This window comes from Eumetopias jubatus, unplaced genomic scaffold, assembly GCF_037043125.1.
Source record: "Eumetopias jubatus isolate StellerSeaLion01/CBP00866 unplaced genomic scaffold, mEumJub1_p1.0 scaffold_15, whole genome shotgun sequence".
NCBI lineage: Eukaryota > Metazoa > Chordata > Mammalia > Carnivora > Otariidae > Eumetopias > Eumetopias jubatus.
The window spans coordinates 49,789,365-49,861,453 of record NW_028274821.1 but is presented as its reverse complement, the minus strand read 5'-3'; the positions used below and the strand labels follow the sequence as shown (position 1 = coordinate 49,861,453).

The 72,089-nt window shown below is 36.3% G+C and overlaps 1 pseudogene; it reads right to left on the bottom strand.

Moving 5' to 3' along the window:
- Positions 1-18,092: 18,092 nt before the first annotated feature.
- Positions 18,093-39,014, bottom strand: LOC114218196 (heterogeneous nuclear ribonucleoprotein A3 pseudogene; annotated as a pseudogene).
- Positions 39,015-72,089: the final 33,075 nt, after the last annotated feature.

Here is a 72,089-nt window from a genome sequence, read left to right as displayed (position 1 = left end):
TGACTAAAGTTCTACCTTTTACTTAATTTCTGATAACTGGATTTCTACTTTGTTCCCTTATGTGTGAGCCCAGTGTTAATAACCTGTTTGCTAGGTTCTGCTTTCTATTTCTGAAGTTTCTCAATGCCCTTCCCAACCCCTCTCTTTTCACCAAGGTATTGAGCTCTAAGCCCCAATTCAGGCAAAAACTTATTGTATGTAGTATATTTTCCAGACCCTAACTGCCTTTTTACCTACCTAACTTGGTCATAATCAATTTATCTGTTTAAAAATTGTGACTATTTTTGCAATGACTATGCCAGGGTTTTGTGTCATTGAGTCAGCCTGATCCTGTGCTCCAGGAATCTTCATGAAACTAATTCAATATTGGATCAGAGTTCTTTAAAGAGGTTAACTGTGCTCACCTTGCACCATAATAAGTGATTAGCAGAAAGTGCCATAGAATAATGAGTAGACCGTGAACATAGCATAAGAATCCAAACCTAGTTGTCAGGTCAAGTATTTCACAGCCCTTGTAAGAGATGATTTTGGAAGAGTTTTTTTTTTTCTCATACTTGTTTACTGAAGAGTGCCAGGCCATGATACAGCTGAATATTTTAAAATACCTTCAGAGAAAGTATTTAATTAATAATTAATTTAATTAATTAATACCTTCACAGAGACTCCCAACTTCAGTTTTCAGGTAACAATGCTCCTAGAATCTATGACATTTTTGAACACACACACACACACACACACACACACACACACACACACACAGAGCAATTTAAATTTAAAAGCATTTACATTACATCCACAGTAGAAACAGTTAATTGAATTTCTGTGGAGGCTATTTATCTCAATATTCTGTCTTAAAAAACCATTCACTGTAAAGGCCAAACTTTAAGAGGACCCAATGAGAAAGGACTCAATTAAGCAAAATCACAAATCAAAGAGGAGAGATAACCAATACCACAGAAATACAAATAATTGTGAGAATATTAGGAAAATTTATATGTTAACAATATGGACAACCTAGAAGAAATGGATAAATTCCAGAAACATATAACCTACCAAAACTGAAGCAGGAAAAAATAGAAAATTTGACAAAATTACCAGCGATGAAATTGAATCAGTAATAAAACAAAAATCAAAAAAAGAAAAAAAAACACAGCTAATTGAACATAATAAAAAATACATATAAAAGGGAAAAAAAAAAAAACCTCCACCAGACAGCTTCACAGGTGAATTCTACCAAACATTTAAAGAAGCGTCAATACCTATTCTTCTCAAACTATTCCATAAAATAGAAGAGGAAGGAAAACTTCCAAATTCATTCTATGAGACCAGTAGTACCCTGACAACAAAACCAGATAAAGACTTCACACACACACACACACACACGCACACGCACAGAAAGAGAGAGAGAACTACAAGCCAATATCTCGGGTGAACACGGATTCAAATATCCTCAACAAAATACTAGCAAACTGAATCCAACAATACACTAAAAAAATCATGCACCACTATCAAGTGGTATCTATTCCCAGGATGCAAGGGTGATTCATTATTTCCAAATCAATCAGTGTGATACATCACATCAATAAGAGAAAGGATAAAAACCATATAATCATTTCAATAGATGCAGAAAAAGCATTTGACAAAGTACAACATCCATTCATGATGAAAAACCTCAACCAAGTAGATCTAATACTTCAACACAATAAAGGCCTTACATGAAAAATCCACAGCAAACATCATACACAGTAGAGAAAAACTGAGAGCTTTTCTCCTAAGATCAGGAACAAGACATGGATGTCCACTCTTACCACTTTTATTCAACATAGTACTGGAAGTCCTAGCCATAGTATTCAGACTACAAAACCAAATAAAAGGCATCCAAATTGGTAAAGAAGTAAAATTTTCACTATTTGCAGATGACAGGATACTATATGGAGAAAACCCAAAAGACTCCACCAAAACCTACTAGAACTGATAAATGGATTCAGTCAAGTTACAGGACATAAAATCAATGTACAGAAATCTGTTGCACTCCTACACACTAATAATGAAGTAGCAGAAAGAGAAACTAAGAAAAAAATCCCATTTACAATTACACCAAAAATAATAAAATATCTAGGAATAAACTTAACCAAAAAGGTGAAAGACCTGACTCTGAAAACTATACAACACTGATGAAAGAAACTGAAGACTACACAAAGAAATAGAAAGATATCCCATGCTCATGAATTGGAAGAACAAAGATTGCTAAAATGCCCATACTACCCAAAGCAGTCTACACATTTAAATGCAATCCCTATCAAAATACCAACAGCATTTTTCCGACTACAAGAAACAATCCTAAAATTTGTATGGAACCACAAAAGACCCCAAATAGCCAAAGCAATCTTGAAAAAGAAAAAGAAAACTGGAGGTATCACAATTCCAGACTTCAAGTTATATTACAAATCTGTAGTAATCAAAATAGTGTAGTACTAGCACAAAAACAGACACCGAGATCAATAGAACAGAATAGAAAACCCAGAAATAAACTCATGATTATATGATCAATTAATCTTTGACAAAGGAGGCAAGAATATACAATGGGAACAAGACAGTCTCTTTAACAAATGTTAGAAAAACTGGTCACATGCCAAAAATGAAACTGGACTGCTTTCTTACACCATAAACAAAAATAAAATCAAAATGGATTAAAGGCCTAAATATGAGACCTGAAACCATAAAAATCCTAGAAGAGAATACAGGCAGTAATTTATCTGACATTGGCTATAGCAACATTTTTCTAGATGTCTCCTGAGGCAAGGGAAATACAAGCAAAAATAAACCATTGGGACTACATCCAAATGAAAAGCTTCTGCACAGCAAAGGAAATAATCAACACAACTAAAAGGCAACCTATGGAATGGGAGAAGATATTCACAAATGACATTATCTGTTAAAGGGTTAGTATCCAAAACATAAAAAGCTTGTATGACTCAACTTCCCAAAATTAAATAATCCAATTAAAAAATGGGCAGAAGATATGAACGGACAGTTTTCCAAAGAAAACATACAGATGGCCAACAGACACATGAAAAGATGGTCAACATCACTCATCATCAGGGAATGCACATCAAAACCACAATAAGGTATCACCTCACACCTGTCAGAATGGCTAAAATAAAAAAACACAAGAAACAAGAGCTGACAAGGATGTGGAGAGAAAGGAAACTTGGTGCACTGTTGGTGGGAATGTAAACTTATGCAGCCTCTGTGGAAAACAGTATGAAGGTTCCTTAAAAAGTTAAAAATAGAACTACCCTATGATCCAGTATTACACTATGGCTATTTACCCAAAAAGTAAAAAACACTAATTTGAAGGGATACACATACCCTTATGTTTAACATAGTATTATTTACAATAACCTAATTATGGAAACAGCCCAGGTGTGCACTGATGGATGAATGGATAAAGAAAAAGTGCTTTTTATACACAGATTATTATTCAGTCATAAAAAAATAATGAAATCTTGCCATTTGCAAAAGCATGAATGGAGCTAGAGAGTATAATGCTAAGTGAAATTAAGTCAGTCAGAGAAAGACAAATACCATGTGATTTCACTCATATGTGAAATTTAAGAAACAAAACAAATGGGCAAAGGAAGTAAAAAGAGAGAAACAAACCAAGAAGCAGATTCTTAACTATAGAGAACAAACTGATGGTTATCAGAGGGGAGGCGGGTGGGAGGATGGGGGAAATAGGTGATGGGGATTCAAGAGTACACTTTTCATGTGAGTACTGGGTAATGTAAAGACTAGAAACAAATTGGATAAGGGTATGGCAATAATAGCTACACTCTTCCAAAAAAGGAATGAGAAGTATTTTATATTTTGAGCATTATCATTAAAATTTTACCTACAAATGAAAGAGATAGGACATCCTTTATAAGAGACTGCTATCAAGATTGCCTTCATAGCATGATTACAATATTCTAAAGAGCCGTAATTGGTACTCATTGACACCCACATTTTTTAACCATATGTACAAATCTAATTTCCTGTCCTCAAAAAAATCTTTCTCTTTCAGGTTTCTTTCATTTTCAAATTTCTCCATGATCACCAAGTCACCTTTTGATTCTCCCTTCCTCTCATTTTCCCACCTGTGTCAGGTTTTCTCCATCACCCTTCAACGTACTGCATAGAGAATTCGCCTCTGACACAAGAGTAAAACCCTCTCCAAATGGTTCTATAAACTTATTAACATCTGACATTCCAAGGCGCTAGAGAGACACTGGTTTCCAGAAATATCTGGCCACAGTCCATAGATATAGTTCATGAGACACAACCTGAGAGTCAAATAAGAAAATGTGAATTAATAGGTCATTGTTATGGATCTGAACACACATAAGAGTAAATCAGTAATCTGGAGATGAACAGAGTATGGAGAAACAAGCAGGTAAAGAGACTAAGGAGAAGACATATATAGGAAGCTTGTAAGATGTACTAGAGTTGAAATCAAACTCAAAGAAGAGAGAAGAGCCATAGGTGAGAAGCTAGATTCTGATCATCTCTCCTCTTTACATGCCATCTTGTAATGTTTCTATTGTGTGAGTGAAGTCAAGGGTAAAAGCTCAAAACTTAGAATTTTCTAAAACAAAAAGGTATAATTTTCCAATCATTTATTTGTTAATCCAAATGAAATACCAAGATTTCTTCCCCATCATTTTAGGGAATGTAGCCAAAGGTCCATCGTTACATATCTGCCACCTTAACCACTCCTCTAAACTCCAACAGTTCCATGTTTAAGAGGTTAAAATAGGTATGAAGAGATTAAACTATGTATTAGTTGAGCCTGTTATGTAGTAGAAGTAATAAATTTTTTTTATTAAACCTCTAAACAGAAATTCTCCTCTAAGGTAATGATTGGCTAATTCCTAATCTGTGAATTTGACCTCAGTATATCTTTCCTTTGATCACACTTATTGTTGACCTCCAATGTCAGCACAAGATTTCCTTCTTCCCGACCCAAACAAAGAGGCTTTGGTCTTCTTGACCTCCATTCATGTCTGATACTGGTCTAATAATTAGACTCAGAGTTCTTTTATTTTACATTACTAATCTTGAATTTTCCTCAAACTGTGATTAATCCTATGATAGCTCTTCAGTATAAAATTATATACATGCCCAGTCAGAACAATGAACATAAATGTTTTTAGTGATTTTAAGCCAAAGGAATAGTTGCAAATATTTTGATAGCATGAAGTATTTCATTTCTCACCAATGTGCCAGAGCTAATATAAAAAGTGTAGGACATGGGTGACACTTTAATAAATACACAGGGAGATTACATAAAACTACAAAACTTTTCTATAGTTTAATTTCTTACTAGAGCCATTACTTTACCATACATGTGGTATGAAAAAGAAAACAATGCAACCTGAGATTGCAACCCAATCTCTCTTCACATAAGAGTTTTGTTGAAGAGGACGCCTGGGTGGCTCAGTCATTACGTGTCTGCCTTCGGCTCGGGTCATGATCCCAGGGTCCTGGGATCGAGTCCCGTATCAGGCTCCCTGCTCTGCATGAAGCCTGCTTCTCCCTCTCCCACTCCCCCTGCTTGTGTTCCCTCTCTCGCTGTCTCTCTCTCTGTGTCAAATAAATAAATAAAATCTTTAAAAAAAAGAAAGAAATTCATCTAGTCATTTTAAAAAAAGAGTTTTGTTGAAGAAATATTAGAAAAGACAATTCACGATTTAGGCAAAAAGCTGCATTTTGTTCAAAAGTCTCATTCCCTCATTCAAAAAGATTTTCATGGAAAGAGCTATGATGGTGAGACTTTGCATTTTAATTATGTGTCCTTGTCACAGCGTATTTTTATCAGAAAGTGGCATTTACTGATTTTCAGATTTTTTTTTTTTTGCAATATTACCTGCACTTTTAGGAATTATGAGGGCTTCTAACTTACCTAGGATATTCTGCACGAGTAAAGGCAATGAACATGTGTTTGCTTAGGAGCCATTCCCATTATAATCTATTGCTAACTATTTCTGTACTGCTTCTTTATTTGATCGAAGTATTGAATCTTTTCCTTTTAACCATCTGGAAGAATTTCCCATTGTAAGATATTTCTCAGTGTCCATTGAAAGTGCTACACCTGCCTGGCTTTATATTTGCTATTCCACAAGAGTGTCAAAAGCAATCTGAGGGCCAGCAAATGAAGTCCACTGTGTATAGTTTTGAGTTCTTCATTTTCTATCCTGCTAAGTCTCCGCTTAGTTGTTTTGCATTCTTATTGTCCTCCTGGTATTTTCAGTTTTATTTCAGTTTATTCCTCTGTGGATCTTTTTAAAAGAGTTAGACATTAAATTAAATGTTTTATACTTTATTCCACATAGAGTTCTTCTCGTTTTTTTGGCTATCCTTTCATATTTTAATTTTTATTTGAATGGTATATATATAACCTCAGAACTAGAACTGGATCAGCAATTTGAAATGTTTTCTTTCTTAGATTTTTAAATGTTTATTATTATTGCTGATTTTTTTTACTTATTTCTAAGAATAAAGTCCTATTTTAAGTACTCTTTTTATAAAGTGTAAAGACTGAGTTGGTAGTTTATGAGTCTTTTGCATTAGGTAACCTCACCTCTATGGAGATAAAATTAAAGCCATGATAACACCTTGTTCATTTCATTCCATTTCTACCTGCTTTTAAAAGCATCAAACTCTCTAATAAATTTTCCAAAATGTTCTAGTCCTCTCAAGTGAATTACCTTAGGTTGATCTGTGAAGAGGTCCTATTGGCTATCATGTGTCATCTAACACAAATAGTGTTAGATGTTGGACCTATTGACTAATCTTCCATAAATAATCCCATACTAATTTAGATTCAGCTTACATTTTCAAGTTGAGGTCATTTGGAAATAATAAACAAATGGAATAATCTATTTTTCAAAGAGTGTGGTAATTTCACATCCATTTCCAGAATTATGTTTAACACTGCCTCTTTGAGACTGGTGGGAAAATATCTACACAAAGAGGCAATAAATTTCTTAAGTCCCTGTCTCCAACAGATAAATATTTTATAAAATCACTTCCACTGATTTGACTGGGAAGATTCCCATTCGTGCAAACATCAAGCTGTGTTGTGATAGTTTGCTCCTTCATTTAATAGAGCTAAATATACATTCTACCCCCGTTGACTACTGAGCCAAAGCACAGACCAGTCAAAATCAGCAAGCCATTCAAAATAAGATCATGCAAGCAGATTCATCCTAAATTGGGCATAAAATTATTACATTTTAGGAATATTAGATACTGTTAAAGCATCCTTTGGGAATGAGAGTGGACACCAAAGACAAAAACATATATGTTGATGGTTATTTTGTTTTTACAATCTTGATTTTCAGCTCAATTTATTTCTTCATATTATATAAGGCTTGATTTCCTAGGGGAGTTGGCAATCATTAGACTGCCAAATAATATTCCTTAATAAGACTTGGCATTTGTGTTTCCAAATATAATATGTATAAATAAATGTTCACCCTTTCAAGTAAAATCTAATATCTTTTTTAAAAGTTCAGACTCCTTATATAAACTGTCCAGAGAATGTTTGAATTTTATTATTTTTTATTTTTCTTTTTTCAAGTTTTAATTTAATTCTCATAGTTAACATACAGTTTAATATTAGTTTCAGGTGTACAGTATAGTAATTCAACACTTCCTTACAATACCTGGTGCTCATCACAAGTGCACTCCTTAATCCCTACCACCAATTTAACCCATCCACCTACCAATCTCCATTCTGGTAACCATTAGTTTGTTCTCTATAGTTAGTAAGCTAAATTTCATTGTTCTGGATGAAGGTACTCTGAAGATCTAATAAATTATACCAAACAAAAAAGTGTTCTGGCTCATTTTTTTTCAGACTCTCATTTTTAAGTACAGAATATTGTTGCCTATGAAGAGTAAAATGAGGAGCTATTATCCTAATTGTATAGTGGCATTTACTTTATTATAATAGTCTGATATTTAACTGACAATGCAGAAATACTGATCATCTCTCTTTCAAACCTCCCCCAACCAAAAAAAAAAAAAAAAGATTTCAAATTTGTTCTGTAGGCTAAGCTTATAGTTGAAGCTAAATTGGCCTATAAATATTGCTGTCTTGGTTTTATGGAAGTTTAGGCTGTACAGAAACAATGGTTTTCTAGACATCAATTTACAGGCTCTTGAATTGGAAGGGATAGCCTACATCCTTTTGATATATGATGAACCTGAGGTCCTAAAACAACAAGGTACTTCTGCTAGGACCTTGGCAGGGCAATATGGAGAAGTGAGTTTAAGTTCTGTCTCCATTAAATTCTGTTAGATTTTGGTAGGCTGTATTATATCTATTATCCTCAGTTTTCTTTCACTTATAAAATGATAAAAAAGAAAACTGAAGCTAATAAATATTAAAGTCTCCTTCTTTAGTGTTATTTTAATAAAATTTAAGTTAAAGCTTATATAAGCAACACAGTATACAATAAATTTTAACACCCTGTTACTGATTTCTGTGGTTCAAGCATGGATATTATGAAAATTTAGCGATGAATTATTTTCTCTCTAGATTCTCAAAACTAAATATCTAACACTATACTCACCATCTCCATGCAGATGCCCTGAAAGAACCTACAATATGAGCCAAAACAAAACATAGAAATTTCCTTTAGGGGTAAACACAGATCCCATCCTGCGACCCAAATTTCAATAGAAGATAATTCTAGCTCCCAATCTTAAGCCAGAAACTATAGCAAAGTGCTGTTGGATTGACCTCTTGAACATCTCTATAATTGGTACAATTTTTCTTTTTACAGCCATTATCCTATCTACATCAACTGCATTTATTACTTGAATTACTATCCCAATCACTAATAGGGATTCCTATCCCCAGTTTTGCCCACTTTAACCCATTCCATAAAATATGGCTTTTTAAAATGGCCTGCTTGAAATGGTAAAATAGGTCCCCATTTCCTTTAGATAAAATCCAATAGTTAATAGTTACATATTGTTATGGGCTTAATGTTTGTGTGCTCCCCCCTCCCAAATTCATATGTTTAAGCCCTAACCCTCAATGTGATAGTATTAGGAAGTAGGGTCTTTTGGAGGTAATTTAGGTTCAGATGAGGTCATGAAGTTAGAGCTCCCATGATAGGATTAGTGTCCTTAGAAGAAGCGTAACAACACTAGAGCTTCCTCTCTCTGCCTTGTGAGGACACAGAGAGAATGTAGTAGTCTGCAAACCAGGAAGAAGGCTCTTCACCAGGATCTAAAACTGCAAATCTTGATATTGGATCTCCTAGCCTCCAGAACTGTGAGAAATAAATGTCTATTGTTTAAGCCACATAGTGTACGGCATAATGTTAAAGCAGCCTTAGATGACTAAGACAATAAATTGCACAAAGAAGTGGACATGCCGCTGTGACAAATACCTAAAAATGTGGATGTGGCTTTGGAGCTGGGTAATGGATAGAGGCTGGAAGAGTGCTGTCTAAACATCCCCTCACTCCAAGCCATGAGTGCAAAAGGGCACTCCAACATCCAGTAAATTGGTATGAGAGATGAAATTAGCCCTGAAGGCACAAGTAAATTGCAGAAATCAGTGGATCAGATTTCATAGCACCTACCCCTGCTAAACTGCCTCTCAGATTCCATCTACGGCATCATGGGGAGTACCTTACGTCCAGGTGACTAAGAAAGAAATATTTTGGGCTCAGTTTTATGGGCGAAACTGTATGATGTGTGGGAATTCTGCCCACCTGCAGCACGATAGTCTCAGTCGTTGGTGGCCCAGGAGGACGGAGAAAGAAAATTCTCCCAAAGGGCAGAACTTTAAGCAGAGTACCTAGTTTTTCATTTTTACCTGAAAAAGAGAGGTGACCAAAGGCACAGATCTACATTGATTTACAGCTGGTGGTTCAATTTAGGCGGGATGTTCAAGAATTTGGAATGAACATGATTGGAAAATTGGTGACAAAGAGGTCTTCTATTGCCTGCACAGATTACTAACACAACCTTCTAAGCGGTCTTCCTATGTCCAGTTTCATCCTGTTCTAATCCAGTCTCTAAAAAATGCCTTAAGAAGCTTTTAAAATGTCTGATTATTTCACTGCTCTGCTTGAAATATTAAAAAGGCTTTCCATTTCTTTCTTCCTAAACTCTTTAACATAACTTACATATTGTAACTACTTATTATCTGACTCCAGTTTCTCTCTCCAGTCTTATACATTATTAAACTTTCCATGCGGGGAAAAACAAACCCAAAAAAATTATAGTCTCCATTTATTCATGATTATCCTTTCTTCCTAAAATCCCTTTTTTACATACCATCTTTAAATCATTTAAATACCAGTTTAGACATTATTTCCTCTGGGAAAATAATTTGATCCATCTTCCCATCTTCAGATAGACATTCCTTTTACATGTATTTATACTGTAGACTATATTTCTATAAAAATCTTCCAGGGGTAGGTCAACAGTGCACCCAGAACCATTCAAGTCTTATCCATACTTCAGATTCTAGACTCAATTCTCCAAGCAAAAAAAAAAAAAAAAAAGGGATGGAGATATTTGCTCCTACAGTCACTTCTCTCTGTTTCTTCTTCGTGTAATTAACTTCTTTCCAGAAAAACTCAGAATTGTAGTGACATTTTTTTCCAGTGGAGAGTAGTGCAATGTAAGCCTCATCGTTTGGTTCTAACAAGCTAAACATTAAATAGTCCAGCATGAGTAAATCACGGGTATCCATAGTCACCTCGTTGAACATACACACTCCATTTGTAAGTGCATGTGTGCATGTGAGTATATATTGTAGATACCATAAAATTTCAAAGCTGAAAGGGACCTCAAAAGACACTCAGATCTATTCTTAACTTCAACAAAATGTCTTCTAAGTGATTGTGCATTTATGTTTTAACATCTCTAATCAATGAAAGCTCAATACATCACTAAGACAATTCATTCCAATATTAATTATTTCTGACATAGAAGGATCAATTGCCTATCAAGTCAAAATTTCTCTCCTCAGAGTTTTAACTAGTTTTATTCAGTAAAGACTGTATTTCCCAAGTTTAATCCCTCTTACAATAGTCCTTTCAGTATTTAAAGGCAATGATTGAGATTTCCAGAACATCAGCCCTCTCTTTTAAATATGTGTCTTCATATTGCACACAAAAAAACAATATACAGTTTCTTTGGAGAAAGAAAGGAAGAAAGGGAGGGGGAAGGGAGAAGGAGAGGATGTGGGGTGGGAGAGAGAGACACACACACAAAACAAGAGAGTTGGCTATTTATTTGAAAGAGAGGGTTAGAATATCTATGTGTGGGAAAAAAAGGCTGGGGTATTCTTTGTTTTAATCATCCCAATTAAAAGATATTATGGCCTAAATGACTTAGGATACAGAAATTTTCCTTGAGAAAAATAGCTACATATAAACTGGGTATAAGAAATCATTTGCTTTTCTTAGGAATAAAAAAAAAAGTTATTTTCAGATGAATCTCTTGACGTAATTTTTTTTACCATTATCTTTGGTTCTCTTTTATAATTTCCCTCACAAGCAATTGTTATTAAATCTCCTTGAAATGTAACACTGGTAAATTTTAGAAAAGCAAAATCCAGCAGCTTTTGGATATTTTCACCTTTCATTTTTGGAATTTGTTTGGGTGACTAAGGCAAGCAGATGCTTCTTTATATCATGTAAAGACTGAAGCAGATTCAAAGCTCAGTGCAAATGGCCCTGCATATTCATCATACTCCCTAGTTATAAATGGCAAAGGCAACGGTGATCATGTTGATTAGCAATAGGCATCTGGTACTCAGAATCATTAAGAGGTTATGAGAATGTTCTAGGTGTCCTTGAGTCTAGCAAAATAAAAGATGGTGAAAACAGACAAACTATGAAAAAATTCAACATCCATAGTCATCTTAATCTCCTCTCATATACATTTATCAGAGGTGATATAAATTAATACACTTAAGTAACCAATGGTTGTTAATATATTTTGGCAATATTATTATGAAACAAACATTTCCCTGTTACAGGATCAGCCAATGGAAGCTTAGCATGACTCATAAGGATTGCTATGCTATTGATTGCAATGTCAAATGGCGACATCCAAAGGGCAAGTCATGGAATTAATCACTCTCAAAAGACATATTTTTGGTATCACAGACAGTGGGATAATATAGATAGCCTCTATAACTTTCATACTATAGCTGGATAAGGAAGAAAGAGTTGAAACCATTACTGCTTATTCTAGAAGTCCCGGTTTACCATCAGGAAACCTCTCCAAGATTATTTAAATGAAGGAAGATCTCAGGGAAACCTGAAGTTTTCTTTTATTTGAGAAAAACAGGAATTGTTGTATATAAAAGTGGCCAAATCCACCATGGAACACGAACATGTAAACGGGGGAGGGCTGTGATGGAAGCAAAATCTAGATACTATAATCTGGACTTTGCTCTTATTTAGCCACTTTTCAAAGTTAATGATTGGGTGAGAAAGATCTGTAGGCCAAGATCATCCCTTTTCTGAGATTCTGAGGCTAGAACATAATTTATTTCAGTTATCCTGCAGCTCTGTTTCTCTCCACCCTTACTAAATTTTGGTGACCCACCTAAACAATCACCTAATTCTGACCTTAACTCCAAGATCCATATCAGATCTCATGTACTCAATATCCTAAAGATATTCCTTTCCTTTACATTTCATAATAACATGGAGAATTATGTTACTGCATATGCCAAGCATTGTGCACACATGGTTTTATATAATACAACATCCCTGTGAGCTAGGTACCATTAGCCCATTTTCCGTAGTAAGAACAGAAACTCAGAGATGTTAAATAACTTACTATCCTACAAATCGTAAACAGTTGGGCCTGGATCCAAATATATACAGTATGACTCCACAGTACCATGCTTTATTTTTAGAGATCAAAGACAGTGATATGACTTAGTTCTTTCACTGGGCCCAAGGTATATACCTTATATCATGAGTAAGAAAAAATTTTTCTGTAAAGGGACATAGAGCAAATATTTTCAACTTTGTGGGGCAGATGATCTTTGACACAATTACTAAACTGCTGTTATAGCATAAAAGAAGCCATAAATAAATGAACATGGCTGTGTTTCCTTAAAACTTAATTTACAAAAATTATCAGTGGGCCAGATTTGGCCACAGGATGTAGTTTTATGAACCTTGCCTCATACCATTTCATAAAATGTTCAACTTGATGAGCAATCCACCAAAAATTATTTCATACAATAGAGTTTTCATCCAGAACATTACATGTGGTTTTATTCAGAACACACTATACCTAACTCACATAAGACTTTTCATTCATAATATCATATAAGCATGGTCAACATCTGGAGTCAGCATGAAGGAATCAATGCCAGTTTTAGAACCAAATCTCAAATGTAAGTCAGAAACCCACAGTCTTGACATAATAGATGGGGTCATGGGGCAGAGGCCATCCTCAGTATATTTGAGGATAGTCTGGGAATCATTATAAGGCTTTCTCTTTATTAGCATATCCATGCTTCCTTATATTTTATAGCATGATATCCTGAAATTAAACTTCCTTATATTAAAATGTCAAGATAGAATAAGTAACATGAAAGTATTTGGTCTATGCTAAGAGAGAAAGAAAAATACATGCATAATACATAAATGAATAGATATTTAGAAGACAGATTACATGTGGTTATATACTAACGATTGGGGAAAAATTCAGTTGAGACTTTTTAGTGATGTTTATTGTTGTCAAATAAGAGAGCGTCTTCACTTGAAAATGATTCAGAAGCTTTGCCTTCAGAACTGAAATACTTTGCAGAAGAATTACCAGCCAAAGCAAGTGTTCAACTCAAAGGGAACTGACCTCAAGATGGCCAGAAGGCTCCTGTTTCTGATCGACTGATTTTATGTTTACTGTTGTCCATACAGTACCTGAGTTTGATATATGCCTTCATACTTATCATACCTTCAGATCTGCAGATATCACTGTTCTGCTTAATGTTAACAAGATATAATGTAATACAGATTATTTTATTGTATTATATTGTTTTATGAATTTATTCAATATGTTTTTTATAAAATCATTAAGTTTCTGAATCGGTCATATTTTTATGCATATTTTCCTGAATTGGGGGTAAAATTACATGTGTTAAAGTTTATTTTATGGATTTATAAATTTAAGAATTCTTAGGGTACATTCCTCATGATTGTGTCAAGTCCCGTGTGTATGTGTACATGTATGTATTATGCCATCCAATAGAGAGTTTCCATTGTGTTTTTCTTTCTTTCATGTTCTTACACCATTTTGTGAAGATTCCTGACACACTGAGTTACCTAATGAAACATGACATGTTTCATTAACTGTTTAATATTATTCTTCCATGACAGATTAGAAAATCCATGAAGGTAGGAATGATATTTTTCTTATTTCTGCTGTGTTCTCAGACATAAGTATACAATGTCTGAGACATAGTAACCACTTAATAAATAATTGTTGACATAATAAATTGAAATATCTGTTTTTATTTAGATAAAAGCATAAAGAAAAAAAACTATGCCCCAAACACTCTTTACACAAATAACCTTCAGTGAGTAAAGTCTGCAACAAAGTTATTAACTCATTTCATTTTCTAGACTAATTTTTTACTTTTTTTCTGGAGGGTGCTGGTAATCCATCTTTACAGGCATGCACCAAAAAGAAAGAATGTATTCATCTGGATCCCACACTCTGTCAAATTGGAGAATCAGTCTTCAGCTGTTGTCAGCTTCAATGGTTGCAATGAAACTGCTCAATTAAGCCTCTGATAGAGTATCAAGTAGATTGCCACTTTGGGCTACTGGATCAATAATAATAATTCCTTGTATTTGTATAGCAAAAACTTACACTTGCAAAAAGTACTTGTACATTTATTGTCTAATCTTATCCTTCCAAGAACGGGGTCAAATATAAGAGACAGATCACTTTTTCCGTTTCACGAATGAGGACAGTTCAGGACCAGAAACGTTAACTGGCATTGTCAGCAGAGATAGAACAAAGTCTAAGACCCTAGGTGTCCCTGAGTTAAATGCTTTGTTTGCTGGATAACCCTGTCCCATGACATAATCATCTTTTATGATGTACACCTAGCTTTCTTTAAGTTCAGTAACAGAACCACAGTTAACCAGTTATCTACCATTTCTAAGAAGACAAAAATGATGAGGATCAAGTCCAGGAATTTAGTGATCTGCCACCAGATCAGAGACAGTATTGCAAGGGAGACAATGTAGTAGAGTGCAAAGACCACAGGCCTTGAAGGCAGACACAGGTGGATTCTATTCCCAGCATCAGCAAATACTAAATTTCATGGCCACATCTAAAAATAAGGCTTTATGTTATGGCTACTAGAAGGTTTGTTTTGTTTAGATTTGTTTTGAAGATTAAATGTGATGTGTGTGGAAGGAGGTATTTAGCAGCAAATCTATTTTTATTTACCTTGTCTAAGAATACTAGATACCTTCCCAATGTCCACTTGCCCCTTCTGTATCATCCATATCAACAGAAGAATCTAATTTGATAGTGGTGACATCATCTGTTTCCCCGACTGCAGATAAACAGGAGGTGACGGACATGGCTTTGACCAATGAGAAGTAAAAGCAAGTTGTCTTGTAGGATTTACATGGATGTGAGACACAGCATATGCCTTTTTTCCTTTGCTCTTCCCTCCTTCTTGAGTGGCATCTGAACATGAAGCTAGAGCAGCCACCTGTGACGACCAGGGGCACAACTACATGCTAAAGATGGTTGATGGGATGACAGAAGGATCCTAAGCCCTGACTGCATCATGGAGCCACTGTACTACCCCTTCACACCCTACCTTCAAATCTTCATTTTGTGACAAAAAAAGTAAAGATACTAATTGTTTAAGTCACTCTTTGGGGAATTTCTGTAACAGCCAAACAAAATTTTCATCTGATATAACTAATTTCCTTTTATTCAATTTCTTTAAAGGACTTCATAATTCATCTTGCATAGCACTAATTGGTTTAACAGTTTTTTAAATAAAAATAGATGATACGCTGATGTGCTCTGGGTCAGCTACTATGCTAAGAACATGCCTTAGTAACAAAATTACAGATGAAGCTAGAATTCAAATTTAGGTGGGTGTATCTGACCCAGAGCATGAGCTTTTCCCATGATTTAGTGTCCAGTGTTGTGTAAGTCTTGGTTTTTTCATTTGCCAGCTAGGTGACATTGCCAGACATATTTCCAAGTGCTTGATTTGACATTACCTAATTAAATCCTTACAACACCTCTATGAGGTAAGGGTGACTATTATTACATTTTTCAGATGAGGAAAGCAAAGTTTAAAGAGCTGAAGAAACTTCCCAGGAGCACACATCTAGGGAGGAGCAGAATTTTATAGACTCAGATGCAGCAGAATTTGATTCTAAATCCACATTTCTAGAGACTACACTACACCACCTTGATTCCACATATAGAATGTTAATGTCAAATTTCTGCTAAGAGAAATTTGAGTACCAAAACCAGAAAACTTCATTAAGAAAGTCTAGAAGTTTATTTCTATATACAGAGGAGCCTCTTCTGGTTGGGAATGAAGCCATACCACATCAAGTTTTTACTTGTACTCAAAGCTGTGTTTTAGGGGGTCCATGCCAACTAAATCCATAGAATATAAAACATTCTTTCATTAAGTCACTAATAATGTGACAGATTTCATACAGCTTAAAGAGCCAAATACATTCCTCAGCATTCTGAGTGGTGCTCCTGGTGGCAGGTATCTACATTTGTAGAAAAGTCCCAGTGTTAACCTTTCAGCCCCTAGGGATAGAGATAAATCCGTTTCCACTACCTAGTACAAAACTATCAGACTTCCTATTTCATTTTTAAATATTTCTCTCATATGAAGCCAGACAGCAGCATTTCTGTTTTCTTCCCCCTAGCATCTGGAATATACATGATCTAGGATATATTTCTGTGGATTTGGAGCCTAAAATGTCACCACATGCTGCTGCTAATAATAACACATAATAATAACTGCTGTGAAAGTTCTTTAGCTGTCAGCTCCATTTTCATTTCATTTAAAAAATAATTTCAATGTCCATTGCTGTGCCTCTGAGTTCATTTACAAATCAAAAACATATTTTGCATTAAAAAAAAAAAAAAAAAGAACAACAACCAGTTCATTCAGATCTTAAGCCTCAGGCAAAGGAACTGCCTAAACTGCTACCAAAGAAAGGTGATGATTTTTAAGTCGCGGTCAAGAACTGAACTAGGGCACCAAAGTAGGTTAGATTCACAGAATCAAAGAAGTGGGTAATCTTTGAGTTTATCTGGTTCAACTTTTATCTATTGTATTAATATTTCCTCCTTCAGGACCACACACAAAATGCATAAAATATACCCCATGAAATGACTGTTTACCCTGATATTTCCATTTATGGGAAATTTATTCTGAGCCAGTCAATTCCATTTTAAGAGTCAATGGTAAGGTATTCCCGTTTCTTTGTTTTGCTCCTGTTTATGCTGGGAGTAAACCAGACGAGCTTCAGTAGTTCTGTTTCTGAGCTCTATAACCAACAAACTCTTCTACATAGAATGTTTTAATTATTTAAGAAGACAAGCATTTCTTTAAGTCCAAAGACTTTTTATTATGCCAAACATCCTACCTATAAAATTTTATGTTATTTTTTTGAAAAGTTAAAAATTCCTTTTTTATTCCTGGTACCCTACCACAATTTACAGGGCAATATACCTGATGTAATGAAAAGAAAAAGGAAAAGGTACAGTAGATAAAAGACCTCAGGAATGTACATCTAAATGATGCTACATTGCTTTAATCAATAGCTACACATTTTGCAAACTGTGGCTGTGACAGTCCTGACCAGAAAGGGGTTCCTATTTAAGCTGCAGTAACTTTTCTTACTATGGATCATCGTTTCTTCTGTGGCAGATTTCTACAATTCCTCTAATGCATTTGGGATCACTGTCTCAAAGTAACCTGCAGCTTTCTGCAGAAGGACTGTAACCCTTTTCTTCTGAGGTTTTTTTTTTTTTTTTTAGAAATTTCTGCTACCATATCCACCACTTCTACCACCAGATCCATAACTACCAATACAGGGACTGTCGGAGCCTCTTCTACCCAAACTGCCCCCTTCATGGGTCCATAATTTGATTACTGTTGTCCACTATAATTCCCCAAATCATTATAGTTCCCACCACCACTATTGTTACCTCCTAAATTTCCTCTTTCATTGTAACCATCATATCCTCCACCACCACCACCATATCCACCTCCTGGGTGTCTATACTCTGGCCCAGCCCCACCATCGCCACCTCTATTGCTATAACCAGGACCACCCCCATCATTGCCACCATCGCCTCCAAATCCCTTATAGATACCCTCCCCTCCCTGATAACCACCTCTGCTGTCACCACTATAGCCTTCTCTTCTGCCAAAGAAACCAACATGACCCATAAAGTTGCCTGATCCACCTCCATGACCTCTTTATGATCCAGCAGACAGCATTTCTTCTTTAGAAAGGGTCTATTTCACACTTCACAATTACGTCCATTAATAGCTGGTATTTCTGAACAAAAATTGTATCAACTATCATGATCATCAAAAGTTACAAAAGCAAATCCTCTCTTTTTTCCACTCTACCTGTCTTCCATAACTTCTATGGTTTTAAACTTGCCATACTTTTCAAAACTGTCTCTCAAATTGTATTCTTCTGTATCTTCTTTAATACCACCAACAAAAATTTTCTTCACTGTTAGATGGGCACCAAGCTTTACAAAATCCTCTCTAGAAACAGCCTTCTTTGGTTCCACTAAGCAAACGCCCATCAAACTTGTGTTGTGTGGTCGAGCACACATCATTGCATCTATCTCTTCCACACAAGAGTAAGTCACGAAACCAAAATCCCTGGAACATTTTGTTTGGGGGTCTCTCATCACCACACAACCAGTAAGTGTGCCCCATTTTTCAAAATGTTTTCTTAAACTATCATCTGTAGTTTCAAAGTTCAAACAACCAATACACCATTTTCTTGCTACTCTGGTTCCTTTGGATCATGGTTCTCTCTGCTGTGGCGCTGGCTGCAGTGACAACCAGAATCAGGCTGGGGGCCCCGCAGCCATGGTTTTACCTCCACTTTGAGACCACCTATATATAAAATTTTAAATAACTCCACAACATCTAAGATAGAACTTGCTAAGTTCACTTTACAGAAAAGAACCCCTGTTCAAAACTAGCAGAATCCTGGATGTGGTGGTCTAAGGACAAATAACACTGAAATGAATGGGACAATTGTAGATCCCAATAATCTTTCCTAAGAAACCTTTCCATAAGAGTGATGTGAGGATGGTCTGGATTCCTTCAACACCCATATTTTCAATAGCAGTCATCACATAAATGCTCCAACTAATTTGATAGTAGGGTAGGTGTCCCCCCCGTTTAACCCTATCCCTCCTCCTCACTTCTTAGGTCCTCCCTGAAATTGCAATCAGTAGATTACTGCTACCGACCTTTGGCATCTGCCTTTTCCTTTCTGAAATACTCTTAAGTCTAATCTTCCTTTACACACCAACTCACTCACTCGATACTTCCCTGACCTCCTTAGTCAAATTTTGTGTTATATAGTCTCAAAAGGCCATAGATCTCTGCATCTACAGCTTGTAAAACACATCAACCACCATGATTTTGTTTGTTCAATCACCATTTATCTATCATTTAGATTATAAATTCCATGGAGAAGACAGATTGGTTCTGGTTTTGCCCATGTGTATCCTCAGCTCTGAGCTCAAATATTAGTCCATAGTGGGTTATCAGTAAATGTTTGCTGGAATAAAAGACTGGATGACTAAAGGAAAAATGAAACAAATAGAATTTTCAGAGAGAGAAAGTGGGTGGATTGGTGGCAATAGTTTCAGTAGAATAAATAGGTTGAAACCTGTTTCTGTGTATGTGTGTCTGTGAGTGTGTGCTTTCTGAAGAGCTGAACCAAAGTAGTCCACTTTTAGAGACAAAAAGGCAGTATTGACAGTGATGGTAAGGGTGGAGGTAAGACGAAATGGAGAGCGAGGCATAAAATGAATATCGATGACACTCCCAGCACCTCTCTTACATATGGGCTCTCAGGCTTTGGCCATCTGGGCTGGAAATTAGAAATATGCCTGAGTTCAGGTCCTCAGAGAAGAAATCAGACAGGATTAGATGTGCAGGAGATTTAATGGGGAAAGAACTATAGAGACTAGAGGGGAGAAAGGAAGAGTAAGCAAGGGAGCCTTTAGAACATGTGTAGGTGAAGGAGGAAGGAAGGGATGAAGGGATGGGAAGGAGGGCAAAGATGAGGGGGAGGAGGAAGAAGAGAAAGAGGAGAGGGAGGGGGGAAGAACAAGGGGCAGAAGAAAAGAAGAAGGTGATGACAATCCAGGGCCCAGAATTAAATTAAGAGCTACTTATATCATTTTACTGATGCAGACAGTGTCTTCAAAAAGCTTACATAAACTCAAAATACATCTTTTTGTTCCATCTCTTCATAATGAACTAAGGGAACATCCATGTATTTTCAAATTAAATATTATTCTTCATTTTCAGGGCGCCTGGGTGCCTCAGTTGGTTAAGCGACTGCCTTTGGCTCAGGTCATGATCCTGGAGTCCCGGGATCAAGTCCCGCTTGGGGAACTCCCTGCTCAGCAGGGAGTCTGCTTCTCCCTCTGACCCTCCCCCCCCATGCTCCTTCTCTCTCATTCTCTCTCTCAAATAAAATCTTTAAAAAATAAAAAATAAAATAAATATTATTCTTCATTTTCATCCTGTGAAATCAGATTCTGAATCCTCCATGTCTTGCTCACCCATTACTGGGTTTTCTACGCATACATTTATCAAATTCCTGACACTCAGGTAACTTGAAACAGTTGGTAAGAAAAAACAAAAGTTGGTTTGGAGAAGAGCTATTTTAGAGGATGGCTGAAAGAGCTATGCTGAAAATGTTTAAGTGCCTGTACAGTAGAGAAAGGTGAGTAAGCAAGACAGAAAACTGCCAGTTATGAGGAGGATGCGAATATATATATTTTTTAATCTAAATTTATTCCTAAAGCATCTTCCCAGGGGAACACTAGTTATTAAATCTCTGGTTACATTTTACAACTGAGCAAGCTTTGAAATGAATGAGCACGAGGATTGGGAATTAGAACTCCTTTCATTCTGAAAATGTAACTGCCTCGAGTGTGCTGTGCTTTTCACACTTGAACTGCAGATGGAGCAACCACTGGGTGGGTGTCAAGCTTTCAGCTTAATATTGTTTTATTAGTTTTTACTATTCATACATGTTTCTGTTCGTAGTCATTTGCCAAAGCTTAAATTATAGCTGTAATAAATCTTTGACATCAAGTATTTCATAAAATGTTTCTATCATAAAGTCGTCATGAAAATACTCAATGTGCCTTGGCGGGAGGGGGGGGGTGTGGTTGGCAGATGGGGATACCAGGAGTGTGTGTGAGAAAATCTTATCTTCTATATTCTCCGTTCAAAAGTTTCTATCACAGCAATATTAAAGGTATCCAAATATTTTTTTAAATTTTTTTTAATTCTTCACTGTTCCCTAACTCAAGAATACAAGTGACAAAAATCAAAATCAATGTCCCACATGTATGAAAACCTGTTTAAGGAAATATGAAAAATTACTTCAAAAACAGACTATCTCTTAAATGTGTATCACTTCTCAACATGTTGACTCTTGTTCCTTACAAATTTTAGACAATGTTTTGGGGTTTTTCCGTTCTTTTATAGAAATTTAGAGCTTATCATACTAGAATGTCTGATAGCCATTGTCACTTCCCTATACTCTGTCTTCTTGCTTGTTCCTCCATGGTCCTGTCCAGCATTGGGTTAAATTTGTTATTTCTTCATCATTTTCCACATGCCACTTTTTTTTTTATTTTAAAGATTTTATTTATTTGACAGACAGAGAGAGAGAGCACAAGCAGGGGGGAGTGGCAGGCAGAGGGAGAGGGAGAAGCAGGCTCCCCACGGAGCTGGGAGCCCGATGCGGGGCTAGATCTCAGGACCCTGGGATCATGACCTGAGCCAAAGGCAAATGCTTAACCAACTGAGTCATGTAGGTGCCCGCACTTGCCATTTTCTGTTAACATTCCCAGCCACTGACTAGAAGGGGAAAGCTGTCGCTATCTTACTCTTTTTCTGAGACACCTGGAAATCCTAAAATCCTATCATATAAACCTTTTCTTTTTCGATTAAAATATTCAGCAGACTCTATTAGGATGACAGGATCCTTCAAGATATATGAAAGAAAAAAACTTACGTGTCATTGGCTAAGTAGAATTATCCCTAGTGTGCATGTTACCAGAGAGAAAGTAAATTTGGTGGCTCACCTAAAGTTGGTAACATCCAAGTTTCCCAGTTCCTCCCTCCATGCCTCAAAAAAATGATTTGAAGGAAAAACATCTAAACGCACATTACAAATTAAATCCATGAGAGTTTATATGTGTAGAAAGAAAGCAAAATATGTGAATTTTCTCAAGGTTTAATCAGAAAAAAAAAATTTGTTATCATCAATGAAGACAGAAATCTTGATTATTTCCAACACTGACATCGTGTAGCATACATCAATAAAGAAGAAGGGAGGGGAGCCTGGGCGGCTCAGTTGTTAAGTGTCTGCCTTCCGCTCAGGTCATGATCCCAGGATCCTGGGATTGAGCCCCGCTTCGGGTTCCCTGCTCGGCGGGAAGCCTGCTTCTCCCTCGCCCACTCGCCCTGCTTGTGTTCCCTCTCTCGCTGTATCTCTCCGTCAAATAAATAAATAAAATCTTAAAAAAAAAAAGGAAGAAAGAAGATGGGAAATTTTTTAACTTCCTACAATTCACACATGACAGATACTTTGAATAGCTACATAAATATGCATTAACTAAATCCATAATATTTAACTATTATATACTTTTCTCATTGTTAAATGTGTTTTTATAACTCAGAATTTTTGATGAAATTCTAAAGGATCCTAAGAGTATTATACTCCAATATGGTGGCAGCTAGTAGAAGAGAGGGGGACAAAAAGAAGAATGGATAGAAACAGCAAAACCAAATATAATTCTAAACAATATAGTTGATAAAGTTTTCACTGAAAATAAGGAATGGTATTTCCTAAAGGTTCTTTGGTTTTTATTAGCATTAAAATTCAACAAATACTTTTGAGCTCCTATTGTGTTACCAAGAAACAAGAGTAAAACATTTCTACTTAGAAAAATGTGTATGCAGGTCTTGACTAGCCAGTTTGAATTAAATAAAAAATGACCTTTTCTTTGGTTCAATAGATATTCTAATCAAAAGAGTTGTTCATTTATCTTCAGAATCTCAGTTTATTAGCTTTATTCTGAATATATTTCTTCAATTGACTTGATGTTGAGGATCATTAGGCTCTCCTTTTTCCCCCAAAGTTGACTCCTTTTAGTTTTTGGGAGCCTATGTCAAAACTAACAAGAACAACAACAACAAAATTAGAATAAATGACTCAAAATTCTGTCCAGCTACTTCCTATCTTTGTCATGTGCTTCCAAATTTTGGTCAGAGAAAGGTCCCTTGTCACCCGGAATAGTGGAGAAATGTTCTTATCTCAGTTAACTCTTAGTTTATAGAGCACCACTGTAGACTATAGGCCAGTAAACATAAGATGGCAAAACATGAGGGGTAAAAAAAAAAAAAAAAAAAAGCAAGCCTGACCTGCATCAGACAGGAGAGTGCTTACTAGATTTATAAATTTGTCATGGCATCCATGTTTCTATACAATAGAGGGTGCATTTTTCAGCCATATTTCACTCTGGCAATTTCATTGTCATGAAAATTTATCCAAAACTTGGAAACAGGCAAATAAATTATTGGGAATATTTTCAATATAGTGTCGGGAGTAGCTCACACTTCCTGAGGATTATCTAATTTTCTAGGGTGTATAGCTTTGTTTGACCGCAAATGTACTATTAAGACATTTCACAATTCTGTAATATTAGACATTAATTTTTACCAAACTGATAGTCATGTATATGATTCCTGTCTAAGAGAGTTGTAAATGATTCTTCAACATTAGCAAATTCAAATGATTTCTGGTCAGGAGGAAAAGTAATCCAAAGGTTACTGTTTCTCGTCTAGTAGACACTAACCATTAACCAGTCATGTACTAATCAGCAAATTTATTTCTGCATTTCTTTAACTGACAAACTATAAAATCCCAATTCCTAAAAATCTTCTTCAAACAAGGTTTAATATCTTACTGATTTTTCATTAGAGTTAAATAAAAATTGACATGCTCATTTTATATTGTTATGAGAGTCATGTTTTTAACTTTTTGAAAATTGTACTTTAATACTCTAACAAAAGTCTTCAACTAATAAAATAGCCCTCCAGTGATAAGAGCAGAACAAAAGGCTGATCACAGGAACACAGAATGAGCTAGTAGGCAAATAGAAAGTACTCAAATTAGAAAGCAACTAAAAAAGCTACAGAATTAAAGAGGAAATAAAGGAATCCAGTGTCTTAGGGCAATACAAGAGTCCTGGAGCTCTATGTCACCAAAATGCTAAGGCAGGCTTCTCAGGGAGGACACTGATAAAGAGCAGCAAGGTAGCTCTTACCATCTACCTGCAAGTGATGTTTCAAAAATAGACATAAAAAAGAAGAGCATGACGAGGAACTTGAAAAGACTATTTGAAAGTAAATGTGAAATATTTCCAGGAAGTGACATATTAAGAGTTAGAAAGCACAGGCTCCTGGGTTATGAAGAACTGTGTTCAAATCCTTTGTCTCATTTACCAGAATTTTACAAAATTTATGCAGGTTACTTAAATTCTCTATGCTTTTGCTTATTTCCAAAGAGAGGATAATGACACTGCCTACCTCTTAGATTTAAGATATGAAATTTGAAAGTATACATAAAGCATTTAGCACAGTGTCATGCACATACTAAAATAACTTGATAAATGCTAGCCCTTATTATTTTTAATGACTTGGGAAGATTCTGAAAGGTGACAGATAATCTACAGTGCACTGAAGAAACCATCACACATTCAATACTGATACCGTGATCTTATTGTATATAGAGGCAGGTGGATCCTGGAGATAACTGGGTTGCCTTAATGCTAAGATAGATATAGATGCTGGATGCTTAGTCTGCCTTAACTAAGGATATTTAATAAAGAAGAATTATGATCCAGATATGAGACTTCAATGCTCTAATGCAATCCGGATTGGACAAGAACAGGGTGATACATATTAGAAAAGATCTAGAAAATTGAGACAGGTCAAAAAGAAGTAAAACTGAATAGGACCAAAAGTGAAGTATTCAGGTTGACTACGGATATTTATTCTACCCTTAAAAAATTGTAAGCTTGAGGCACCTGAGTGGCTCAGTCATTAAGCATCTGCCTTCAGGCTCAGGTCATGATCCCATGTCCTGGGATTGAGCCCCGCATCGGGTTCCCTGCTTGGCAGGAAGTCTGCTTCTCCCTCTCCCACTCCCCCTGCTTGTGTTCCTTCTCTCACTGTCTCTCTCTGTCTGTCAAACAAATAAAATCTTAAAAAAAAAATTGTAAGCTTATATCTAAATCTTTCTAAGTATTAAAATTTTTGACCTACAATTGTCATGTTCACTGTATAGAAAGAGTATACGTCCTGTATTCCTGCCACTATACATTCATTCACTTCTTTCTAATTCTTAATATTATCCTTCAAAAATACCACCCTCAACATAACCTCTTATTGCAGGGTAAAGATCCGTGAAAAGAACCCATTTCGGAAAGGTATGAGAGCAAATGGAGGATTACACAACTGAAGTAGTAGGATTGAAGAATATAAATTTCTGTTATCATACATTCCATCATTTTATAAATCATAAAATGTCAATGTTGGAAGCACCACATTTATCCCTCCTAGTCTCAGCCAAAATCTGATCTCAAGAACAACAGAAGATCAACTGTTCATTTATAACAAAATGATATTTAGGATAAAAGAAATAATAAAATCCTCCAAAGATTCTCCCTATTGGCCTCACATCATTAGAATTCTCTCAGTCCGTTTTGTGCCAAAAACTCAGCTCCACTATATATATATATTTGAGCACAATGCTCCAAAGAAGTAAAACGCATAGCTCACTGTTGCTCTTTAGTACTCTGTTCATAACCAATGGAAACACCCAGAATCTTAGCTTGGATCCTCTTCCTAATCTCTTGCTTACTCTACTTCACATAAAGCAGAAGAAACACGTGAATCTTGGAGCTACTTGTGTCTTAAACTGAGGAAAGAATTGCTCTTCATTGTGGCCAGTGCATTGAAGCTCTAATAATCAATGTTCCCTGAGAGCCAAGTGGCATGATAGGATCTACATGGAACAAAAGGAGAATTTCTATGGAATAATCTAAGGAATTTTTTCCAAAGTTTTTTAGCTTACATAGAGGAATATAAAACATTCCCTCTCTCATCTTTGAATACTGCTAGGTTTCTTTAATATTTTAGATACATCATATTTTCCAATATTCTCTTCTTTAGGTATTTTAAATATTTCTATGTTAAAATGAGAACAAAAAGTGTGTGAGTGTGTGTGGAGGAAAAAAAAAGATGTGTTAAGATAGTAAAGTAAACCGGGCACCTGGGTGGCTCAGTTGGTTAAGCGACTGCCTCCCGCTCAGGTCATGATCCGGGAGTCCTGGGATCGAGTCCCGCATAGGGCTCCCTGCTCAGCAGGGAGTCTGCTTCTCCCTCTGACCCTCTTCCCTCTCATGCTCTCTATCTCTCATTCTCTCTCTCTCAAATAAATAAATAAAATCTTTAAAAAAAAAAAGATAGTAAACTCATTTCACTTTTTTTTTTAAAGATTTTATTTATTTATTCATGAGAGACACAGAGAGAAAGAGAGAAGCAGAGGGAGAAGCAGGCTCCCAAGGAGCAGGGAGCCCGATGCGGGACTCGATCCCAGGACCCTGGGATCATGACCTGAGCCAAAGGCAGATGCCCAACCATCTGAGCCACCTAGGCGTCCTTCATTTCACTCTTAATAGTAGAAAGTCTCAAAGGAAATAATAAAAATCATATTTTATAATCCAAACTGAATAGCATGTTTGGAAAACCACCAATTCTGATCTCAGTAAACCCTAAAGCACATATTTAAGAAAATAAAATCTTTAAAAGCAAGAAAATTAAAAACCATAAAATTAAACTGGTATGAGAAATTACATTGAGTTTGTTGACTTTTTTTTTTTTTAAGATTTATTTATTCCAGAGAGAGAGAGAGTGTGTGCATGAGTCAGAGGAGGGTAGAGGGAGAGGGAGACAGACTCCCTGCTGAGTGGGCAGTCTGAGGCCTCCTGGATCCCATGACCCTGAGATCAGGACGTGAGCCAAAATCACGAGTCAGATGCTCAACCTATTGAGCCACCCAGGGACCCCGGTGACTATTTTTAAAACAATTCCCCATTTTATTTAAATACAAGCCTTACCTTCATGACAGTAAGGGGAGCAAGGACTTAAAGAATTTAATAATTTTTTTAAAATGTCCTTATTCTCCAAGAGTTGACTTTGAAGTAACTTTGAGAATAAACTTTTTAAAAGGTAAGTAAAGCTTCCAAATACAGTTGGCTAGGAAAAGAGACATAATATGCTTTCTTGCCATTTAACTACATCGCATTTTTGACTATCAGATCTGAAAGTAATACAATTGAGTAACAATGTTTGAGTACATTGTTCATACACAGCCACCCTTGCTCACTGCTTAAACAGCAACATACTCTGATATTAGCAAGTAGATAAGGTTTTTTCTTTTGTTCTCTTAATGTATCTATCGAGTTTTCTTTACAGTGTAAAAAGAAAAAAATATCATGGATTTAAGGGCGGGGGAACTAATATCCAGACAGCAGCTGCAGAAGATAATGGATGGGCTAACTTTTTTCATTTTTAATCACATGGACTAGATAAATAATTTAAAAACCTTAAATATATAATGCTCTCAAAGAAGGGAAATGGACCAGGTTTCCAAAGATATTGACTTCCAAAGTGCTATATGGAGTGGCAAAGTATTAAATTTTTAAATATTCTGATCCTAATCTTTACATTAAGGACTATCTGTGTATTGATTGGAGCAGTGTGTTTTCTTTCTTCTACCAAAGGCCATTTACAGATATCACTAGCTATCATTCTGGGAAATGCATTATTGTATCATCATTATCTCCTTACATAATCAGAATCTCTCAGAGTTTGTTTTATAAGCTTTTTTTTTTAAATACATAAAGCTTGCTATGTGGTCCTAATTTTCATAAAGAAAAGTTTCCTGTGTACTTATTCTTCATTGGAGTTAATTAAGTATCATGATGACTATTCAACTCTGAATTTGAATAGTGAAACTGGAAATCTGCTACTGCTAAAACTTCTTTAAGAGTACAAGGCAGTATCTGTTAACTTTTATAAGGACAGAGCAGTGACTGTAAATCATTAGATCAGCTCCTAAATGAAAAAGAGATGAGCAAATTCATCACAAGTTCTCTCTCTGTGGTGCTATTAGAAAGTGAGGATTTACTATGAAAGCATTTATTGATTCACATGATAAACACTGCATACACATATGCCTTCAGTTACCCAGAAAGTTCATTCTTTAAGAAAGATTCCAATTAATGTATCTCCGACTATTTAGAGTGTTGACGAACACATCAGGTGTAAGTCTGCTCTGTCAGGCCTACAGACAAGAAAATCAATTGATCAACTTCTCTTTTTACCTTTGCAGCAAATACAGGCACAAATACAGAAAATGTCACAAAAAGGCTGATCAAATAATCATCAATGTAAAATAGTAGCATTAGTTCATCCTTGGTTACTACTTAAAACAAGCAGTGTTTCAGCTGAGTATCAACCCTTCAACATGCTAAAAAATAATAATTCAATTAGGAAAAGAAACAAAAATGAGCAGAGTAACTTTTTCACTTTTAGGCACATTGAAATATGTCCATAAACCATGTTTAGGGCCAGTAAGATCACAAGATTCCATTTTTGAATCAACAGATTTGTCTCTTATTAAATCATATCATTATCAACCAAGATTTTGCTCTTCCCTCTTCCAGTCCTGACTGTATCATCCTCCTGTCATTAATTGCCTCCTAGCTCTCAGCTTTATTAGGAGAACCTCCAGGGGACTGTCCTTGTTCTTGACTAGATAATATGCAACTCCCAGCTCCATATAATCCTTCATGATGGGATTCACCATAGTTTCAAGGTTATGTTTACTTTGGTCATTCTTTTATTATTGTCTGCCTCACTCACTGGGCTGTAAGCTGAATGAGGGCCACCTCCCCTCCTCCCAACCCCCCCCCCCGCCCCACCCTCATCGAGTCTCCAGAGCTAAGGACAGTGCTTGGCAGCAGTTAAGCAAAACTTGTTGGATAAATACACAAATGACTGAATAATTGTGAACCTCAAAGACAATGAACAATTAAATCTTTCTGCAGGTCTTATAAAGATGGATTAACATAACAGCTCAGATGAACCTCAGCTCTTGACTAACCTGTAATTTTACAAACTGAGAAAGGGAGACCTAGAAAGCTTAAATAAATGGCTAGTGGCAAAGATTCTTTGCACGGTGCCCTACGCATTGCTACCCATTTATTATTTAAGAATTTAACATTTTACAATAAAAGGATTTTTAATTCTTACTGTAAACACTATGTGCATAATGCCCTCAATTACTCAAAAGGATTTCATTCTTTAAGAAGTGCTCCAATTAACACATCTCCCAAATGCTTATAGTGTTGATAAAATGAGGTGTAAGCAAATTCTGCCTCAAAGTGTGCATACAAACTAGTGGTAGAGATACTTTTAATACTGTCTAATTTTTATCCAATGCAAATAAAGATGTTTGTTCATTAAAGCCCTGAATGTCTGAGAGTTGTATAATCTTTGCAATCTTTTTTTCCTATAGGCTATCATGACACTTAAAAAAGAACAAAGTACCCTGCTGACAGATCTAAAAATTCCATATATTTTAATATATGCTGCTACCTGACGTCATGCCATCTTATACATTTTAAATAAATGTTTCAACTTCTCTCCCTGCTAGGAGGTGATTTTACCCCAAAGGGCACCATTTTATGAATTCAATAGCAAATACTACAGTAGGCCTAGAAGGGGCCTTGGGGGCTTTTCTGATCTATTCTTGAATCTTCAAAAGGGAGAATATCTTAACCATTACATAAACAAGTATTGGCCCATGTGCTGACACCTTAATGAATTCAAGACAGGACTAATGAGAATTAAGCAGTGAACGTTAAAGTTTAATCATCTCTAACTCTTTACATTTTAGTTCCTTTCATTCTGATTTTGCTGTGGATGCTGACTGTGACAGAATGCTAAAGGGATGTGTTGAGCTGATTTAGACATATAGAGAGCAATATAAAGAAACATGAAAAGTTGTGATAGGAGCTTGGCAGTTCAGCAACCATCCTTTACCTGGGGGAGAGCAGAATGCTTGCAGTCCTACTATGGAAGCCATTGCCTACTAGAATATTCCAGCTGCAGAATTAAAAGAGAGAGAGACAGAGAGAGATGCCCATGCTGTACAGACATTAGCTGCATGCCTAATCAGAATCTCATATTGCATTTTAAGGTCACTTCCCTGCCTGGTCTTTATCTGTATTTCCTGAATATTTTAACTTCTATATTGATTTCTCTCATGTATGTGATGTTGCATCAAACTGTGACAATGCATTCTAAGGCAGTTTAGGCCATATACTTACTTATTTTCACTTTTTCTTTTTCATATTTTCCAATTCTTATTTATAAGAACTACATAAATCTTATTTACTATAGACGTCTTCATGATACAATTTAGCATTATATATTTTTTCTATTATTAAAGAAATACTTTTTAAAAAAATTTCTTCATCCAAAAATCAATTCGGTTCTCTCTCTATATATATTTGAATATAAAACTCAGAGAACATGAAATAATGTCTTTATCATCCATACTAAAAACAAACAAACAAACAAAACACTTCACTCCTCTGTCCCTCTGTAAGTTAGCTGTGTGAGCTGGAGCATGCTGGCTACTTGGCAGATAAATTAAAATGAAAATAAAATCACAAACACATCATAAAATATAACCAGGGCTAGCTACATAATTTGTGATTTCCAGTACAAAATGAAAACATGGGACTTTTATGCAAAAATCACAAATTTCAAGATAGTAACAGCCAAATATTAAACCAAGCATGGGTCCCTTCTAAGCATAGGGCGCTGTGTAATTGCACTGCTTGCATACCCATGTAGCTGGCCCTAAATATAGCTATCATTTTATATTTATTACTAAGAATGATTTCCTTAATACATGTTCTTTTGAAGTAGTAGGGTATTAATGACTCTAAAGGAAGTTCTTCTTTTGGTTGAAGTTGGCCTTCATCTGTTTGATATTTAAACTGTTCAGATGATATAAACTGCTTTAAGATATTTGATTACTAGACCGATTAATTGAAATGGCACAAGTGATATAAAAAAAAAACACTTCATAAGTAATAAGTTTAAGATCCTTCTCAGAGAAATCAATAGAAATGCCAGAGAAGCTTAAGGCTTTCCAGTACTCAGAAATGCTTTACACTGACAGACTAAGAACATTCAAAGAATTAGTGGACAATAATAGCATAATTTAAGTTTTACTCTGAACCTTGATCATAATTTCATGAGAGCTAAGGTGTTGATGTGAAAACGATGCATTGCTGTCAGTGGAAGTGGGGGTGGCGGGGAGGGCTGTTAAGTTAACAAATACAAGTTGGAAGTAACATGCCAAAGTGTACTTACGAGTGGCTTTTCTTCTCTGTTCTTGCTGAGATATTTTGTGCTTTACAATTAAATGTGAAATTTGATGCTAGTAGGTTTGTTGCCTCAATAAACAGAATAGTGGTTTGAGGATCTTGAACGACATAGCCCCGCTCTGCCTCCTGGTTAATAGTGACATTAATGAACCTGCGCCACAAATCAAAGGTTGGCTGACTTCAGAAGGAAACAAATGTTATATTTCTGAAGTTAAAACTGTGTCCCAGAGCTTTCCTGAAAGCAGGATCTCATGTAAAGTCATCGAATTATCACAATAATACAGCTTCCTAAGCGATGTGGAATAACCACGCACTGAAGAGTGAAGTATCTCAGAACTCTGCCAGGTCTGATCTTAAAGCTTGCTGCCAATTCATTTAGGATTTTTTAAAAATCATTTTACATGATAGATTTGGCTTTCGACCAGCAGCACTTCAGAAACAAATACAAGAGAAGGTGCATCATTTGCTTTAAAGGAATCCATGTGTATGGAACAAGTATGGAACATGCCCAGGAGAAGGGCTGAATCAATATATTTAATCTATTTCTGGAAAAACTATGCAGGGAGGTAGAAAGAGGAAAGAAGTCTTATGAATTCTAACTCCTTGAAATCACTGAAAATGGTCAGAAATAATTCTAACAGAGGTAAAAAAAAAAAAATATCAGGGCTCCATCTTCAAAGCTGTAAACTTATGCTAGTCGGAAGATCCATTTCTTAATTACTGCCCTCTCTCGACTTATCTGACCAAGAGACTGAAGTTAAATTTATCAATAATGTTCACCCAACTAATTGGTTGTGTTGCCCAAGGTTATTGTACTTGAGAAGGAGCATTTTAACTAAGAAAAACAAAAAAATAAACAAAAAAAACCCCAAACCAATCCATTCAATAAAATATAAAATTGTACAACCAGACTTTTGAGACAGAAGCTGTTGGTTCCCTTCATATAAGAAGTATGAGATTCTTAAATGAAGCTTCTCTTTGAACATAATTCTCCTGAGACACTGTTTTTCTTTGAAAGAGCAACTGTGTGTTGAGAGACAATTCTCCATTGGACTCTCACATTTTTGCACATCTTGCAAATTAAGGCCTTGATATTATTTGTTTCAGACTATCTTTTGAAAGATGTTTGAAAATAAATAAATAAAGGATGTTTGTGTAGCAGTGAATAAGCTTGGAAGATAGAAATAGTGTCTCCGTTCAGAAGAGAGGTCAGGTTTAATTAGAGCCTTCAGAGCAATGGAAGGCATGTTTGCTCCCATTTGTTTCTTTCAGCTCTAGGTTCCTGTGCTGTATAATGTGACTTATGCATGGGCAGATATCACTCGGTCCTCTTTGTCTCATCCTTTGGGAAATGAGACTTAGAGAACCAACACAAGACAATATGCCGATAGTTTCTCCACTGCTATTAACTATGAGTCATATAGGCCTTTGACCCTGACCAAAGAATCTTGGGGCTCCTGCCAACATCCATGAAACAGTGTGTGTGGTAGGCTAACTTGTTAGCAGGGTGTATTTATCTCTCAGGCTACCATAAAAATAATACCAGACTTGGTAGTTAAACAACATAAATATATTTTCTCACAGTCTGGAAGCCACAAGTCTAAGTTCAAGATGCCAGCAGGATTGGTTTCTGGTGAAGGCTCTCTCCTTGGCTTGTAGATGACCACCTTCTTGCTATGTCTTTACATGGCCTTTTCTCTATCCATTGCACTTCTGGTGTCTCTTCCTCTTCTTATAGAGACACCAGTCCTACTGAATTAGGGCCCTACCCTTATGACCTCATTGGCTTTAATTACCTCCTCATAGGCCCTGTCTGCAAATACAGTCACAGTGGGGGATAGGGCTTCAACATATGAATGGGGGAGGGGACACAATTCAGTTTATAACAAAGGGTAAAATCTCACAGTTCTTGACACCTTGTATTTGAAAACATCTGATACTTCTCTCCATTTTCATTAGTTTTTTTTTGTGTTATACAGATACTTTACATATTGATAGCAATTCCACCACAGTAGAGATTGTTGTATCAAAACTACTTTGAAAAACAAACAAAAAATTTGGAAAGTATAAACAATTTTGGAATTACAAATTAAATAATTAGAGTAAAATGATAAATTAGTCTTAATTTTATAAACAATTCAATTAATTACAAATTTACAAATGTTTACACTGATAGTCACAACCCATGTCATGATTAAGATATATAACTTACATCTACTATACGGAACTTACTAGTTACAATTTTTATAATTTGATTTCTTAGAGTAGCCTTATAAGAATCTTAGAGGTGATAGGTAGGGAATCATCGATTTTGAGGCTGAGATTATATAACTTTCACAAGTTCGTATAAGAATTCAGTAGTAAGTTTGTGAATTAAAACTTGATATAGTGTTTTGCTAGTTTAGCAATTTATTCATTAAACCACTAACTACTAGATACAATAATATCCCGCCACCGTTAGATCAATTCTCCAATACAACTGTAATAGAAACAGTCTTAAAACTTTAATGAATTGCATAACATTTCAATGGCCACTGTTGCTGTGTGCTGACTAAAAGATTCATCTCAGCCCACATTCTGCCTCTCCCAACTTGCTTTAGCTATTTTATTCCTCTATGTCCAGCTTATTTGCATTTTAGGGCCTTTGCATTTGCTGGTCACTCTGCTTCAAGTGATTTTCTCCAGACTGTTCCGTGGCTGGCTTTTACTAGTCACTTTTAACCAAATGTCATCGCCTCTGAAAAGGCTCATTTGATCAACCCATTTAAAACATATTTCTTCTTAAAAATAAATAAATAATAAAATAAAACAGACTTCTCTAAAACAATGACCCTTTATCATATTATCTTTCATCTATCACTCATCAGATCTTTATCATTTTAATCTGTAATTATCTTATTTGTTGGTTGATTTATTAACTTTCTTGTGAAGGTCAGGAAATCTCTGTTTTGTGCACTATTCTATAACTAGGACACTATTATGTAACTAGGAACAATTCTAGGCACATAGTTCTTGAATAAATGAATGTTTTCATTAAATCCTAAAAACCACCTTCAAATAAGTATTGGTATTCTTTATTTCTAGATAAGGAAAATTAGGTTCAAAGAAGTTAAGTAAACTGTTCAAGGTCACACAAACAGTAAATGCCAGAGCTGTAGTTAAAAGCCCTATCTGATTAAGCTTTAGAGGCTGCAGAGTTAACTTCTATGCTTTCAAAAGCTTCCCTCCTTCTGTAAATCAGAACTCAGCTCCTTTTCTTGTTCCCTAGAAAGCATCCACTTTCATCTCGTACCATTATTGAAAATGTGCTCAATTGAAAAAGAAATAGAGAACTTTTTCTCACGCATCCTGTAATAAACTAATTAAAAATTCTCCTAGGCTATTGTCTCTTTTTTTACTTGATGCAATTTCTCCCTCCTCCTGCTGGTCCACCTCCTCTACCCTGCTCCTTCTATTTTGTATTACTTTTATTATTATTATTATTATTATTATTATTATTATTATTATTCACAGTAATTTGGACCACTGTAGCTTCTCCCTCCAAATTGATACATATATCTACCATAGAATCATCAAAGAACACTCCTAAAACCAGGATTTCTGCTCCCAATTCAAATCCATGTGAGGATTATAAGGAAAAAGTGTGTTTTCTTTCAGGTATGTCCTGCTTTGGCACCTTAATAAGTAAATCAATTAAACTTCTTTATTGTAGCATTCCCTTTCCAGAGAGTGCTGACTGAAACAACGAAAGAGAAAAGGAGTCCTACTTTGGCTAAGCCCATAATATAGAAACCAGGGGGCAATACAAAGTTTTGTGAGGCAATATCTTCTCTATCCACGATAGAAATTCTAGATATATTGGGAGATTTTATGCTGAATATATCCTAGGGTATGCATCTTTTTGGCTTTTAAATGGCACAATCAGGCTTTTAATGAAATCTTTTTATATGGGCCCCAGGAAATGGCACAGTAGTTGATAATCACACTATAGATGATTCCAAAAATATTTTATCTTGAATAGTATAATATTTCACACATTTGCCCTTGTTTTTCACTACCCAGAAAACAGAGTATACATTGTGTGGCTGAAGCTATTTTGAATTAATAGTCGTGGTTCTGAATCTTGCCTCCACATAGAAACACTACAAAATAAGATTCGTTTGAGAGAAAATGAAACTCAATAAGGAAAAAAAAAAGAAAACAAGACCAACAAAACGGTACATATATTTATAACTGCACAACCAGGCTTATGGCATAATGCATTACAGTTTCACAAACAATCGATACAAATTATTGGATATAAAATTACTTTTTGATGACCACTGTGAAAATACAAGCTGTTCAAGTCATTCCTCACACTATTATTGATTTTACTCTACTTTTTCTATTGCATTTTTAAAGCACTTGATGTCAATTTTTAAGTCTCTAGTCTATAGTGAAATACTAAGCAAATTCATGTAGACTGGAATTTTCTAAGGGATATCAAGAAGGGAGGATTCTTCAGAAAACTTTTGCTTTGAATTTCTAATTCCAACAAGCATCTCTTTTTTTAAAGATAGAAAAAAGTCTTCCAAGTCCCATTTCCAATAAATTTGAGATTACCCCAACATTTTAAGACCAGTGGTAATTTCATTTTATCCTTTTTTCGATAGATTTTTACCATTGGATAACACTGACTGACTGCATAGCTCCCATGAAGATGATACTATTATCTGTCAAACATGACATCACACATAACTGTCAAGCAGAAAATGCAGAATTTTACCTTACATTCTTGTTTATCAAATAGCATTTAATATCCTTTTAGGATCATTAGAATTAGATGTAGCTGCCTCTGTGACCAAATTTTGATAATGTTAATACCTTTCCAAAAAGATGTTATAGGCCAGGTTTCCTAGGAAACAGATTCTGAAATTGAAATATGCATGTACAAATTTCATCAGGGAAGGCCCTTAGTTAAAACAACTGGGAAAGAGTGAAAGACACAGGATCGGGCAAAGGGAGAATTTGCCTCGGAGATGCAGTAAAGGCTTCAACTGACCCCAATAAGAGTTCTGAGGCTGAGAAGACCTTTTGGGCATTGTTCAAATTAAGGAAAGAGGGGTGCCCATGAAGTTGTATCACTGTATCCATCAGTCCTTAGATGCAGGCCCACACAGGAAACAGGGGAGTCTGACCGCAGGCAAGCAGCTCGATTTAGCCAGTCAATTTCCTAGAGTGACAGATGAAGGAATGAGTGCCTCCATCCTGAATGAACAACCTAGATTCCGTTCCTCGGCATACACTGTAAACAGTATAGGGGTTTTTTTGAATCACGAGACCAGGACGCTGAGAGTTATCTGCCTAGGAGAGCTTGCCAACTTCCCAACCAGTTATATCTTGCCTGCCTTCTGATGCCCACGGCTCTGACAAGTTCTCCTTAGCTGTCTCACTCTGTCCTTTATTTTTCCCTCTGCGAGTTTGTTTCTGTAAAAACTTCTGTTTGTTTTTCTACCTATTTCAGCATTACAGTTTGATTCCCACATATACAGTAAAACTAAACCAACTGTCAGGCTAAACAGTGGTCTTTGAACTTTTTACTTGGGTAAGTGCCAAAAGAATTTTCAAAATTACCATACCCCCCCATTTTTAAGTTGATTTTTATCATCTACTTTCTTTACATCCTTCCTTACTTCCTTTCTTCCTTTCCTTTCTTTTTCATTCTATCCTTTACTTTTGACATGACTTCATCCAGGACACTCAAAGCTATGTTAGATGCCTCTCCTCGTGTCCCTCAGCAATGTTCTTCTCTGTTCCTCTGTTCTGTGATGGCTCTCACCACACACTTTGTAATTATCTCTCTGTGTTCCATTTCAAATGCCAAGATCTCTCAAGCTAAGGGCCATTAACCTATTCGCTGTTATATACCCAACAACTAGCACACTGCCTGGCAAATAGCTCAACCATAACAAATATTTGATGAATCAATTAAATCTTAATTTCACAAAGAGAAGGAATTTCTGAGCTTCATTTTTTGAAAGATGACTATTTCTCCAGAAATACATCCCAAACCAACCACAGTATTAGGACAATATCAAGTTATGCTTCTCTGACAAATTTAAATAATTTATCTTTACTGACAAAGTATACAGATTACATCCATATACCCCATTGCTTCCACTCCCAAAGTGGCAAACTTCCAAATGAAGGAAATAAGTTTGGCCTCTGAGAGTTAAAACATAATAGATTAGGGCTGTGGTAAACAAATCCAGTATTAACCGAGTACTGTCTCTGTTACAACTCAGCTTGTTTCAGACATTTAGAGCGCTTAATCCTGTGGTTAAAAAAAAAAAAAAAACTAAATTTGCTATATCATTTGGGCTGTGTCTATAAAATGTAAATACATCCGGTTGATTGAAATGTCCAGATGTGCTGGTTTGATATAAAGACATCCTTGGACTACCAAGTACTTCACAGTAATAATTGTACTTTAAACAGCTGATAGAATTATTTTATTGTTGACAGCCCTTAAACCCAATTTGGGTGGAATATTGTTCTCTTGCTATAAAACTATCTGCAGATTCATTTTTCTTGCAGAATACAATAAAATACACTCCTGCCTCCAGCTGCTTCTTATTGAAACTCTGTTTGTAAGGTCTGCAGATATAAAACTTTCATATATACACTGGCTATGAGGCTACCAGAATTCTTTTTTTATCTCTGCTACTGACCAGTCGAGTGACCCTGAACAAATCATTCTTTGACTCTGGCCCCAGTTCTTTCACCTATAAAATTCAGACATTGGTGAGGTGATCACCAAGGCCCTTTCAGCTCTAATACTGCATGACCTAGTAATTTTAAAACCCACCTAAAAAAAGATACTGTGACATCCTTAACTGAGCAAAAACACTTACGTGTTCCATAGATCTCGATTCTCCCAAAGATGAAGGAAGAGGCCACCGGTCTGCTTTTAACCTTCCCTGGGCCTCTGTCACATAATGTAACCTGTTCTAGGGCACGCAGACTTTGCCTCTTCATCTCCAGGAGCTTTTTAAATTTGATTAAGTTAATAGTAAATAGGGAATGGATCATTCATATCCTTTATTCTTTCCTATGTACTTCTTCTTACCCGTTTTAATTCCAGCATACATCGTTTTCTTAGAAGCATAATTGGTAAGCAAGAATATAGTCACTCAAAGACACATGAGGCTGCTAGCATTTATGAAGCAAAGATTATGTGTCAGATACTTCGTAATATAACAACCCTATGAAATATACACTATTATCTCCACGTTTACTGATGAACAATCTAAGTCCCAGAGGGACTTGTAAATACTGGTAAGTAACAGGTCAGAATGAGAAACTATTTGGAGACTTAATGTCTCTGCAATACTGTTTCTAAAAGGAGAACAGAGTCTAGGGTTAATGAACAAAAGTTTTTCTGGTGTGAACGTCCTTAAACCTAATCTGGCTCTATAGTAGAAGTCAAAAGAGTAGAATCCAGCAAGGGACAAAATCCTCCCATGAGTCAACTACTTCTTGATTATTGTCTGCATACTTTTGGCTAGAACTCTGCCTTTGCATTGGTGACACTGCATCTATTCTTCCTACTCGGAACAGCAGGAAGAGGAAGGCACTAGGATCAGGGAATGTAGGAGTGACAGCATTATTATCCATCAAGTGGCCATAAAATCTCATCTCAAATCACCAGCAATTATTTTTAGAACATAGTTTAATTTTCTGAAGCAAAATTTATTGATATATCCAAAAGTGTACCATCAGTGGTACTTCCTCAGGGCAGTTTTATTTTAGAATGAAGCCCGTTTTTAGTAAAGCAATGTGTGGGAGTCTGCATTTGATAGGAATCTCAAAAGAAACGTGCGGGCAAGGAATGGACTGGTTCCAGATTAGGGCAGACTTTCTAAACTGTTATTAAAGTTAATGATAACAGAGCCCTGAGCCAGTCCTCAGTTAAGCTCAGCAAATTTTTTTTTTCTTAGAACATTATTTGTCAGACTTTTTTTTTCCTTTGAATTTTTTATTGTTATGTTAATCACCATACATTACATCATTAGTTTTTGATGTAGTGTTCCATGACTCATTGTTTGTGTATAACACCCAGTGCTCCACGCAGAACGTGCCTCTTTAATACCCATCACCAGGCTAACCCATCCCCCCACCCCCTATTTGTCAGACTTCTTGAAGAGAAAGTGAAACATCTATATAAGGGAAGCAAAACTGTTTTCATGAAATAGCTCTATTGAAAGAGAACCAGGGGAAAGATGAAGGCTGATTTTAATTTTTTTAAAGAATTTCATTTCTTTATTTGAGAGAGAGACAGAGAGAGCACAAGCAGGGAGCAGGGGAGGGGCGGAGGGAGAGGGAGAAGCAGACTCCCCATTGAGAAGGAAGCCTGATGTGGGGCTCGATCCCAGGACCCCGAATCATGACCTGAGCTGAAGGCAGGCGTTTAACCGACTGAGCCACCCAGGTGCCCTGAAGGCTGGTTTATTAATAGCCCTCTCCTTGAGTGGAAAAAATGAAGAAGATATATCACACATTAGAGATACCTGAGGAATATCATTTATTTTTGCAAGATTCCTTAATCACAGGTTACTTTGCTTTGAAGTACTCTTTTCCCTTGGCATATAAAGATTTTTTATGTGTTTTTATCTGGTGTAAGGACAAATTCTGAATAGAGTCTATGATATCTTCATAGATTGCTTTTGACTAAACAAACACAGTTGAGAGCAGGCATCAAAAATCAGATTGAAATCATTGACCATAGACTAACTCTGTGTGCTAAGAACAACTGGTCCTTGATATGGACAATTCTGGAGGTTTAGTCCACAAAAGACAATTGACTAAGGCCACCTTGAGGTCATGGCTAAAATAATCAGGGAGAGCCAGTTATGAAATAGCAGTTAAAGTGAACACTGAAGGGGCGCCTGGGTGGCTCAGTTGTTAAGCGTCTGCCTTCAGCTCAGGTCATGATCCCAGGGTCCTGGGATTGAGCACTGCATTGAGCTCCCTTCTCAGTGGGAGGCCTGCTTCTCCCTCTCCCACTCCCCCTGCTTGTGCTCCCTTTCTCGCTATCTCTCTGTCAAATAAATAAAATCTTTAAAAAAAAAAAAAAACAAAATAAAGTGAACACTGAATTTTGGTGTGGATGCCTTTATACCACATTTTATGACTAACATTTTGGCTTAGTCGTTTTGTAACCACATATAGGCTGATGTATCAAAAAAAAATCATTAAACTTCCATCTTTTTTTAGTCACAAACCTAATAATGTTCAAAATAGATGATGGTGTCAGTGTAAGGAATTTGGGAAGTTAAAAGATGCCAGAAAGTTAATAACTAAGTAAAACTTGAGGTGACAGCTAGGTGAGATTGCCAGGGATGGGCAAAGAGTATCTTATGCACATTATTGAAAAAGAACAACAAAGAGGGGGTGGAGCAAGATGGCGGAAGAGTAGGAGACCTGGATTTCTTCTGGTCTCAGGAATTCAGCTCAATAGGGATCAAACCATTCTGAACACCTACGAACTCAACAGGAGATCGAAGAAGAGAATGGCAACAACTCTCTGAAGAGAGAAGCGACCACTTACTGGAAGGTAGGACATGCGGAGAAGTGAATCTGCCGTGATATTCGGGAGGATAGACGGTGGGGGAGGGGCCTCCGTTGGCCGCTTCTGGCAAGTGATAGAGCAGCGGGGCACAAAATTGGAACTTTTAGAAGCTGGCTCCGCTGAGGGACGTCGCTCCAGTGGCTAAGCAGGGGATGGAACCCTTGCAGGACAGTGTGATCTCAGGACCCTTGGGGTCACAGAAAAACCAGGGGTGCCTGAGTGCAGCAGAGCTCCCAGGTATCGGAGCAGGGAAGCCAGCTGCAGAGACAGAGCCGAGGCACGGGCTCTCGGCTCGGTGTTGCCATAAACTGTGATCCGCGGACCAGTCGGGCCACTGCTCCTCCAGCAGGGACCCAACAAGCAGCAGATCCGGGGAGACTCCCCTTCCTCCCCCAAGAGGAGCGGCGCAGGAGTGCACTGCAGGCATCTGCTGGGTTGGGAGACTCCACATGGGGTCGGGTTCCAGAGATAGAAATGCTTGGTCACAGGCCAGGTGAGCACGGAGTGCGGCCAGAGACCAGAGAGATGGGAGCGACTGCTTTTCTCTGGGGGCGCACTGAGGAGCGGGGCCCCGAGTTCTCAGCTCCTCCGGGTGGAGATTGGGAGGCCACCATTTTCACCCTGGTCCTCCAAAGCTGTACCAAGAGCTTGCAAGGAACAAAAGCTCCTGAGAGCGACCCTGAGCAGCTTGCTTAGCCCGGACCGACAAGGGCGGAGCAATTCTGCCTCTGGCAAAGACATTTGGGAACCATGGCAACAGGCCCCTCCCCCAGAAGATCAGCAGGAGCAGCCAGCAAGCCAAGACCAAGTTTACTGATCAAGGAGAACAGAACTCCAGCACTAGGGGAATACTGCACATAGAATTCATGGCTTTTTTTACTATGATTCATTAGTTTTTCAAAGTTAATTTTTTTAACTGTTTTTTTTGAATTTTTCCTTTTCCCTTTTTCAACCAACATCTTATCAATCCCTTTTTTAAAAAAAATTTTTTATTTTTCATTTTTAGAGTCATATTTTATCCCTTCATAGTAGTTACCCTTATTTTTGGCATATATATATATATATAATTTGTTCTCTCTTCAAAATTTTAAGATACAGTTTCTTCGAACAGATCAAAACATACCCTAAATCACTAGTGTATGGCTTTGTTCTAGTCTCCTGCCTGATCACATTCTCTCCCTTTTTTTTTAATCTTCTTTCTTTTTTCAAACAACTTATCTTATCAATTCCTTTTATAAAATCTTTTATAATTTTTATCTTTACAGTCAACTTCCATCCCTTCATTCTATCAACCCTTATTTTGTACATATATGTCTTTCTTCCTTTAAAATTTTGGAGGCACTTTTTTCTAACAGACCAAAATACGCCCAAAATCTAGTGTGTGGCACTGATCTATGCACTAGCCTGATCATATTTGATCATATTCTGTTTTTTTTTTTTATATTGTTCTGCTTTTGTTTTTATCTTTTTCTTTTTGTGTTTTTTTTTTCCTCTTTCTTTTTTCTTTCTTTCCCTTTCTTTTCCCCTGGTTTCAGGTCTTTTCTGATTTCTATAGACTATATTTGCTGGGAACATTGTTAACCTGTTAGCATTTTGTTCTGTCATTCATCTATTCTCCTCTGGACAAAATGACAAGACGGAAAAAAATCACCTGAGCAAAAAGAACAAGAGGTAGTACCATCAGCCAGGGACCTACTCAATACGGATATTAGTAAGATGTCGGACCTAGAGTTCAAAATCATGACTTTAAAGATACTAGCTGGGCTTGAAAAAAGCATGGAAGTTATTAGAGAAACCCTTTCTGGAGAAATAAAAGAACTAAAATCTAACCACGTCAAAATCAAAAACACTATTAATGAGATGCAATCAAAAATGGGGGCACTAACTGCTAGGATAAATGAGGCAGAAGAGAGAATCAGCGATATAGAAGACCAAATGATGGAAAATAAAGAGGCTGAGAAAAAGAGAGAGAAACAACTACAGGATCACGAGGGCAGATTTCGAAAGATAAGCGATACGATAAGACGAAACAGCGTTAGAATAATTGGGATCCCAGAAGAAGAAGAAAGAGAGAGAGGGGCAGAAGGCATATTAGAGCAAATAATAGCAGAGAACTTCCCTAATGTGAGGAAGGAAACAGGCATCAAAATCCAGGAGGCACAGAGAACCCCTCTCAAAATCAATAAAAATAGGTCAACACCCCGACATCTAATAGTAAAACTTACGAGTCTCAGGGACAAAGAGAAAATCCTGAAAGCAGCTCGGGAGAATAGATATGTAACCTACAATGGTAGAAACATTAGATTGGCAACAGACCTATCCACAGAGACCTGGCGGGCCAGAAAGAACAGGCATGAAGTCTTCAGAGCACTAAACGAGAAAAATATGCAGCCAAGAATACTATATATCCAGCTAGGCTCTCATTGAAAATTGAAGGAGAGATAAAAATCTTCGAGGACAAACAAAAACTAAAGGAATTTGCAAACACGAAACCAGCCCTCCAAGAAATATTCAAAGGGGTCCTCTAAGCAAAGAGAGAGCCTAAAAGCAGCATAGCTCAGAAAGGAACACAGACAATATACAGTAACAGTCACCTACAGGCAATACAATAGCACTAAATTCATACCTTTCAATAGTTACCCTGAATGTAAATGGGCTAAATGCCCCAATCAAAAGACACAGGCTATCAGATTGGATTTAAAAACAAGACCCATCAATATGCTGTCCGCAAGAGACTCATTTTAGACCCAAAGACACCCCCACATTGAAAGTGAGGGGGTGGAAAACAATTTACCATGCTAATGAACACCAAAACAGAGCTGGGGTGGCAATCCTTATATCAGACAAATTAGATTTTAAAACAAAGAGTGTAATAAGAGATGAAGAAAGACACTATATCCTACTTAAAGTGTCTATCCAACAAGAAGATCTAACAATTGTAAATATCTATGCCCCTAACATGGGAGCAGCCATTTATATAAGGCAATTAATAACAAAAGCAAAGAAACACATTGACAACAATACAATAATAGTGGGGGACTTTAACACCCCACTCACTGAAATGGACAGATCATCTAAGCAAAAGATCAAAAAGGAAATAAAGATTTTAAATGACACACTGGACCAATGGACTTCACAGACATATTCAGAACATTCCATCCCAAAGCAACGGAATACACATTCTTCTCTAGTGCCCATGGAATATTCTCCAGAATAGATCACATCCTAGGTCACAAATCAGGTCTCAACCGGTACCAAAAGATTGGGATTATTCCCTGCATATTTTCAGACCACAATGTTTTGAAACTAAAACTCAATCACAAGAGGAAAGTCGGAAAGAACTCAAATACTTGGGGGCTAAAGAGCATCCTAATAAAGAATGAATGGGTCAACCAGGAAATTAAAGAAGAATTAAAAAAAATTCATGGAAACCAATGAAAATGAAAACACAACTGTTCAAAACCTTTGGGATACAGCAAAGGCAGTCCTGAGAGGAAAGTATATAGCAATACAAGCCTTTCTCAAGAAACAAGAAAGGTCTCAAATACACAACCTAACCCTACACCTATAGGAGCTGGAGAAAGAAGAGCAAAGAAAGCCTAAACCCAGCAGGAGAAGAGAAATAATAAAGATCAGAGCAGAAATCAATGAACTGGAAACCAAAAGAACAGTAGAAAAGATCAATGAAACTAGGAGCTGGTTCTTTGAAAGAATTAACAAGATTGATAAACCCCTGGCCAGACTTATCAAAAAGAAAAGAGAAATGACCCAAATCAACAAAATCAGGAATGTAAGAGGAGAGATCACAACCAACACCAAAGAAATACAAACAATAATAAGAACATATTATGAGCAACTATATGCCAGCAAATTAGATAACCTGGAAGAAATGGATGCATTCCTAGAGATGTATCAACTACCAAAACTGAACCAGGAAGAAATAGAAAACCTGAACAGATCTATAACCACTAAGGAAATTGAAGCACTAATCAAAAATCTCCAAAACAAACAAAAGCCCAGGCCCAGATGGCTTCCCAGGGGAATTCTATCAGACATTTAAAGAAGAATTAATACCTATTCTCCTGAAACTGTTCCAAAAAATAGAAATGGAAGGAAAACTTCCAAACTCACTTATGAGGCCACCATTACCTTGATCCCAAACCAGACAAAGACCCCATCCAAAAGGAGAATTACAGACCAATATCCTTGATGAACATGGATGCAAAAATTCTCACCAAAATACTAGCCAATAGGATCCAACAGTACATTAAAAGGATTATTCACCACGACCAAGTGGGATTTATCCCTGAGCTGCAAGGTTGGTTCAACATCCGCAAATCAATCATTAACAAACGAAAGAACAAGAATCATATGATCCTCTCAATAGATGCAGAAAAAGCATTTGACAAAGTACAGCATCCTTTCTTGATCAAAACTCTTCAGAGTATAGGGATAGAAGGTACATACCTCAATATCGTAAAAGCCATCTAGGAAAAACCTACAGCGAATATCATTCTCAATGGGGAAAAGCTGAGAGCTTTTCCCCTAAGATCAGGAATGCGGCAGGGAGGTCCACTCTCACCACTGCTATTCAACATTTTATTAGAAGTCCTAGCCACAGCAATCAGACAACAAAAAGAAATCCAAGGCATCCAAATCGGCAAAGAGGAAGTCAAACTCTCTCTCTTTGCAGATGATATGATATTGTATGTGGAAAACCCAAAAGACTCCACCTAAAACTGTGAGAACTCATACAGGAATTCAGCAAAATGGCAGGATATAAAATCAATGCACAGAAATCAGTGGCATTCCTATACACCAACAACAAGACAGAAGAGAGACAAATCAAGGAGTCGATCCCATTTACAACTGCACCCAAAACCATAAGATATCTAGGAATAAATTTAACCAAAGAGGCAAAGGATCTGTACTCAGAAAACTATAAAATACTCATGAAAGAAATTGAGAAAGACACAAAGAAATGGAAAAACGTTCCATGCTCATGGATTGGAAGAACAAATACTGTGAAGATGTCAATGCTACCTAGAGCAATCTACACATTCAATGCAATCCCCATCAAAATACCATCCACTTTTTTCAAAGAAATGGAACAAATAATCCTAAAATTTGTATGGAACCAGAAGAGACCCCGAATAGCCAGAGGAATCTTGAAAAAGAGAAGCAAAGCTGGCGGCATCACAATTCCGGACTTCCAGCTCTATTACAAAGCTGTCATCATCAAGACAGTATGGTACTGGCACAAAAACAGACACACAGATCAATGGAACAGAATAGAGAGCCTAGAAATGGACCCACAACTCTATGGTCAACTCATCTTTGACAAAGCAGGGAAGAATGTCCAATGGAAAAAAGACAGTCTCTTCCACAAATGGTGTTGGGAACATTGGACAGCCACATGTAGAAGAATGAAACTGGACAATTTCCTTATACCACACACAAAAATAGACTCCAAATGGTTGAAAGACCTAAACGTGAGGCAGGAGTCCATCAAAATCCTAAAGGAGAACACAGGCAGCAACCTCTTTGACCTCAGCCGCAGCAACTTCTTCCTAGAAACATCGCCAAAGGCAAGGGAAGCAAGGGCAAAAATGAACTATTGGGACCTCATCAAGATAAAGAGCTTTTGCACAGCAAAAGAAACAGTCCACAAAACCAAAAGACAACCAACAGAATGGGAGAAAATATTTGCAAATGACATATCAGATAAAGGGCTAGTATCCATAATCTATAAAGAACTTATCAAACTCAACACCCAAAGAACAAATAATCCAATCAAGAAATGGGCAGAAGACATGAACAGACATTTTTCCAAAGAAGACATCCAAATGGCCAACAGACACATGAAAAAGTGCTTAACATCACTGGGCATCAGGGAAATCCAAATCAAAACCTCAATGAGATACCACCTCACACCCGTCAGAATGGCTAAAATTAACAAGTCAGGAAACGACAGATGTTGGCGGGGATGTGGAGAAAGTGGAATCCTCCTACACTGTTGGTGGGAATGTCAGTTGGTGCAACCCCTCATGAAAACAGTATGGAGGTTCCTCAAACAGTTGAAAATAGAGCTACCGTACGATCCAGCAATTGCACTACTGGGTATTTACCCCAACGATACAAATGTAGGGATCCGAAGGTGTACGTGCACCCCAATGTTTATAGCAGCAATGTCCACAATAGCCAGACTGTGGAAAGAGCCAAGATGTCCATCAACAGATGAATGGATAAAGAAGAAGTGGTATATATACACAATGGAATATTATGCAGCCATCAAAAGGAATGAGCTCTTGCCATTTGCAACGACATGGATGGAACTGGAGGGTGTTATGCTGAGTGAAATAAGTCAATCAGAGAAAGACCTGTATCATATGACCTCACTGATACAAGGAATTCTGAATCTCAGGAAACAAACTGAGGGTTGCTGGAGTGGTGGGGGGTGGGAGGGATGGGGTGGCTGGGTGATAGACATTGGGGAGGGTATGTGCTATGGTGAGCGCTGTGAATTGCAAGACTGTTGAATCACAGATCTGTACTTCTGAAACAAATAATGCAACATATGTTAAGAAAAAAGAAAAAGAAGAAGATAGCAGGAGGGAAGAATGAAGGGGAGTAAGTCAGAGGGGGAGACGAACCATGAGAGGCGATGGACTTTGAAAAACAAACTGAGGGTTCTAGAGGGGAGGAGGGTGAGGGGATGGGTTAGCCTGGTGATGGGTATTAAAGAGGGCACATTCTGCGTGGCGCACTGGGTGTTATGCACAAACAATGAATCATGGAACACTACATCAAATCTAATGATGTAATATATGGTGATTAACATAATAAAAAATTTAAAAAAAAGAAAAAGAACAACACATGGGAGTAGACACTTAGTGATCTATAGCTAACCATATAGACTATGTCAAACAAGTCCCAATAAAATACACCAATTCAAGGTAAATGATGATCTTTGGAATGAGAAGGTATGTTTAAATCCTGTCACTCTTGGTTTTAATGTATGAAACTTTACATAAGAAACATAATCTCTCTGAGCTTCAGTTTCCTTAACTGAAAAATAGAGAGAATAGTATCTATCTTGAAAGGGGAACTTAACCTATTAAACATGGCATTTGTAAAACATATAGTATGATTACTGACATCAAGTAAATCTCCAATTAAATTAACATAATTAATGGGAGATGTATAACAGCTTCAATGACATGATTATCTTGCATTACTGAAAAAGGAATGTAAAGCTAGACAGGATCCCTTCTAAGATTACTCTACAACTGGTAGGAATCAGGAAGGGGTAACATTTGGTCAGTTGGACTGTTAGAGAATGGTCTCATATTAATCAATTTGCTTGCCTAGATTACATTGGAAATTTTGATGTAATATGGAAAATTCACTTGGCGTCAGTCAAATCTGCAACTTAAGCCATGGAAGAATTTTTATGATTATGGTGGTGGCGGTGGTGGTGGTAGTAGTCGTGGATGATGATAATACCTTCTATTTATTAACTGCTTATTATGTTCCAGTTCCTTTTCTAAGTGTATAATGTGAATTATCTCATTAATCTTCACAAGAAACCTAAAAGTTAATTACTAAAATTATTCCTTATCTACATACGAGAAAAGCAAAGCTCTGAGAAGTTTAGTAACTTTTTCAAGGTCTCATGGCTAGGAGGTGTTAGAATTGGAACTTAAATCCATTAGTTTGGTGATAGAGCTTGCGTTCTTAGAAATAACATACGTACTGCCTCCTAGAATTATCATAAAGTCATCTGCTCTTTCTTCTTTTCCCTCATCTACATATTTAGCCATAAGCAAATTCTGGTAGTTTTAACTTGCATTTTCAGCTGAAATCTGAGGTTACTGTCCTCTACAGGGACTTCTGAAATTGCCTCCTATTGGTAGCCTTATTTCTTTTCTTCTTGCCTAAAAGATGAATGTAAGAAGGATAATAATTATTATGAAGATCAGGCAGAGGAAGAGGAGTCTCCTTCAAGGGAAACTGAAGAGAGAAATTTCACTTTAAATTAGATATTAAACTTATGAAAGTTGTATTACGGAATAATGGAGTTGAGAAATTGTAATAAAAAATGAAGCCAACTCTCCCTTTGAAAGCGTTGTTTACTTCAAACCTCTTCTCCATCCTTTTCAACTGACTACCTTATTCTACATACTCTTCCTTGATTCTTCCAAGATTAGACTCAAGGGAAGAAAGCATTAGAGATTCAGAAGACACTGCCACATGGCTGGTACAGTTCTGTTATTGGAGCCTTCTGGTTGTCAATAGACAACTGCCATTATTTAAGTCTAGTGGAACATTTTTCTCCTTCAGCCAAAATCTACTGACGCTCCCCCAAAGCAAAGCACAGCCTCTCTGCTGAATGGCCATGTATGACTCTTCCTTAGACTCAAGATTTTAATGTTCCACCAGTCTTTGGAATATTCTTTACCCTTTCAGACAGTTATCTTTAGCAAAATTCATTCTAGGATAATGTAAGCCAGATCCTTTTTGTGTGGCTCAAATTTGGTTCAAGTGAAGTTTTCCTTGATAGTGTTTCCATAATATGTCTTTAGTCCACAAATAAAGCTATATGCAATTGGGGCTGAGACTTCATTTCATATTTATCAAGATATGTAACATATTTTACAGTTAACTATGAAATATCAATGACTATATCTTTCAAACTTAGAAGCAATTGAGAGGTTCTATAATTTATCTCCTCAAAGACCTTCTAACATAGTTTGAGGTGAGATGGACATAACTTCTTCCACCCAAACTATTGTGAGAACCGAAAATAAACACAGCACCAAAAAAAATCTCCTTCTAAAACTCTTCTCAACTGGCTTCTACAGCCTCCTCCTTATAAGGCTTTTCATTATCTCTATGTGTAATGAACTAGGTTGCCAAAGGGAAGAAACTGTATATTTCATACATTGTGGACAAGGTTCTTCTAAACCAGAAAGCAAACTATACATAGGGGAGATGTAAAGAATGTAATCATGATCACTTGCTATTTTACATGAATTTAGCTGTGTCTATAAACTCTTACCTCAATGCCTATTCCTCTTGGATTTTTTTTTCTTTTCAGTCCTATTGTTTGGTCCCTGTTTTTGACCTTCCTGTTTTTGACCTCTTCTCTAAATGTTCACTAAAAAGCATATATCGAAAAGAATATAGATTTGGAGTTCAACATTTGGTGATACCATAATTTCTCTGGAAAAGTTACTTTACTTCTATTTTAGAACTCCATCTATTAAAGCCTACAATGCTGATATTTTCTCTCTACATTCTAGTTGCCCTGTTCTCAAACTCCCTTTTAATCATTTTTCCAAGTCAAAAGCAAATTAATATTATAGCTACCAACACAATTCTTCTTACATGCCCGAACTGTAGTATTAAGAGACTGAGAAGGAGGCAGGTAATGACAGCATTTTTAGGTGATAGAAAAAAACGTGTTTTCAAAAATTATGAAAAATTGACTCATGGCCATAAATAATATAAAGGGGTAGAATTGGGAAACAAAAAAGAAAACATAAACATCATTTTAACCACCTGCCTATTATTATTTAACTTCTTAATGAAACTCTCTTTTGAAAATACCAAAACACAATTTCTATAAATGTTCATTTCAGTAACATTACATTAAAATGTAGCATGCATCTACCATTGTGTAGATAAATCCTTTGCATAGAAATATTATGAATGCTAAATTTTACTTGTTAAACTACATACTCTAAATAATTTTTTAAAAATTGTATACAAATAAAGCTATATGCAATTGGGGTTGAGACTTCATTTCATATATTTATCAACAACCATACATCTCTCTGAGATTTAATTAGTGTTGTTACTTATCTTATAGTCACAGATTACTGAACCAGGCAAATAACTGAAAAGTATACCATTTCATTTAGCTAGCTAGAGTATTTGCTTTAATATAAGCCCACCTTCCTTACTTGTGTAAAGTGCAAAGATCTATCTTTCTTGTTTTTGCTACCTGTTTCATTTCATACAGAGATTTCGTGTTTGCATCCTAATTTTCTAACCTTGAGTGCTGGGGTCTTCCATATATTTAATGAAGTCGGCTAATAAATCTCAGTTCTCCTCAAGTAAGCAATCCTACTGCAGACTCAGCTCTCTCTCCTTTGACTTTCCTGAAGCCCAAATAAGATTTGTGCTCTGACAGGGTGAGCATTTACTTTATCAGAAAGCATATTAGGGTGGGCATGTCTCAGCATAATGTGCACCAGAATCAGAGACGATGACTAATTTGTTCTGCTATTAAGCGGATAATAAAATGATTTAGGCATGTAGATATGAAACAGCCAGCACTTTAGGAATTATATGTAGCATATTTCATCCTAAATCTGACCAAGTCCAAGAACCTTTTATGTATTAAGTGACATTTACCGGAAAGGCAAGGCTTTACCCAGAATTTAGAAATGTTTACCTAGGATGAGTTAAGAAGATACTAAGAATTATTTAAAGGTAGTGTCAGTTATATGCATTTTGTAAATTTGGTTTTATTCCAGCCTAGCTTTTGCCCAATTTCTTCCATGCTTAAAGGCACTAAAAAAAAAAAAATAGCACAATGTCAGAGAAGCTATGTAATATAAGCAATTTAAGAATATTTATTGGACTTCTAAATAGTAACTTACTGATCACCAAGATAATTATTAATGTGTATGCATGTATGTGGGCTTATGTGTTTACAGAATACACTAACCATCCCTAAAAATCTGGCTTATGCTTATGAGACATGCAGTCTGTTTTAGGATTGTAAATCGGTGCATTCTCTTCAAATAATTTGAAAATATGTATCAAGAGCCTTAAACGCAAACATTTTTTGAAGAGGCAATTCTGTTTTGGAAGTCTAAGTAAATATCCTGAAAAATCATGAATGATCTTTAGGCTAAGATGTTCATCACAGCATAATTTATCATTATAATTCTGAAAATATTCAAAATATTTAACAAAGGAAGAATTAAATTTAACCTTTAGAATATTATGCTATCATTAAAAATTGTATTTTCAAACTGTTTATTGCATACAGAAAAATTCGTACACTAAAATGATTAATTTGTTCACTATCCCTGGTTGAGAAATTTTATTCTCTTCTTTAAAGATTTTAGTATTTTATAAGTTATGAAAATGTGTCTCCTTTGCAATAAAAAATAACATTAAGAATAACTATTATGTGAGTTAGAGTGGACAATAACACTTTACTGATCACCTTTCATTAAATCAAAATATTTATTCATGTTTTCAAAGACCGTTCTGAAAAATGATCAATTGTGCAGACTGGAAGAGCCATAATTCTAGAAAAATGGTTTGAAAATTATAAATAATTTTGCAGACCTAATTTAAAATCTTCTTTATATGTATGTACTTTTGCTATTTGTAGGAAGTTTCAAGTATAAAATAGACTTTTAAAATAATATTTTCCACTGATTTTTTTTTTAGTTTTCGGATGGTTGCCCATCGCTGTGAATGTAATCACCGTCTTTTTGTATGAAGTATGGCAGTTTCAAAGCGGTCCAAAGGGTCAAAAAATAAAAGAATCAAAATTCATTCATAGCCCTTGTGAATTATGATTTTGGAAGAAGTGAAATCATGACCATTGTACAAATATAAAATGAACCATGTCAAATATTTTCTTTAACTTATTAATTAATATGAGAACTAATAGGCTGTTAAGACTGGTTCAAATAAGAATTTGACTTGCAGGGATTAATATTCTGTCCTGGACAAAACTCATTTTTAATTTCTATGGTCAGGGATCATGTACAGTGTGATCAGTTTTCCACAACTTACCCTCTAATACCCAAATAGTTTAAAACAGACTAGACATTAGAAAGTCATTCAAAGAATTCAGTAATGCCCTCTTGTCTCCTTTGCCCATTTTCAAGTCCTCAACAATTCTTCCTGACAGCCTCAAGTAGTACTTCTCATAAATTTAGGTGGGACATTACATTTTTCAGGTAACAAAAACAAAAAAAATGTACTTTAGGCCAGAACCAACCTTTATCTCTTCCACAAAGGTGTCTGGGCTTCATCTTCCTTAGATGATCTACTTATTTGTCACCAAGACTGTCTCCAAGTTAGTGCCTCCAACATTCTTCCCTTTTCTCTGTAATCAAGAGTACATTGGGCCTGATTTAAATAACTGTCTGAGGAATTTGCCAAAATCCTCCATAAGGATCTAGAATAAAAGCATAGATTGTGTGTATGGAACTGCAGAGGACCCCAAAGAGCCAAAGCAATCCTGAGAAGAAACAAAACAAGAGGCATCATGATCCCAGATAACAAGATATACTACAAAGCTGTAGTGATCGGGCGCCTGGGTGGCTCAGTTGTTAAGCGGCTGCCTTCGGCTCAGGTCATGATCCCACAGTCCTGGGATCAAGTCCCACATCGGGCTCCCTGCTCAGCGGGAAGCCTGCTTCTCCCTTTCCCACTCCCTCTGCTGGTGTTCCTGCTCTCGCTCTCTCTGTCAAATAAATAAATAAAATCTTAAAAAAAAAAAAAAATCTGTAGTGATCAAAACGGTATGGTACTGGCACAAAAACGGACATACAGATCAATGGAACAGAACAGAGAGCCCAGAAATAAACCCACATCTATCAGTCAATCTATGACAAAGGAGGCAAGAACATACAATAAGGAAAAGAGAATCTTTTCAATAAATGGTTCTGGGAAAACTGCACAGCTACATGCAAAAGAATGAAACTGAACCACTTTCTCCCCATAAACAAAATAAACTTAAAATGGATTAAAGACCTAAACATGAGACCTAAAACCATAAAAATCCTAGAAGAGAACATAGGCAGTTATTTCTCTAATATCAGCCATAGCAGAATTTTTTCTCGGTATGTCTCCATAGGCAGGAGAAACAAAAGCAAAAATAAACTATTGGGACTACATTGAAATAAAAAGCTTTTGCACAGCAAAGGAAACTGTCAAGAAAAAGGCAGCTTACTGAATGGGAAAACATATTTGCAAATGATGTATCCAATAAAGGTTTAACAACCAAAATATATAAAGAACTTATATGACTCAACACCAAAAAAATAACCCGATTAAAAAATGGGCAGAGGACCTGAGTAGACAGACATTTTTCCAGAGAAGACACACAAATGGTCAACAGACACATGAAAAAATGTTCAACATCACTCATTATCAGGGAAATGCAACTCAAAACCACAATGAGGTATCATCACCTCACATCTATCAGAATGGCTAAAATAAAAAGCACAAGAGGGAACCAGTGGATGTGGAGAAAAAGGAACTCTGTACGATGTTTGTGGGAATGTAAAGTGGTACAGCCACTGTGGGAAAAGGTATGGAGTTTCCTCAAAAAATTAAAAATAGAAATACTGTATGATCTAATAATTCTACTATTGGGTATTTACCCAGAGAAAACACTAAGTTGAAAAAACATATGCACCCCTATGTTGACTGCAGCATTATTTACAATAGCCAAGACATGGAAGAAACCTAAGTGTCCATCAATAGATGAATGGATGAAGAAGATTTGGTATATATATATAATGGAACATTACACAGCCATAAAAAAGAATGAGAGTGTGCCATTTGAGACAACATGGATGGACCTAGAGGGTATCATGAGGGTTTTACGCTAAGTGAAATAAGTCATACTGGGAAAGACAAATACCATATGATTCCACTCATAAATGGAATCTTAAAAAATGAATAAACAAAAAGCAGAATCAGAACTATAAATACACAGAACAAACCGATGGTTCCCAGAGGGGAGGGGTTAGGGGGTTGGGCAAAATAGTGAGGGGCTGAGGGAGATAATGACCTCCAGTTATGGAATAAGTAAGTCACAGGAATAAAAAGCAGAGCATACAGAATACAATGATATTGCCATAGTGATGTAATGGGACAGATGGTAACTATACATGTGGTGCACATAGCATAATGTATAAACTTGTCAAATCACTAAGTTGTATACCTGAAACTAATATACCACTGTGTGTGTTGACTATACTCAAATGAAAAGAAAAAACAGGATAAAAAAGCATAATATAAAAAGATAAAAACAGTATTTGATTCACACACACACACACACACACACACACACACACAAAACAGCACAGATAGCACTTTTGAGTGTGTCTGTTATACTGGCTGGCACGTAGTACATTCCAAATAAATACGTGGGATACGAAAAACGGAAGACTCTTTGTGTGGGGATACCTTGATCCCTTAGGTGCTAGCGTAGAGGCTATGATACTTCTTGGAAACTGAGACTAAAGTTCTTATCCTTAGTTAGTGAGTAAAATACTATTCCAAATGTAATATATGGTGATTAACATAACAATAAAAAATTTAAAAAAAAAATACTATTCCAAAACATTATTCAATTGCTGAGAAAGGTGCCACTTAGAAAAGAGAAAGTGTACTCTGATACAAAGAAAAGAAAACCTATTTCAAGGTTGAGATTATTATAAAAAATAAATAATCCCTGTGACAAGTTCCCACTAAATCCAACCCTTCCCATTTTAAGCTCTGAGAAATTAGGAGCAATTTTCTCAAAAAGGGGACCACTAAAAAGTATATAATTTGGGAGGCTGATGAGAAAGCTGGTTAAAAGTGTATAATCACGTCGAGGGAAGAATGTCTAGAATGACAGAAAGTGCTAGAAGAAACAACTTCCTTTTCTTCAGGAGCAGAAAAAGCTGTGGCCCTCAGTGAAGTAGATGGTGCACCATTAGTGACTGTGAGGCCAAGGAGGAACAGAGAAGTGTTCATCACTGTAACATCACACAGCATTACTACGGTGGTAATTGGTAGTAATTTGAATATTATTGGCATAGCAAGAGCGAGGGAGGGCAGCAGCAAAACCAGCAGTATTGATATTGAGAAATCATGGGAAAGTGGTATATTTCTTCCTCCAAACATTCTAAGTCAAACGTAAATACAAAGCTGGACACATGGAAGATGCCAGTCTACAGGGAAGCAACTAGTCTGAATTTTTTCAGACTAGTACGGATCATTGCCAAATATCTCTATGATTAGAGAAATCATAATATCCCCTTGGCCTACTCAGTTAAAATGATTGGACCTAAGGATATCTATGGCAAGAGGACAAATGCACAGCAAACCAATGCAGTTGGGCCATAGGGGGTGCGTAGGCAATTGCATGGAAGCCTTCAGTGCTTCTGGTTATTTCTATTGCAAACAGAAAACTAACCATCATCCCGGGGTCACCAAACCTCCTAAGCAGTAAGAGAAGAAAACTGGACTGGAAATCTAAAAAAATGTTCATCAAAATCAGATCATGTTAATAGTGCATGAATAGATGCATGTGTTGACTGCTTTCAATGCTAACTCATATTCTTTTATTGAATTTCCAGTGGATATGGTAACATACTCTCCCCCTGCATCTAACATTGGCTTCTTTCATCTTACATTTAAAAAACATACAATGTAAAGCACTGTAAACCAAGATCATTTTTATTATCCACCAGATGTTGAGGCAAAAAATATCTGTCTGAAATACTTGCTAATATCACCAGCTTATTCTCCCTCTAGCATGCATAAGCTGCTTCTCCATAGAGTAAAACTGCTGCTAAATACAAAGACTTCTTAACATAGGATTTTTACAAATTCCCAATAAACTGATAATCACAATGTTATCTTTTGCTAGGAATAAGCATCATTTCCCAAACATACATTTACAAAGCCTAGCAAACCAATCCTGGTATTTTTTTATATTTTTACATCCAGTATTTAACAAATGTCTTCAAATGTCCTTTCAAAATCTGTTAAATTTATCATTAGGAATCCTCAGTTCAGCAATTCTGTTCCAATCCTGCCACTTTCTTTAGGATCCTCCAGAAAATTCTTGGCAAAAATGCCATATATCATGACTTGCTTCATGCATCTAACCCTATATATTATGTTCTCTCACTGTGAATCCATATTGCTTCTTTCATACTCAACAACAACAGCAACTACATTAACAGATCTTAGAGGAAGCATGCAGGGTCCTCTATCATCCTGCTCTGATATATGTTGTATTTTCTCAGCATTGCTCTATAACAATTTAATAACATGGCTTTGTTTACAGATTACCTTAAAATAGTTACTTAAATCACTATGCTTTAATAACAATTTGAATAGTTCTTCAATAACTACATATCTAGAGTTCTTAATGAACTTTGAGGAAGAAAGAGAAGGAACAAGAGAGGTAGAAAAAAAAAGAGAAAATAAAGAACTCATTTGCTCCTTTTAGGTCCATAAAAGCCAAGACACCAGTGATATTTTTTAAAACTCTGAAAACATAGCACAGATGTTCCGAGGAGGCTTGTTTTGGCTACCATGAGTCATGCTGCAATGAACATTCATATATGGGTTTTTGTGTGGATATTATATTTTCATTTCTTTTGGGTATATACCTAGGCATTGCATTGCTGAGTCTTAAGGCAACTCAGTGTTTAACTTTTTGAGGCACAGCTGGACTGTTTTCCAAAGTGGTTGCATCATTTTACGTGCCTGCCAGAAATGTATGAGGGTTCTAACTTCTTCATATTCTTGCCAACACTTGTTATTATCTATTTTTATTATAATTATTGGGTGTGAAGTTGTATCTCACTGTGGTTTTGGTTTGCATTTTTCTGGTAGCTAATGATATTGATCCTTTTTTCCTGGGTTTATTGGACATTTGTATATCTTCTTTGGAGAAACATCTATTCAGAACATTTGTTCGTTATATAAGTGGGTTATTATTAAACTGGAAGTGCTGTTGATACATTTTGGATATCAGATATAGGATTTGCAAATCCTTTATCAGATATAGGATTTGCAAATCTTTTCTCCCATCCTGTGAGTTGTCTTCTTTCTTTATGGTATTCTTTGAAGCAGAAAGGTTTTTAATTTTGATGTTCAATTTACCGATTTTATTTCTCTGATTGCCTATACTGTTAATGTCGTCTCCAAGAAGGCTTTGTCTAATCCCAGGTCATTAAGATCTACTCCTATATTTTCCTCTGAAAACTGTATAGTTTATTATTTATATATGATTTTAAAAATAGCAGTGTTTGAAAAGACTATTCTTTTTCCCATTGAACTGTTTTGACATCCTTGTCAAAAATCAATTGACTGATAGTCTCTGACAAGAAAATGGTGGACTAGGAAGCTCCAAGACTCTGTCCCTCTAATAAAGCAGTGAACAAGCTGGCAAAAACTGTCAAAATCAATTTTTTTCTGGAAATCTAGAATCATATCCAATATCTTGGAGATGTACACATTCACTTTATGATGGCCATGGTTTTAGTGTCTCTTTGACTATTCCCTTTTCTGATTTCTCTGTTACACTACCTGCCTCTGTTGGTATCACAGGGCACACTTAGCCTCCACTGACTGTTGGCTGATTACTATTTTTGACAATACCCTGGGGCATAAATTGCTCTATAGCCTGATCCTATTAAATTTGTGTCTTTATTAAACTTGTTTGAGGCCAGTCTTAGACATTTTTCTCATGGCAGGAGGGCTCTTCCTAGCCTTATTTTTCCCTGGTTCTCTTTGGTAAACTTCTAGCTCAACTAAGGATTAGCTTATTGCACTCATGAAGAAACTTTCCTCTTAACTGCTTACTACTAAAATCTCAATTTTCTTCAAAGAAGCCCTTAAACTTGAACTTCCTCACACTCTGTTCCAAATAACGTCTGTTCCATTAGGAAAAACTTCATAACTCTGCTCTTAAGGCTGTCTCCATCCTTCATTCAAAACCTCTACCACTGTTCCTGAGCTAGAAACAGGAAGAGTGGTCTGCTTCTCTTGGAGTGACACCTCTTCTCTATCAGCATAGCACTGGGTAGAAGCAGTAGCCTTTAGTGCCCTCTGCTTGATTCTCCAGACGTGGAAACTCCTCCCTACAATGAGCTTTAGAATGAGTGATTGAGGCCTTAGTGTTTTTGACATGTGACCGCTGGCACAGAAATTTCACCCTACAAGTTAAAGTTGAGTGAAGGAAGAAAGCCTCACTCCTCTCAGCAGCTTCTCTCTGGAAGAGAGTTTTGCCATAAGGAATAGTGAGAATATAAGAAGTGTCAGCAGTATGCCTTCATGGGGAGATACCATAGGTCTCAACTTAGAATTGGGAAGAGAGAGAACACTGTTTTTGGCTGCATCCACCAAGGGTGAGCTTCCATCATGCTGAGTCAGGCAGGAGACGAATGGGAGTTGCTTAAGGGAGTAGGTCGTAGCTTCAACAGCCATGGACTCTCGCTGCTCTTATTAATATTTATTGAATTTCCTTGAATAAACATTGCTTATTTATTTTATGACCTTTAGACAATTTCCAGAGACTTTAAATTGCTGTTGTAATAATTTTCACCAGCATGGTTATTTTGTAGAAAGGGTCCATGAAGCTCCCTCAGACTGCCATTCATGAATTTGTGTCCATACAAATGTTTTTACCTAATTGGCTGGCAATAAGTTGGATGTTCACTAATCAATTATGTCAGTTATGTCAGAATGTGGAAGTCAGGTGTTGATGTGAAAGACTATGTTTCTATGTTCTTTCCACAGAAGAGAATTGGAGTTCTCAACCCCTAGCTGTAACCCATTCATTCATTTGGCCATTTTGTTCTGAAGTATCTATGAAAGTATGGGCTCTGCATGCGGATGTATTAAGGATGAACAGAAATGACATTACTTTGGGAGAACTTACACTCTAATACAAGAGATAAGAATACAAAAGAATCTAAAAGGAAGTGGCTCCAGATTTTAAAAAAAAAAAAAGTATTTTATAAGGAGAAGTAGTTTAGAGTTGGTTGGAATCATCTAGAAAACTTCCTGGACATGAAAGAATTGAAGGAATTTGAAAAGAGAATGGAGGAATGTGGTAAGTATATAGTAAGACTGATTTCAAAGGAGAATGAATTTACCTTGTCAATAAAAATGAAGGTTTTGGAGCAACCCAGCTGAGAAAAGACTTCATAAAGTTAGGTTATTTCACTCCAAGCACACCAGAGAGCTTTCAACCAGGACTGAGGAAATCTGGCAGCTGGGTTTATATGTGCTAGAGACTGATGATGAAAGAAAAGAATGATGGCAAGTCAAGGAGTAAAGTAAGTGGTGCTGGTTGAAAAATGCTGGATAAATTAACCATGAAGTTTAAGCAGGTTAGGGAATCAACAGAAGCCAGAATCAGAGTCATGGATTAGTAGAATGGGATGTGATTGCTGAGTAATAAGAAGCCACAATAAAAATATTGCTTAAGTTCCAAAGAAATGAGAAAGATTTTAGGCATGGAGATTTAAAAAAAAAAAAAGGAAAAAGAAAAAAGAAAACCCGGGTATTGCCCAATATTATTTCCTGTCCTATAAAGCAGGCATTATTTTAGCTATTACAAAACAGTAATATAAAAGGCTATAATTTTACAGTACAAGACTTGATTGTGTGTTTTATGAATGGGAAAGACAATGAACACTGAACTTTAAATAATGATGAAGCCTAAGTTTTAACCATGATTGTAAGTGAAGTAGTGATTAAAGTCACTGAAATTAAATTTCTGTAAATTCAGTGGCTGCAAAATGAATTGTTGGGAAAATAGGATATCTGAGATCTTTTGTGGCTTTATTCCTCTCTAGCCTCAACTCTGAACTCAGGTGGTTACCAGAGACAACAAAATGGATGATGATATTATTATAGGCAGCAAATCATAAGATGAAACAAAGACACTGGAGTGCTGACAAAGGTGAGTGGTTTGCACCAAATAACAGTGAATATAGATTATAAGGAAGAAATAAAGAAGATGCTAGGATATCGTGACCACAGAGAAACTAGGGAGAATCACCTAATGGGATAAAGCACAAGATTAAGCTTTAAAGAGACACAAATTCAGATTTTGGTTCCATTATCCATTACTATAATCTAACTCTGTAATTTTGTGCATTGATATTCTCTGAGTCTAATTGGTGCTTGGAACTATTTTATAGAGGTCTTGTGAAACTTAATAATGTAAATACATGTTAATCATATCTGAGAAAGAGAGTTCTACCTTACAGAATATTTTTATTGCCATAACAAATTACTTGTAATATTTTCTTTGGAAAAGTATTTCTTTAAGAAGATTAAGTTTATCCAATTTACCCAGTTCCTTTTATTGTCATTTTATTTGCCCAAATATAGATATAACTAAAAAGATCTGCTTATTAAAAATGCAGACTCCACCTCCTCACTACCCATTATTCTAATTCAAGACATTTAGGATTCAGTTCAGGAATGTATTTATTAAGTTCTGGGCTGATTCTGATGTAAGAAGCCTAAGAACCACACCTTGAGAAATACCACTTTAGTGCCTTGATTTGCAACTATAATTGCACACTGGATTCATGTGGAGAACTTAAAAAAAAAAAACAAAACACTGAAGGCTGCGCCCACATAATAACCTAAAGGTTCTTATGTAAAAAGACCAGAGTATGGCTTGGGCACTAGAGTTTCAGAATCTCCCAGGTAATTCTAATGGGCAGTCAAGGTTGAGACCCACCGATTTCTAAAGGATGCTCCTGGAGCCTGTTAATTTATTTTTCTTTAAAACCTAATATGATAGCTTTTCAATAACATTTAACAATACTTAGAATTAAACAGTCCTCAAGTTTTTAGTATGATATGGACTGTGGAAAACAGAACTCATTCTCACCCTTTAAATGAGAAACTTTCTGAGAAAAGCAGCTTTGAACAGTCTTATTTGATATTCCTTCCTTCCTGTAATCATGTCTCTTATGGTTGCAATTTACTATCTATTTTCTCTCGTCTATTCATTTTCTATAGTTTTATGCTGTATCCCTGCCTTCCTTTACTGTCCCACATGCATTATTTGGCATTAATATTCATTACTTTAATCCCAAAAGACTGCACTGAACTCCATTCTCCAATTTTTTTTAAGGTTTTATTTATTTATTTGAGAGAGAGAGTGAGTGAGCATGAGTGGGCAGGGGGAGAGGCAGAGGAAGAGGGAGAAGAGGGAGAAGCTCCCACCAGTAGGGAGCCCAACTCGGGGCTCCATCCCAGGACTCTGGATCATGACCTGAGCCAAAGGCAGCTGCTTAACCAACTAAGCCACCCAGGCGCCCCCTCCATTCTCCAATCTTCCTATTGCCTATAGTTTTCATAAGCCTATTGTGGTGGCAATGGTTAACTGTTTTTTCCAGGTTATTATTTAAGAAAACAAAACAAAGGAAAAAATAACTTTGTTTTTCCAAAATACACTCTTCAGAAATAATCCTTACTCCTCACTCCAACTAGTCAAATGAAATTTCTAAGAGACTAACTTTGTAAACCCAACATGAAAAAGAACTAGTGCCCTAATAATGCTCAACCATGCACAAAATCAACAACTGCATTGTTCCAAAAGCTTTCCTCCCAGCAGGCTGAACTCTCTGAATAGTTCTACATTTGAAAATAGACACAACTACATAAAATGAACTCTCAGTCTCTTATTAGTACCACCAGTCAACCATCCACCTTGTTAACCTCCAATATTGCTGGCAAATCACAGAAACTGACTAGCTAAGATGCAAGTGTCTGGGCTCTATCACAAAGGAAAGTGTCCAACCATGCAGATTTTCATATTTGTGATTCTAGTCATCAGTACCATTGAACGATTAAAATTAATAGAAATGCAAATCTCCTGAGTTATGTATATATATACATATATGTACACATAAAATGTCCTCTTAAAAGAAATGATCATTCTTCTAACTTACAAGTTTTCAAAGAAATGGCTCCTGTTCCTGCTTTCTCTAAGTTTTCACTAATGTCATTTCAACCATTCTGACTAAATCAAATAGCTTTGAAACAAACTCACTCTCTTGACAAACAGTTATATTTTTATGCCTACAAGGTGTATTCTCAATTAAGGAATTAGTTTGATTCTAAAAAACTCTAAGAATATCAACAAAAATCTGAACTGATATTATCTGTAGCTAATTGAATAAATGATTTTTTAAGTTTTTATTTGAATTCCAGTTAACATACAGTGTTGTATTAGGTTCAAGTGTACAATACACTGATTCAACACTTCCATACAACACCTGGTGCTCATCACAAGTGCACTTCTTAATCCCTATCACCTAGTTCACCCATCTCCCCACCACCCACTCTGGTAACCATCAGTTTGTTCTCTATAGTTAAGAATCTGTTTCCTGGTTTCATGCTCTTTTTTGGTTCCTTGGCTCATTTGTTTTGCTTCTTAAATTCCACATCTGAGTGAAATCATACAGTATTTGTCTTTTTCTGACTTATTTTGCTTAGTATAATACTGTAGCTCCATCCATCATGTCATTGCAAATGGTAAGAGTTCATTCTTTCTATGGATGAGTAATATTCCATTGTGTGTGTGTGTGTGTGTGTGTGTGTGTGCGTGTGCATATTGTATTTGTTTTATTAGCCCTTCATCTAATTTATTTATCCACTCATCAGTCAATGGACACTTGGGCTATGTTTTATTTGTCTTTATTACAATTTGTTTACCAAGTTATCCACAATACTATGTATTTTTCAATCAGAAAAATATGTTATTCTCTAAAGAAAACAATTTTATTCTCCAAAATATAAATTCTATAGGAGTACTGGAAATAAAAATGATTTTATGCCTAACTACAAATATCATTTATATATAAAACTATCACCATATATTTATATTTTATATTTATAATATTTATAAAAATAAAAAACTTGATTTAGATTTTTATTGAACTGTCTTTCTAAGAATACAAACATGCCCCTTTATTTATTTTTTAAAGATTTTATTTTTAAGTAATCTCTATTCCCAACGTGGGGTGTGAACTTACAACCCCTAGATCAAGAGTCACATGCTCTACTAACTGAGGCAGCCAGGTACCCCCAAATATGCCCCTTTATGGTTCTGAAAATTTATAGAAATAATGTATTTAAATTAATTCTAAGATAAATTACAATAATACCTATATGGCCATTTCATTTATTTCAACTTTAGTCAACAATGGTTAATGAGAATAAATTATGAACATGAATCTGAAGATAGTGAAGTCATATCTTCTCATCATTTTATAACCATTTTATAACTTATTTACAGATGAAAAACAAAATCTTTAACCAACAGACGAGAGCTGGGTTAAACCAAAAACGTATCAAATTTTTTTTTTCTGGGCAGAGCAAGATGGTGGAGGTGTAGGAGACTTGGATTTCGTCTGGTCCCAGGAATGCAGCTGGATAGGGATCAAACCATTCTGAACACCCACAAACTCAACAGGAGTTCGAAGAAAAGAATAGCAACAACTCCCTGAACAGAAAAGCAACCACTTTCTGGAAGACAAAATGACAAGATGGAAAAAATCACCTCAACAAAAAGACAAGAACTGACTGCCAAGAACATAATCGATACAGACATTACTACGATGTGGGAACCAGAGTTCAGAATGATGATTTTAAAGATACTAGCTGGGCTTGAAAAAAGCATGGAAGTTGTTAGAGAAACTCTTTCTGGAGAAATAAGAGAACTAAAATCTAACCAAGTCGAAATCAAAAAGGCTATTAATGAGGTGCAATCAAAAATGGAGGCTCTAACTGCTATGATAAATGAGGCAGAAGAGAGAATTAGTGATATAGAAGACCAAATGATGGAAAATAAAGAAACTGAGAAATAAAGAGAAATAAACACCTACTGGATCACGAGGGCAGAATTCGAGAGATAAGTGATACCATAAGATGAAACAACATTAGAATAATTGGGACCCCAAGAAGAAGAGAGAGAGGGGCAGAAGGTATATTGGAGCAAATTATAGCAGAGAACTTCACTAATTTGTGGAAGGAAACAGGCATCAAAATCCAGGAGGCACAGAGAACCCCTCTCACAATCAATAAAAATAGGTCAACACCCCGATATCTAATAGTATAACTTACGAGTCTCAGAGACAAAGAAAAAATCCTGAAAGCAGCTCGGGAGAAGAGATATGTAACCTACAATGGTAGAAACATTAGATTGGCAACAGACCTATCCACAGAGACCTGGCAGGCCACAAAGGACTGGCATGAGATCTTCAGAGCACTAAGTGAGAAAAATATGCAGCCAAGAATACTATATCCAGCTAGGCTGTCATGGAAAATAGAAGGAGAGATAAAATGCTTCCAGGACAAACAAAAACTAAAGGAATTTGCAAACACAAAACCAGCACTACAAGAAATATTGAAAGGGGTCCTCTACGCAAAGAGAGCCTAAAAGTAGCATAGATCAGAAAGGAACACAGACAATATACAGTAACAGTCACCTTACAGGCAATACAATGGCACTAAATTCATATCTTTCAATAGTTACCCTGAATGTAAATGGGCTAAATGCCCCAATCAAAAGACACAGGATATCAGATTGGATGAAAAAAACAAGACCCATCAATATGCTGTCTGCAAGAGACTCATTTTAGACCCAAATACACCCCCAGATTGACAGTGAAGGGGTGGAAAACAATTTACCAAGCTAATGGACATCAAAAAAAAGTTGGGATGGCAATCCTTCTATCAGACAAATTAGATTTTAAACCAAAGACTGTAATAAGAGATGAGGAAGGACACTATATCACACTTAAAGGGTCTATCCAAAAGAAGATCTAACAATTGTAAATATCTATGCCCCTAACATGGGCACAACCAATTATATAAGGCAATTAATAACAAAAGCAAAGAAACACATCGACAACAATACAATAATAGTGAGGGACTTTAACACCCCACTCACTGAAATGGACAGATCATCTAAGCAAAAATCACAAGGAAATAAAGACTTAAAATGACACACTGGACCAAATGGACTTCACAGATATATTCAGAACATTCCATCCCAAAGCAACAGAATAGGCATTCTTCTCTAGTGCCCATGGAACATTCTCCAGAATAGATCACATCCTAGGTCACAAATCAGGTCTCAACTGTTACCAAAAGTTTGGGATCATTCCCTGCATATTTTCAGACCACAGTGCTTTGAAATTAGAACTCAATCACAAGAGGAAAGTCAGAAAGAACTCAAATATATGGAAGCTAAAGAGCATCCGACTAAAGAATGAATGGGTCAGCCAGGAAATTAAAGAAGAATTAAAAAACATTCACAGAAACCAGTGAAAATGAAAACACAACTGTTCAAAACCTTTGGGATACAGCAAAGGCAGTCCTAAGAGGAAAATATATAGTAGCAATACAAGCCTTTCTGAAGAAACAAGAAAGGTCTCAAATACACAACGTAACCCTACACCTAAAGGAGCTGGAGAAAGAAGAGCCAATAAAGCCTAAAGCCAGCAGGAGAAGAGAAATAATAGAGATCACAACAGATATCAATGAAACAGAAACCAAAAGAACAGTAGAACAGATCAACGAAACTAGGAGCTGGTTCTTTGAAAGATTTAACAAGATGATAGACCCCTGGCCAGACTTATCAAAAAGAAAAGAGAAATGACCCAAATATACAAAATCATGAAAGAGGCGAGATCACAACCAATACCAAAGAAATACAAACAATTCTAAGAACATATTATGAGCAACTCTATGCCAGCAAATTAGATAACCCGGAAGAAATGGATGCATTCCTAGAGATGTATCAACTACCAAAACTGAACCAGGATTAAATAGAAAACCTGAACAGACCTATAACCACTAAGGAAATTGAAGCAATAATCAAAAATCTCCCAACAAACAAAAGCCCAGGGCTGATGGCTTCCCAGGGGAATTCTACCAAACATCTCAAGAAGAATTAATACCTATCCTTCTGAAACTGTTCCAAAAAATAGAAATGGAAGGAAAACTTCCAAACTCATTTTATGAGGCCACCATTACCTTGATCCCAAAACCAGACAAAGACCCCATCCAAAAGGAGAATTACAGACGAATATCCTTGATGAACATGGATGCAAAAATTCTCACCAAAATACTAGCCAATAGGACCCAACAGTACATTAAAAGAATTATTCACCACGACCAAGTGGGATTTATTCCTGGGCTGCAAGGTTGGTTCAACATTCGCAAATCAATCAACGTGATACATTAACAAAAGAAAGAACAAGAACCTTATGATCCTCTCAATAGATGCAGAAAAAGCATTTGACAAAGTACAGCATCCCTTCTTGATCAAAACTCTTCAGAGTATAGGGATAGAGGGTACATACCTCAAGATCATAAAAGCCTTCTAGGAAAGACACACAGCGAATATCATTTTCAATGGGGAAAAACTGAGAGCTTTCCCCCTAAGGTCAGGAACACAGCAGGGATGTCCACTATCACCACTGCTATTCAACATAGCATTAGAAGTCGTAGCCACAGCATTTCAGACAACAAAAAGAAATAAAAGGCATCTGAACCGACAAAGAAGATGTCAAACTCTCTCTCTTTGCAGATGATATGATACTTTATGTGGAAAACCCAAAAGACTCCACCCCAAAACTGCTAGAACTCATACAGGAATGCAGTAAAGTGGCAGGATATAAAATCGATGCACAGAAATCAGTGGCATTCCCATACACCAACAACAGGACAGAAGAAAGAGAAATTAAGGAGTCAATTCCATTTTACAACTACACCCAAAACCATAAGATACCTAGGAATAAATCTAACCCAAGAGGAAAAGGATCTGTACTCAGAAAACTATAAAATACTCATGAAAGAAATTGAAGACACAAAGAAATGGAAAAACGTTCCATGCTCATGGATTGGAAGAACAAACATTGTGAAGATGTCAATGCTACCTAGAGCAATCTACACATTCAATGCAATCCCCATCAAAATACTATCCACTTTTTTCAAAGAAATGGAACAAATAATCCTAAAATTTGTATGGAACCAGAAAAGATCCCGAATAGCCAGAGGAATGTTGAAAAAGAAATGCAGAGCTGGCGGCATCACAATTCCGGACTTCCAGCTCTATTACAAACCTGTCATCATCAAGACAGTATGGTACTGGCACAAAAACAGACACACAGATCAATGGAACAGAATAGAGAGCCCAGAAATGGACCCTCAACTCTATGGTCAACTAATCTTCGACAAAGCAGGAAAGAATGTCCAATGGAAAAAAGACAGTCTCTTCCACAAATGGTGTTGGGAAAATTGGACAGCCACATGCAGAAGAATGAAACTGGACCATTTCCTTACACCATACACAAAAATAGACTCCAAATGGTTGAAAGACCTCAATGTGAGACAGAAGTCCATCAAAATCCTAAAGGGGAACACAGGCAGCAACCTCTTTGACCTCAGCCGCAGCAACTTCTTCCTAGAAACATTGCCAAAGGCAAGGGAAGCAAGGGCAAAAATGAACTATTGGGACTTCATCAAGATTAAAAGCTTTTGTACAGCAAAAGAAACAGTCAACAAAACCAAAAGATAACCGACAGAATGGGAGAAGATATTTGCAAATGACATATCAGATAAAGGGCTAGTATCCAAAATCAATAAAGGACTTCTTAAACTCAACACCCAAGGAACAAATGATCCAATCAAGAAATGGGCAGAAGACATGAACAGACATTTTTCCAAAGAAAACATCTAAAGGGCCAAGAGACACATGAAAAAGTGCTCAACATTGCTCGTCATCAGGGAAATCCAAATCAAAACCTCAATGAGATACCACCCCACATCAGTCAGAATGACTAAAATTAACAAGTCAGGAAATGACAGATGTTGGCGGGGATGCGGAGAAAGGGGAACCCTCCTACACTGTTGGTGGGAATGCAAGCTGGTGCAGCCACTCTGGAAAAAGTATGGATGTTCCTCAAAAAGTTGGAAATAGAGCTACCATACAATCCAGCAATTGCACTACTGGGTATTTACCTCAAAGATACAAATGTGATCTGAAGGAGTACGTGCACCCTGATGTTTATAGCAGCAATGTCCACAATAGCCAAACTGTTGAAAGAGTCAAGATGTCCATCAACAGATGAATGCATAAAGAGGTGGTATATATATGTGTGTGTGTGTATATATATATACACACACACGCACACAATGGAATATTATGCAGCCACCAAAGGAATGAATTCTTGCCATTTGCAACGATGTGGATGGAACTGGAGAGTGTTATGCTGAGCAAAATAAGTCAATCAAAGTAAGACATGTATCATGTGACCTAATGATATGAGGAATTCTTAATCTCAGGAAACAAACGGAGGGTTGCTGTAGTGGTGGGGGGTGGGAGGGATGGGGTGGCTGGGTGACAGAGATTGTGTAGGGTATGTGCTATGGTGAGCGCTGTGAAGTGTGCAAGACTGTTGAATCACAAATCTGTACCTCTGAAACAAATAATACATTATGTGTTAAAAAAAAAAAAAAAAGAAGATAGCAGGAGGGGAAGAATGACGGTGGGGGGATCAGATGGGGAGATGAACCATGAGAGACGATGGACTCTGAAAAACAAACTGAGGGTTCTAGAGGGGAGGGGGTGGGGGGATGGGTTAGCCTGGTGATGGGTATTAAAGAGGGCACATTCTGCGTGGAGCACTGGGTGTTATACGCAAACAATGAATCATGGAACACTACATCAAAAACTAATGATGTAATGTATGGTGATTAACATAATAATAAAAAAAAGATCCATGCATATTTTCACAAAATTTTTTTTCTAATCCTAGAATATAGGTCTGTAAGCGATCAAGATTTTTACAATATTACACCAACCACTTATGGTGAATCTACTGTTTTTTTCCCCTGTGTGGTATTTGACTTTTGAGTGATCGTGGTCTGTTGTGTAAAGACAGTGAAGTAGGCGTGTAGTTTATGATGTCAAATAACATACCCAGATGGCTTCTTGTTAATAGTTATTAGAAAAAAATCATATACACATTCAATTTTATACATATAAGTTATTCTGATTATGTAGCTTAATCTTGATTTAAAAAAATATTCATTGTTCTAGATACCAAAGTCTCTCATCTTGATTTCAGCATCCTGACAGTTTTTTCTGAACAGTGATTCCTTTTTTTTTTTTTAGACTTTTTTTTAATTTATTTATTCATGAGAGAGAGGAGGAGAGAGAGAGAGAGAAGCAGAGGGAGAAGCAGGTTTCCAAGGAGCAGGGAGCCCGATGCGGGATGTGATCCCAGGACCCTGGGATCATGACCTGAGCCGAAGGCAGACACTTAACCATCTGAGCCACCCAGGCACCTGGTCTGAACAGTGATTCTTTGTTGATTATCATACCATTGATCAGAATGGCTTGGTGAGTAAAGACACTTAACCTAATAATTTACATTTACTTTCTATTTTCTGTCTGCTCTATATTGTATTACTCTTATTTTAAAAATCACTATTGATGTTTTAAAAGTGTTGCTTATCTGCTCACTAATGAACACAGTGATGTAACTTGCAATAGATTTATGAAATTATTTTAAGCAATAATTTGTTATAAATAATATGATTGTCTTCTCATATATAATTTTTAAATTACCGAATGGTTTATTGCAAATTCTCATAAGAAGGTATATAGATTTTTAACCACAAGATCATAAAGTAAAAAGTTAAAATGAGGAAAACTTTTAGACATTAAATAAATCTTTTGAAGGATTCACATTAGACCTCCCGTATGGTGGGGAAATATCAAAAGATTTCGTGATTCATATTCTTATGACATACAATATACATAGTCAATAAATCATCTGGAAATTGAATCCATGTATATGTAAACCAACATTTGCATGAATATTTTCAGCCAAGCCTCCCCAATTCATTTTCAAAATATCATAAAGGAATAAAAAATAGTCTAATGTTTAGAGCATATATTTGCCACAGAGTAAAGAAGCAGAAATGATTATGATGTATTAATATTGACTATAAAGAAATAATACTAACTTTAGTTACAGAATATAGAATCATGTTTTCTTGAACAAATACAATCTTAATTATGGATACTGAAAATTATTAAAAATAGGTAAAAATTATTTGAAGTATCAACTTTTTAATTGTAAGGAATAAAGGAAATACAGATATGAAAACTAAAATGTTTGATCCTGCAAGATGGATTTTATTCTGCGTAAGAGAAAATCCAGCCTGGGTTGTCTTAAACACAAGAACAAATTCATTGACTTATGGAACTCAAGAGTCAAAGAGCAGTCTGGCTTCAGAGGTGAATTCTGGGTTAAACACTGTCAGAGTGTCCATTTCATGATTTTGTTTGATCTGTGTCACCTTCAGGCTCAGGCTGATTAACACCATGATGGCAAGGTGGCAATAGAAATTTTGAGGCTCACATCATCACAGCACTAGGCACATTCAAATCAAAAGTCTTGAGTTTGTTCTCTTCTGAGTTCAACAAGCCTAAGTCAGTCACTGCTCCCAGGGACCATGCTCTCTCTGAATGATTCTGGTCTAGGTTAAGTCCTCCTTCAAGAACCAATCACGGGGACCAGAGAGAAGGACTATGCTTCTACACAATACAGTTAGACATTTGGACCAACCAGAATAATGGAATATGTGTTACTGTCACATAACAAAATCACAAGTAAAAGGTAACAACATAGATTTTTTTTTTCTTATAGGTTGGCTACTCACTCCTCCAACACTAAATATACTGTAAGATTTATTATTCTTGAAATTC